Raw genomic sequence first — 70,702 nt, forward strand, 5'->3', positions numbered from 1 at the left:
TACATAGCCCATTTTTTTTTCGTGTAGATTCATATGACACATTGTTTAATTTCCAACAATTCGGGGAAGTGTTTAACAAATTACATCGCGTCTTTGAACGCATTAGGCAGGAAGTGATTCAATCAGATGTATTGATTAGGTTTCAGTTCATATGGATGTCATAATAGGAGCATAGCCCTATAGAAATAGCACTGCCCCAGGGTCAGTCATTAAGAATGTTCATGAGTAGGCACAGGGACTACATGCCTTTAGGTTTCTGGCTCCATTAAATGTTCTAAAGTTGAGCCTAATTTAGGCAATTGCAGACGAGTTATGGCTGTTTAGACTTAGCCTGTGTCGTTTTTATGGTCATACAACTTTGGGTTGTGTATTACATAGGATAAGGGGTCAATGGATAGGTGAATATGCAGTACGAGTTATCGGAATAGAATAATCTTTGCCATCTGCCTTCTGCAGGATCTGTATGTAGGCTATAGAATATTTTTGGGTGGTGTGTGTGGGTGGGTGAGGGGAGGGGGGGCAAGAAAGTTGCTTTTGTTTACCAATACATTAATATGTTCACTACAATGCAGTGACTGCAAATGCACTTACGACAGAATGATCCTCTACAGTGTTAATGTACTAAGTGGAGGTCGACCGTTGCGGTTCATTTCCAAATATCATCTTACCAGCTCGAGCTGGAGAGAGAGTGAGAGGGTTAGTTTCAGCCAGGCGACAGGCACCACACAAACAGCATATAACCTGCGAAGATTACTTTATATTTTAAGCGTTGTATAGTTCTAGTGGTTGTGAAAGTCCGGTTTGAACATTAGTAACACAACAACAACAATAATAGTAACTAGGGCAACAATTAAAACCTATGTTATAATCATTACTTTTCTAGACTTATGGCAACATTTTACAATGCAGTGATTTTAAATAGCCTATAGTAGGCAAGACAATAAATTGTGAACGTACATTTTGCTACATGGCTCTTATCACAGACTGTATTATAAATAGGCCTGCAATATTCATTTGTTCACAAAAAAAAAGAAAAAAGGGGTTTGGAATAACTGGCAAATAACTATAGCCTTCACATAGGCCTAATATTATTCAAATAATAAATCGACAACATCCAGTTGGATTGTTGCTGTGTATGTTTCTGGGATGGGCTATGCCTAATTCCTCATATGTTTGTTTCGAATGAATCACAGGTTTCATCTAATGCACAGTCAGAGTTGTGAACCAGAGCCGTGGATTGATTGATGTGAACGTTGTCCCACAGTCCTACCAAAATACACACACTAAATAACAGAGAACAAATTGCTGTACGCACTTGATGTGATGTAATGGAATTTAGATAGCAGGCTTGCAAAACCGATTCATTGTAGCTTAGACTAATAACTGCGAACCAGTAACGCGACAACAATAATTCAACGCACAAACCGCATCCTCAGTTTATACCCAATTCTGTGCATGCAAAACACAGTGAGGCAGATCAGGTTCCCCACAACTCCGGTGGTGGCCCCTTCTACAAACTAGTCCCTCACATTAACATGCTGGACTATAGGCATGTTGTCCGATAATGCATGGCCTGAAAATATCTGAAAATGTTTGTATGGTTTCTGTTGGATTATTAGGTCTAAACCTTCAGGGCAGCGGGAATGATATTGCTAGATGGAAAAGCGCTTGAATATACCTCGACTGTCAGAAGCCTTTAAGCAAAAACTCATGCATACAGAGTCAATATTGCCTATTTAGATTTGGGTTGACAAAATGATTTTCAAACTGAGCATCAGTCAACCGTTCAATCCTCAGGTGAGCAGTGGGATCGATTAACGAACAGAACGAAAGCAGAAACTTCAAGTCCCTCCCTGACGCGGGATTGACGGAATTTTCTGATAGCGAGGGACCCCATGGCAAGTGACACAGAAGGAGGTGAAGACGTAGGCCTAAAAAATACACTTTATTGTCAAATTAACTATAAATACATTTCAGTTGGTTGGTTATCGATGATGGTGCTGGTCAAATGGTAGCCTATGTTAAAGTTTTATTAAAGCAACTGTGGGTGAGTGTGCATGTTGCCTTTAACCTTGTACTACAGTAACGGCCAACTGCACCTTGTAGTCAAACATAGTGCTTGCATGCAATCATTAGACAAGGTTGGCCAACAACACCACACTGCGCGGACACGTAGGCCTACACACATATTCATTAAATGTTTAAGGTAAAAAATAAAAAGACTAAGAAAAGTTGTGTGGCAGTGTAAGAATTTTTAGATCAATATCCGGGGTAATTTTTAAGATTGTCACCCTACTCCATAGCCCAAATCAATAGACATATAGGTAAGACAACAGACTGGTCCCAAAAAATCACCAAGAAAAACAATGTTCATATTCTTTATTATTCACTTGAATATTTACTCAAATTATGTTCACCGTTTGTTTTGTATGCCTAGACTATTTATAATAATTAACAAAAGGACATAGCCTCTCCTTTAGCCGTTATTATTCTAGGCTATGTTTACGCGTATAGGCCTATAGGCTATACTACTGTCGTTTTTCTAATTTTAGACTGCAGTTTTGCGTTGTAAAGTCTTCTTTTTAGCCTATAGTCTATCATATTTCATCACAATTAAAATCGATACATTTAACACGCACATGATCTCATAAGATGTTCTGGAAAAGTAAACCTGTAAGGTCAAGTGAGAATTATAGATTCATTATTAATTGATACTTGAAAACGCGCATCAGCATTCAAGTCCGTGCCTTTTATAATAACGCAACTAAAGATCACATTCACTTTAATATAATATTGCAATGTCATATTAAAAGGATTTGGGCTCCTTGTTTAAGATCTGTAGTTTTTACAGATATTGAATTGACACCACTTTGCACTTAAACAATCGGATTTCGTCATGGCTGCGGGTTGTTTGTTTAACCCGACAGCTCGGTGCAGCAAGTCGCACGCTTTACACTCATTAAAACGATTATTCACGATCTGTCGAATGTTTTCTTGTTCGTTCACACGAACCTCTTGCACAGAAATGCAGCCAGGCTACAACAAATCCTTCACCTCTTGTAGTCGGTGATGGCTATGAAGCCTGTTGCTTTAAGTGAAACGTAGAATGAGTTGACCACGCAGGCTATTTGCAGAAAACTTCAACTGAGTTCAACACTTTTAGTCACTATTGATGTGGTCCTAAGTCTGACATGCTTGAACAACATAATGGCGATCTGAACACTTTACAAACACACACACGCACAAACACACAGAGATAGAAGGCGGTGGTGGAATGGTTTGGAGAGAGAGAGAGAGAGATAGAGAGTGAGAGAGAGAGAGAGAGAGAGAGAGAGAGAGAGAGAGAGAGAGAGAGAGAGAGAGAGAGAGAGAGAGAGAGAGAGAGAGTGTGAGAGAGAGAGAGAGAGAGAGAGAGAGAGAGAGAGGGTGAATTAACCACATAAAATAATAGCACAATAAGCATTTATTTAAGACAATGTGGTTTCCAAAATTACAATTAGACTTCATGTCATTGAGTTTCCGTCGAATAAGAGCCTCAGAGTTTGACCACCAGTAAAGTAGCCTACTAGATTGAAATTATTGAAATAGCTTTGTCTGCACCTTGTCCATTCAACCTCCTCATGCTCCTCCAACCATTTTCACCCGGTCGACCACGAGCAAGGAAGATAAGACTATCAAACAAGTATCAAAGCATGACATCCGAACTCCTAACTGCTTTACCTCTCTACAAGATTCTAGCGCCCCCAGTCTGTCAATTTAGGACCTACACACAGTATACAGGACAAAGACACAATCTTGGCTGACAATCCCCACTGCAAGAAAATGAGAAGACAGCCTTTGGTGTATAGGCTACTCCCGCGTTCTTAATCAAAATATAGACTATGGCTTTTAAAATGAAGATTTTAATACGACATTAATTGTAGCTAAAACAGCTACTGTAATCATGCTTTTGTGGATGCAATAATAGGTTAACGGAAAATTATTCGCAGGCTGTTGTTTTTATTATTATTATCAGTATGTTATTATAAATTCCCTAAATTATTAAAGCCTTTGCTATTGTTGTGTTGTTATGCTTTGCTGTGGTCTTTCCGTTGTTAAAATGACAGTCGAGTTTTGAGGTCAGATTTAGTTCTAAGGCCCGTGCTCGCGGCGCCTCGGAATTGTCAGTTTCATCACCTTTGTCGGCTAAGATCAAGTGTAGCCTACACCCTGCTCTTGCTCTGTCTTAACCGACGCTAGTAGTGTAATCTTATGAAAGTCCGTATTTGTGCGGTCTTCAAGCAACATCTTTTCTGAAGAGTAGCAACTGTAGCACAGATCTAAATGCTTAAGAGTCATACATTAAAGTCAAATTGAATTTAACTTTAGCCTGATACGTGAAGATATGAATTTATAGGACCCTTACAGGATATATTTCATGGTGAGTAATTTAAGATAGGGCCTATATAATAACAATGATCCGAATATATCTAGGCTACTATCTTAATATTACAGACTACTAGAGAAGAACAAGCCGGCCGTACGTTGACAACATTGGGCATATTTTGATTATAACACATAAGCTATGAAATGTAGGCTAACATTTTATTTCACTATAACGACACAGGCAGGCTTAGGTTTAGGTCCCTGTAGCCTCAGCCCACAGCCAGCTTGAGAACTGAACAAGGCCTATAAGGTTAGAATACCAGACAGAAGCTACAGGGTTGTTTAGAAGACATGCGTACACATGTAGCCTATCACTGGAAAGGAAAGTAAATGACCGTTACTGTTTATTTGCACTGAATAAGCATCAAAACTCAAAAAAAAAAAAATTCAGAGACACGCATGGGCTTGGTCACAGGTCTCCAAAGACACTATAGCTGCCGGTATGCAATCTGAGGTTACTCAGTCCTAAGGACCATAGGCACGCAATCCCTCAATTGACGCTTTGTTCTAAATGATACAGAGTACTCTTTGTGGCTCAGGTGTAGGCTATTGGTTGCTAATTGTGTCTGAAACGTAAAATACAAGCTAATAAATAGTGTCTTATTGTTGTTGTTTTTTTGCTGTCTTGGTACATTTTAATTTACTGCTCTCATAGACCTACATGATTGGTTACTAAATGTCTCAATAATGGATAATAATAATAATACTAAAAATAATAATAATTTAAAAAAAATATTAGTTTTAAAAACGATAAAAAATGTAATTAACAATTATTTGTGCATAATAAGAGCAATAAGAACAATAATATTCATTATCAGTATTAGTGATAGTTGTAGGCCTATTTTTGTCAAAGTTAATATTTTATATCTAAAATGGTCTAATCATTCATTTTCACTTCCTTAAGAAAAGGTGTTTGCTTGATTAAAATATTCAAATATTGAAATTTTCATCTTAACACAAGGCACTCTAATTAATAAAATGAATTAGATTGCAAAATATTTTTCTTTCTTAGAACAAATAATAGTTGACCAATGTTATTGTTTTTTTGGCATAGCGAGTTAGCATACGCCTCCAAATCTTCTGTTAACATATTGGATAAAATAAACTTCAAATTGACAAATGAAGTAACATTAAAGTATGGGAAGATATGTCCCTTGTACATTTAACCCAAGCCCTTTAGTCATTGTCTTTTGAATGGTCACCCCATTTAACATTTGAACGATAGCATCTTGCGAGGGAGATATTGAGTTCCACCGGCCCATTGTGAAAAGCAGTGAGGTTATTGCATTACAGTTGGACTCATTTAACACGATGCCTCTTTAGGAAATGAACAAATTGTTGGCTGCATAGAGCTGAGAGTTGAGCTTTGTTGTGTTTTATTGTAGATACAAGCCTGACCACCATGTCTATTCTATTTCTGATGAACACAACAAATTGTCAGCAGAAAGGGAAAGGCTATACAGATCAGCAAAGGCCTACTTGTTCAAAGTCAGTATAAACGTGCATCTCTTTTCCATAAACATCATAAGGTAAGACAATACATTTCCCTCAAACAAAAGGCGGACAATGGTTTACAAACCTCTCTAAAAAATGATTTCTCTCATAGTGTCTAACGCTCTCTTTCTCACTATGGTGGAACAATTAATACACAACAGCCAAACCATCAAAAGCCTCCAATATAGGATGTTAGAGGGAGTAAGAACGAGCACAAAAACTCTCTCAAATACCGGTCTCATGTGTATGTTCTCAAAGCATCACATACGGAAACAGAATATGAACCAGCCTTCACGTGCCCTGACGCACAGCAGCATAGCAGAGCATTTTTCGTAAAACTGTACAGCGCATGCATGTAACTTCAATTAAGTTGATCATAGACTACTAGTTGCGTGGATCTACCATGGATTATTTCCTTTACACATAAATAGACGTAGGCCAAATGAGAAATGAGCATGTGATATAGTTTAGTGACAGTTTCCTCTGAAAGACGGACTGTGTATAGAAAAGCCCCCTCGGACAAGGCCTAAGTCACAGCCGCCCAGCCTGTCGCCCATACAGTCCACGCTCAAAGACATGCAAAAGAGAAGCCAAACGTTTCTCTATCATACAGGAATGTTAAAAAAGACAAAGGTTGGATAAGAACGTAACCTATTCTTTTATTTTGATCGATTAACAGTTTAAGCGACAAACACGGGAATAAAGACCACAATATCACAACCATGAAATTTAAAGAGACGACATAAACAATCACTCCATATTTTTATGAGGCATTTGCTCAACACGGGTTACACGTTCGCAAAGTTAACCTATAATTACAATAGGTATTGACATGTCACTAATTACAAAAAGAATGCGATCGGGTGGTGATCACATACAGTAAAATATGCACAACACAGGCCAGAGGCATTCATTCATTTTGTCCCCTTCCTATCTGCCCTGTCTTATGCTGCTGCTGAAATACTGAACTCTCGAGTATCATCTAAACCGATTCTTTGGTCTAAAAAGTAACAGTATCGTGTAGAAAATATAAATGATTGTATCAAGTACTAATTGTTCCTAATGGGAGAGAGGACAAAATAATAAGAGCCATAGGTTGGTATGGGCATTCTGCATTTTTTTTAAACACATTTATTTGAAAATGAAAACAAAAATTAGTCTTTAATTTTTCACAAATCATATTTCCACCACCAGTGCACGCATGATATACGTGATAATACTGCAAACATGGCCACTGGTGGCTGATGTGATGGTATTAGATATTTTTAATATTAAAAAATTAGGCAAATCTGCAGACACTATTTAAATACACATTCTAAAGGTAATGCCTCTTCAAAAACCTATACGTTTTTCTCTTTTTTTTTCATCACATTGCACGTTGCTGACAGTGGAACCATAAACACCTCCCCGACACTTGACATATATATACACAGAAATAAATGCAGAATATCAATAAAAAATACCTGGACTTCGGGCTGCTTTCGTTTTGTTTTCTCTTTGTTCTTAAGTCTCTCTTTTATAGGATATTTTACAAGGTAAATGGGTGTAAAATGTTCACTTACAGTCTGCTCCATGTGGATGTTTTGTTAGTGTATAAGTGGATTTGAAGATGAACCTTGATTTTGATGTGTAAAGTAGTCAGACAGGCCTCCGGACAGTCCTGAAGAGAAGCTGGGAAGGGAAGGCCGTAAGGAATCGCAGGACAGGGACGAGGGAGCCTGCGGGGAGGAGGAGGAGGTGGCCCGAGCAGTCATCGTGGTGCTACTCTGAGACGTCATGGACGGATGGGGGACGTGGGGGAAAAAGTAACTTGTCTGTCCAGCTAGTAGGTTAACGGAACACGGGTTTAGGGAGTATGTCCCGGAGCAGGGCACAGATAGACCACATGGCACGGAGGCTGCCAGCGCCGCTGCTGTGAGGTGATGAGTGGCGTAAGGGATGTCTCCATTTACCAGTCTGTCAACACTCAGTCCGTTGGAGGAAGGGAAAGAATGGTTGTTCCCCAAACTGTTCTGAGTCAACATTGTACTGTAGGACATGGGGTGACTAGGATAGGCTGATGATGTGCCGTTGTAGCTCAGGGCACTGCTGGCCCTGGGGTGGTGAAGAGACAGAAACGGGGACATAGGCCAGTATAAAGACCCTGCCCGGTCCATAAAAGTGAGGCCAGAGGTTAGGCGAGCGCCCCGCTTAAATGCCAGCTTGGCCCTAGATGTTGTGGATCTCCTGCGAAGTTTGCCCGTCGTCCCACCGATGAAGACATCATCACTTGAGGGGTCAAGCATCCAGTAGTTCCCCTTGCCCGGGTCATCGTAGTGCCGCGGGACTTTAACGAAACATTTGTTCAGACTGAGGTTATGCCTGATGGAATTCTGCCAGCCTTGCTTGTTCTCTCGGTAGTAGGGGAAGTTTTTCATGATAAACTCGTAAATACCGTTCAGCGTTAGTCGTTTTTCCGGGCTCTGTCGGATTGCCATCATAATAAGAGCGTTATAACTAAAAGGCGGCTTCTCATACTTGCCGTTTTTCTTTTCTCCGTCTTTACCATTTTCCCCGTCTTTGCAATCCTTCTTCTCATCCGTTTTTTCCTTCTCGTCGTTGCAAGTCGATTCCTGGTTGGAATTGTTGTCACTTTTAGTGCAAGTGTTCTCCGACTTAGTGTCCTGTAGTGCAGGCTGAGACATCTTCTCCTCTTCCTCGGGGACTGGTCGGTGGTTGTCATTTAGGACGGCTTCAGGCACCAGGCTGTTTATACTGAACGACGATTTAGGAATCATTTTCACTTCTTTCCGTTCTCCCATATCCAACATCACACGCAAGGTATAATGGCAGTAACCAGCAGCACAGTTGGGTCTCAATCTCTATCGCCGGCAACTCTGCAAATAAAAAACAACTATTTCATGGTCTTAAAAAACACATCGATAGGAGACAGATAGCTACAATTAATTACGGAGCCACAGACACTAAGCTGTAAAAAAATTGGTTGAACCTTTACAGTGCGCAGCCAACCACAGCACCATAAGTATTAACGCGTCCTCCTAGGTTTCAACCAATCGTGGAGCAGTTCTTAGCAGTTGCCCAAGTGCGCAAGGATACACACACACAACCTCCATTGCAATGTAGAACGCACTCACCCCCATCAACAAAGGCAGTTCCTCTACCTCGGACCAAAAGCATACCAAGAAAATAGATCACACCACCTAAATCCATTTTACTGCTTCTGATATTTCTAGATTGCTTACCCAACATTTCTTAGCGTCTCAAAAGCGTGTTACAGACCGTTGGGGATAAACACAAGAGAAAAACTGTAAAGTAACCGCCGAAAAGAGGAACTACTTTATGTCTCAAACAAAACTATAACAATTTGTTAGCCTATAGCAGATTTTTTTTTTGCTTATATTAATGTGGGCCTGGTCTATATTTTCACGTCTTGTATGCCACAAATAAATGTGTATCATGCCATGATTATGAGTACTGTTAACAAAGTGCACTATACATTTAAAGGAAAATATTTCACGTATTATGTGTTGGCCTACACGTTTCCTTGCCCCCCGCCCTTTTTCTGAATGGAAGCTTCTCCATTCAGACGCCTTTAAGTCCTTCTATTTGTACCAAAAGATTTAGTAGAAACATAGGCCTACAGAAGTCCTTACTAATGTTGTTGACATTTAGATATTAATCCAGTAAAATAACATCAATACAACGAATTTTCCAAAGATATGAATAGAGATGAATCAGAAAGTAAAGCATGAATATAAATGCAATGTAGGAAAGAGCAACTGTAACAAATGCTACAAGATAATAATGCATTAATAATGCATCTCTTTTATGGATCATCATCTAAATACTGACTGGTAACAAGATCCCAGAGACAAATTTGTCTACAATTGTGTGAACTGTAAAATAGCTTAAGCTGAACATATGTTGTGCAACCAATAAGTGCCCCCAGGGTGGGGTCTTGACAATAAGAGATATGACTCCTGCGAATTTAAACCTTCGAAAATCATCGCATTCCATTCCTCCTTATTCTTGCATAATAAATTAGGCTATAGGTTTAAAATCCAAATGATTTCTGTATATAATACTAGGCCTCAGAGTTGATACCCATTGTGGGTTCAAAGCATGTTACATAAAATCGCAGAAACCAATACTTCCAGTAGTCTAAAGGTCAATCTAGGCAAGCGTTGCATTGTTTTTTTTCCGTCTGTTTAGGTAAATTAATATGTGTGTTTAATAGGATGTGCCACAGACTCACAAACACACAAACACAAGCACTTACGCATAGACACGTTTCCCAAAACAGTTGGAGCGCGGGCGCACGAGAAAGAGAGAGAGAGACAGAGAGAGACAGAGTGAGAGAAAGAAAGAGAGAGAGAGCGAGAGTTGAGGGGGGGATGTGTAGGAGAGAGACCTACAGCCGTTATAGATTCCCACACGGCTACTTTTCTGGCGTGGACATATTGTTTATGCACTTTTCATATAGATATCAATGTCATGGTAAATGTCAAGCTAACATCCTGTATTTTAATTCATATAGTAATTAGGACATTGTTATTATGCTTGCTGGCTACAAGGCCCAGTGATTGTTTCAACTCAACCGAGAGTTGACCGTCTTTCCTAAATGTATCCTTTTCTGGTATAGCGTTTGTGTCTTAAGAATAGTTACTAACAATGGGCCAATTACAGCATGTGATCAAGTGTAATGAGAAGATTTTCTTTACTCAAATTAAAAAATATTTGAATCTTCAAATAGTAGCATTAGTAACATAATTGATATAAGACATTACAGTGTGATTAATAATGTAGTTGGCTGAATGCCAAACCATTAGGCTTATCTCGTTATGATTTTTTTTAAATAATGCTAATGCTAATGATAGATACTGCAAGGCATAGCAGGCTACTTTTACTATCGACACCTACAAAAGTAATAACACATTGATAAATTAGTAACAACAACATGTAACAACGTTTAAGAATATATTGGACACTTACACATAATTTTACTAAACTACAAATACTTTTTAAATGCAGTTATGGCTATGGAAGAAGGAATTGCCTGTTTGCCATCCTATTTGTAGGCCTGTTAAACTCGCCAGAAATATATGAAAATGTAACTTTATGAATAGCTTACAATTTGACAATATATGTTTTTCCAGGTACGCAGTACACAGAGTGGAGGAGCCAAGTTGGAAAGGCAGAAACGCTTTTGTATTGTTTTCTCATGTTGTAGGCTACGTCCATCCTTCCCAGGGAGGGAGAATGTGATTTTGGAAGGCACCAGCGGGATCGCATCACTTAGTAAGAAAGGCCGCTTGTCAACGCTATCCTTCAGCACAGCAAACCTCCATAAGAAAACAAATAAAGCAGTGGACGTGTGTTTTTCTACGTTTGAGGTAACAATCTAGAGAAGAAAAAAACACATCCATCTATACCATCAAATTTATCAATAAGCTTTCAAACCTTACACACAAATCTCAAGTATTTTCGTTACATTTAAGAAATGACTAAGGCAACAAAAGAAAAGTTTATAAAAAGCGACGCAAGTGATGTTGTGTAGTCTACATGTGTATGATTGAACTCAGGTTTACAATAATTAGAATAAATCAAGCCCTCCCACCTCTTTCTCTACCTCTCTCTGTTCGAACCAAATTGGGTGCAGAAAAATCTGATTTGATTACGATGAATAAAAACAGAACATAAGAAGGTGATGATGGCTAGTAAGACATGGTTATGAATGCAACACTTAAAATTGGTAAGAATTTGAATGCCCATGTCACACAATTTTGAATTCCTAACTAATGTTACATCACTATAACTTTCAATAGGAAGCCTACATTTAGTTTTCCAAAGCCACGCTTTACAGATATGATTATATTATTGTAGACGTTATTATCGAACATCCTTCATCTGATATATGAACATCTTTCAGTGATTCTCAAACAAATGAAAGACGCATGGCGTGAAAGGAAAACTGAAAAGGGATTCATTGCTCAACAAGTCTGTCGTAGGCCTAATTCCTAATATAAAAACCAAGAGTTTACAAATTAAATCTCTCAAACACACATTTTACCTGTTGGAAATGGCTCAAGCTGGCCTTAAATAACCCAACTAAACTCAGTTTAGTTGTAAATATATTTTAATACAATGACGAGGCCACTCAACAAGCACTGCACAATATTTATAAACATGGTGTTCATGTAAACACGGTTATTATACACTTCGGGGCATAAATAATGTCGTGAGGAAATAAGACACTGGAAAACAGAGGCAGACACGGCTCCCGTTATTCCGAAGCATGGTTTTGGCCATGTATAGGGCTACATAGCCCTCTATCGGTAGACAAGAGAGAAAGCATGCTTTTAGATACTAGCCTAGGTGGACTGCACAGTCTCTGAATTAACGGGATACAAGGCGTACAATTTGATCAATTCTATTTCAAAGAATAAAGAATTAGACCTACTTGTGACATAGAATAAAGCGGAGCTTATGGATTAAACAATTGAGTTATAGGCCTAGTGTCCTTTGTCATATTAATATTCATTACCAGACAGTGTCCGATCATCCATGCACGTTTTTGCAGATCGATGTCGATACCTGTCTTCAAGCTATTATATTCGACATTGTTTAAATAATAGGCAAATGTCCTATTCATCTAAATGAAAATGTGAAGTGAACGTGAATTTGAATTTATATGGCTATGCATTTAGGCATATAGGTGTAGAAATAATGTAGAAATACTGTAGAAATAATGCATATTTCCAACAATAAACTCAACTACACATCTTTTCTATTACATTATTCTGTTTATTATAGATATTATTATCGCCAGGTTTGTTGTCTGAATGGTAGTCTACCAGTGGGCTGCACCGTGTAGCGTCAATAGTCTTGTAAAGCCTGAGAAACAGTAAACATGCAGAAGCTCCCCACGGTCTTTCCTGAATTGTAGGATAGCCTACATTGAATTGCAGATTCTCGGATTGAAACATGGGCCAGTTTGATATATTAAAGAACTACGTTGTTGGGAAAAGGTTGGGATATGCTTAACTGAACAGGAGCTATATAGGGCCTACATCTGAAATGGAACAAACTATACACAAACATGGACAGATCAACAGAAACTTGTTTTTTTTTTTTTTTGCCATAGGCGATAGGCTATAGGCCGAAAATGATTCAAAGATCAAATCTGGGAAACAGATAAGATTGTCATTAGGCTTTAGAATTTCAGGAGAGCTGTAGACCAGAAAAATAAAATAAAATTCGGGTCCAACATTATTAATAAATTGTGTGAGCGTGATGGCTGCCCCGGGGAATATGTATTTCCGGATAATTCAATTTGTTCCGTGCTACTAAAGGCGTTTGTAGCGCAACAGTGGGGATACAAACATAATTCCACTGGCTCCTTTCAGCAGTGGGATTCGTTGAATGATCTGCTGCAGCTTTTGTGAGCCGTGATCGGAATTACAGATATTGAATGATAACGCAGGCGGCTAACCAAAATCTGCTTTGTTATATAGGTTACTATCGAAATCTTTCCAGAATTAACGAAAATGTACAGGCCATTGTAACCAAAAGTATGATAATCTGAAAAGAATACAGAAACGTAGCCTATGTCAGTGCCTAGTATAATGCATAGGTTGCATCTATAACACTATAACACCAATAATAATGACATTATATGAGAATACATAAACTTCTGTCTAATATTAATTATTAGACAATATCCTTTCATTCTATTGTGTATTGTTTATTAAGAATCAGCTCCTAAACGTTTAATTTATGAGAATGCTCTGTAGGCTAGGCTACATCCGTGTTATTAATCAAATGTATTATTGAACTATATGGTTAGGAAGCACGTCTCTGCACATTTGGAAATGTCTTAACGTCCTAAGGCTCCTAAATGATCATGAGTCGCAGAGTTCCCGAAAACAAGATTTCAAGAAGCAGTACTTGAAATCTTTATAATAATAATGGGGGGGGGGGGGGGGGGGGGGGTGAAGAGTGGTCGTTAAGGACCAAGAAACATTTAGATGGGCCTAGTTGACATCTTTAGAGTCTAAATAGTAACGTCTAGTCAGTAACGTATCGACATAAGCTTATTCCTAGACTAAAGGAGAAATCGGAAAACACTCGAGACGTGAGTACCATGGGGATAATATTCAGCAACTGATAGATAGCCTATATCCTACAGGACAGTCAAGGCTTTCAGCCGATGGTTAACCCTGGAATGAACTTTTGAACTGCAAACTCAATGTTTAATCCAAAGAAAGGTCGAAGATTGGCTCATTGCTTTGTGCCTGCCGCCATCAAGCGGTTAAAGTCTTAACCGCAGTTAAGTTTGAACTTCATCCAAAAACACATAACATCATATACAATTATAATTTATTAATTTGGAAAATTCTTACTACAAAGTTATTGCAATGTATAACCAATCAACATTCTCCTACTTGCTTAGTTCATCAGATCAAAGGATCTTGAAGTGGAAAGATTATCAATCATATTCCTTGTTTGATCTTTGGTGTAATCTCAGTGTGAAGACATTCAAAGTTAAGTATCTCATGTATTTTTTTGTCAAGCTAAATAATCCCAGATACAAATGATGATAACAGCTTGATTAAAACATGCATGTCTATAGAAATGTTGTCGTAAAGTCTGATGTACTGTAGACATATGTGTAAATTATTACAAAAGTAATTTCAAGAATAAATATATTCACTGAACAAAAATGTTGGAAAGGCACATGCATGATCCCATGAGAGACAATCGGATAGATTGTTATTGTGAATGTATTTATGATGTTTTGATTTTGTACTGCTTAGATGATACATACACAATGAAATGTTGCTATACTACAGCAAGCCTAGTTTAGGCTCGACTAGATAAAAGATCAAAATAAGCATGAATGTGAAATTATTTAGTTCTGATAACAGTCCCTCTCTGGCTCAGAGTTCTCGGAGGCCTTTGGTCACTTCTTGAAGAGCTTCTGGAAGACATTCTTCCTGGGTTTGTCTGTGAACCCTGTCACATCCTGGGCTTGGGGAGGAAGGGGAGGGGGATCTGAAGGGGGCTGGCTCCTTTCCAGGCTCCTGTAGCTTTTTAAGGTCACGCTCCCTGAAACGAGAGGACAAGACTTAGGTATATATTTTTTATTTTATTTTATTTTTAAGCTTTGAAATTTGTAAATAGTTTCTGTCTCAACATATAGTATTGAGTACAGTGCGTAAAAGTCTTAGGCACCCCCAAGATCTTTTACATTAATATTGTTTTGAATTATTGTTTGTTGGTCTTTTGTATTTGTGCAGCAGTATAAAAGTGGAACGTTGAGAAAAGTTTTGTTTAGTCTTTTGCCTTCCTTATTTTTTAAGCATTTGTGCTTGACTTTTTTGTATTTATATTTGTATTTTTAAAATGTGTTCCTAAGACTGCACAGTACTGTATATCCTGAAACAAATACATCTGATGTAAGGCTGAAGACAACAGATGATACCCCACAACGGCCCCCAACCCCAACACGTATACCTTGCTCTCTACTTTCTCTACTTTGTTAGCTGCTCCTGGCATTCTCTAATCCCTGCTCTCCTCTCTCTGTCCCCCCCCACACACATCCCTTGTGGTGTGGGGGGTTTGAGTTGTCAGCACCTGCCTGGTCGTCGGTCAGCCAGCGCTGGACCTGGTCGCGAGTCTCCCGGTCCTGTCCTACATCTATAAAGTTGAATAATGGATTTTGGTGTTTTAAAAACCCATCGACACTGTATGACTATGTTTAGCCTGTGTTCTGCTCCTCTCTCCCACCAACCGTCTCTGGAGGAGGGGATCCCTCTCTGAATTGCTCCTCCCAAGGTTTCTTCCATTTTTTTTCTCCTGTTGAGAGTTTTTTGGGAGTTTTTCCTTGTCTTCCTTGAGGGTTTAGGTTGGTTGAGGGGCAGTTCTATGGGCATATGTGAAGCCCTCTGTGACATGCTTGCGTGTAAAAAGGGCTATACAAATACATTTGATTTGATTTGATTTGATTACTTTCCCCTTCTTCTGGATAGTGGTGTCTGTTGTAGTAGGTGTGGGGGGGCTTGGGTGGAGGCTCCCTCTCCTGAGAAGGCTCCATGTCACGGCCGTAGAAGCTGTCCTGTCCTCTGGAGGTCTGCCTCTCTGCTGCTTCAGTCACCAAGCCGGACCTGAGGTCGACAGCTTCCGACCTACTGAACACAGCACACATCAACGTGGATGAGAGACAGTGCACGGAACGTTTAAAGGGTTGATCTAAGCAAATTTGACTCTTTCGTCCAAGCAAATGGGTTTCAATAAATGACACTCCACAAAATCAAGCCTTGCAAGCCCTTGGGTTCAGAGGGAGAACCCTGTCTGTGTCTTAGCGGTCTTACCCAGAATCCTCTGAGGAGCTGCCCGACTTGGTGCTGCTCTGCAGAGTCTCCACCCATCTCAGCTGCACCTCGCGGCTCGTCGCTGCAAACAGGTACTGACTCCCATCCTCCAGTCTGTAAGGACCATGTACACATCACAGTCACCCTCCCATATTTATCCTCATGGTCTCTGTCAGATTCATCTGTCTTCTAATTCAATTACGAAGCATCATTCATAGACCATGTTTGTTTATTTGACCATCCTTGTATATTTTATTTCCTGACCAAGCATCACTGGCCAGGGCCTTAAGGACCACTAAGAATGTTACACAGAAGTGCTGATAGGGCACTCTTACATGAGCTTGAAGGTGTGGTCCTTCCTGCGGTAGAAGGTGTTCTCCTTACACACAGCTCCCGCCAGGAGGATAGGCGGCCAGCGTGACGTCCTCTGCAACAGAAACAAGAGGTTCACATCACGGACTCTCTGAGGTAATAGAGTCTCGAGGAGTAGTCATGGACATACCTCTACAGCTGCTTCTCTGTCTTTGAACAGGTTGAGTGAGTCTCCCTCAATGGCTGCATACACGGACTCCCAGTGGTCCAGTCCCTAGGTGCACACACACACACAGAAATAATACCAAATTGATTAAATGATTACATTGTCAATGGGAAAAGGCTTGAATTCACAATTTATTTTTCGAGAGCAAATCATTATTGTTCGATTAAGATTGAATCCATCTCTTACTTTCTGTTTCAGCTTGATCTCTAACATGCCATCCAGTTTGACAGGTGCTCCATCACTTTCATCAGACGTGGAGTGAGAGAGGGTGATGGATTCTTCAGGCAGATCCTCCAGTCTCCTGGACCAGGGGGAAGAGAGGGGCAGCTCTCTGGTGGAGACAGACGGGTCTGTTAGGGCAGTAGATTGCTCTCTGATTGGACTGGGCGGGGAGTCTGGGGACGAAGGCGGCTTCCTGGTTAGCAGAGAGGGGGAGTCAGGGGGTGTAGGCATTTCCCTGATTGGTGTCGGTGGGGAGTCAGCAGCATCCAACTTCCTGATGCTTGGAGGAGAGTCTGCAGTGTCGTTCTCTAGCCGTCCGGGAGGTGAGGTGGCTATGCACACAGGTGGGGCAGGGGCAGGTTCAGAGGGAGGTACAAACTTCCTGTCTTTGAAGGAACCCCTGGGTTTGGGGGCAATAGAGGGTTTGGCTGGGCGCTGTTCTTCATGGGCCAGGCTGAGGGTGGTGGGGCGAGCACCTTGGGGGTGGGAAGGGGGTTCAGGGACTGTGGCGGGGGGTTCGAATGAGGTGAGGGGGGCCGGGCTGTGGTTGGTCCAGGTCCTAGGAGCAGGGGTGGGGCTGGGGCTGAACATTGGTCCACTGGAGATGGTGACTGGTTCCTCCTCTAGTCTCTCTCCTCTCTCGAGTCTCTCTGGACTCTCTCTTCTGTCTGACGTCTCTCTCTTCCCTCTCTCTGGTCGTTCTCCCAGGCCTGGCCTCTCTGGTGTTGTGCCACTGCCGGTCATGTTGACTGGGGCTTTAGAGAAAGTAACACAAGGGTTTTTAGGGTCGGACGGTTTCCTCTTCAAGGAGGACACTCTCATCGGCTTCTTTCTAGAATCCTCCTCATCGCCTTGGAGACCTAGCAGCCTCTGTTCACGCTGAAACAAAAGATAACTGGGTTAGAACTCGGGCCGTGTACTGGCTGCATGGAATTAGGGGCTTGTGAAAGATAGCCTATCTGGGTTACATTTAGTCATTTATCAGGCACTCTTATCCAGAGCAACTTACAGTAAGTACATGGACATTTCCCCATGGCAAGTAGGGTGAAGTGCCTTGCCCAAGGACACAATGTCACGGCCAGGAATCGAACCAGAAAACTTCGGATTACTGGCGCAATTCCCTAACCGCTCAGCCACCTGACTCCTCAGGTTACAGGCTAGGTAGTGGTAGCCTACCTTTGTCCTCTTTCTCTGCAGGGCTGTGAAGCGATCACTCTGGGCCTGCATCATAGCCTCCAGATCCTCTTGTTTCTTCATGAGTTCCACGACATCGGACACCGAATCCTGTCAAAGAGGAGAGGCTTCTGCTCAGCGACTGGAGAGAGGGTGTGTGTCCATACCTATGTCTGGGTACTACCACATTTTCACGTTTTCTACTTGTGTTAGGCCCACTAAAATATGTTAGTTTACGATTTGACATTTAATAAAAAAGTTATGGTTCAAATATGATTTAAAGGACAGGGTTATGGTTGTAAAACAAAACAGAACAGAAGAGTTGCTGTCTTGTTTGACGTTCATCCATGCGTGTCTGCAGCCGTCGTACCCCGTAGTCCTTTGCCTTGAGGGTCGCCTCGTAGGTGGAGAGCCAGTGTTCCGCCTGCTCCATCTCTCTCTGGAGCTGCAGGACCTCCAGCTCCTCCTGGTACATCACCCTGCGCTCCTCCCACACCTCCACAACCTGGGCCTGCAAGTCCTGCAGTTCCCACACACGCTCCTCCAACTGCACACGCACAGGACGCTCGCGTCATTATACATTATACACCCGGGGCGGCTGTGTCTCAGGGGGTAGAGAGGGTTGTCTGTTAATCGCAAGGTTGGCGGTTCGACCCCCGACTCCTCCCAGGCCATGTGCCGAAGTATCCTTGAGCAAGACTCTGAACCCCAAGTTGCTCCCGATGGGCAGGCCGGCGCCTTGCATGGTAGCTCGCTGCCGTCGGTATGTGAGAGTATGAATGGGTGAATGAGAGGCAAACATTGTAAAGCGCTTTGAGTGCCGCTAAGGTAGAAAAGCGCTATATAAATGCAGTCCATTTACCATTTACATTATTCATTCTGCTTGGAACCGGAGAGACGTACAATTAGTGAATATGGAATGCACAGCAGAAGATCAAGGATCAGAAGTGCAGAAGTTTTTTTTTTTTTTTTGTATTATTATTATTTATAGTATAATTATTATTGTGTGTTTTTTTCTTTTTCTTTTTTTTCCTTTTGTACATTCATCATACTAGTTCAAGGTATCGTTGGATGATGTCATTGTTGTTGTTTGATTGTCAACAAAAAACATGGAGATTGTACCATTAATGCTTCCCATTCTACTCTGTATACCACCAATTTCCATCAATAAATAAATATGTAAAAAAAAAAAAAGAAGTGCATAGTTCTAACAGTGTTTCAGTGGTCAGAGTCAAGGAACTGCCACGTCCCAAAGTAACTACATCTCATCTGCTCGGCAGGAGAACAATAATATACGTATGAACGAGTGGATGGATGGTTGAATGAATGAAAGAATGGAGATATGGATGTAAAGATGGTTGTGTTTCGTACCTCTTGGCACATAAAGTTGCCGTCCTCTGCCAGTCGTTTGCCTCTGTCTTTCATAGCCTGTGATTGGTTAAACTGCCTGTCAATCTGGATGTGGTATTCCTCGTGCTTCTTGATTAGTTGCTCCAGGTCTGCTCTCTCCCCTCCAAGCCCCTCCCCTCTGACCAGGGAAAGGGTCTCTTTCAGCCATGCCCTGGAAGACAAATGGAACATACCTCTTTTTTTCTAACCGTCTTCTTTCTAGAAAGCTTGTAAGATCACTGAGGTATGAAATCGATTTTATTTCTTCAAGACAAACCAGACGTAAGTAACGATACCGAGCATTGCATACATCTTGTTTCTCTTGGGTAAAAAAAAGTACACCTCAGTGACCTTTTTAGTTCACCAAAGTGGTTAAAAGAACCACCTACATGAGTTCTGTCCAGTCAGTGAGGTATCTCTGGACGGCCTCAGCCTGACCCAGCCTGGTCCTGCGCTGGCTGGCCTTGGCCTGGAGGCTGGCCCAGCGAGCCTCCACTTCCTCAAGCCTCTCCCTCAGACTAGCCCCCACCTGGGGATGTCGCCTGGCCAGAGCCCTGCCCTCCTCCTGGGTCCTGGATACTTTCCCTTCCATCACCTCCAGGTCCCTCTGAGGAGCCACATGGATATTTGTTGATACTTGATACAATGTGTTGATTTAATTTATTCGTTCGTTTATTTTATTTTATTCATGAATTATAACAACTCATTCCTTAAATTCTTTTTCCATGCATACTTCCTCACAACTGTTAAAGGCCTGCTTCAGGCCACAAATAATCATAAGCTACCCTTCCCCTTTTCAAGACTTTTATTTTGAAAGCAAACCATTGGGGTCCATTCCTTACCTCCAGCCCCTCATGTTGTCGTATGAGCGCCTGGATTCCGAGCAGGTCGTGTTCGTGATCTTCCGAGTTCAGCACCACCTCTTTCTCACTCATCCAGCCCCTCAGCTCATCCACATCATGGTCAAACTGGTGCACCTCCCTCGCTCCCTGCAGGTTCTGTTTGACACAGAAGAGAAAGCAGGTCAACATGGCTGTTCTGGCAACATCATAACTCAAAGATCATCTGTTAAAGTCGACTACCTGATCTCTCATCTTGATGGTGTGGTTGAGGTCATCCCACAGTCTGCTCAGGACTGCCTCTTTCCTCTGTCCTTCTGCAGACTTGACCTCTCGGCCAAGCTGCTGCACCGAGCCCAGTTTGCTGTGGCCCAAGGTGTTCACCTCCACCACAAAGTCCTCAAACTTCTTCTGAAGCACCTGGAGGATGTTGCCAAGAGTGAGAGAGTTAACGAATGAGTGAGTGAGTGAATGAGAAAGAGAGTGAGCAAGCGAGAGAGCGAGAGCGAGAGAGAGCCAGTGAATGAGCAAGTGAATAATCGAGATAGCGAATGAGTGTGTGAGTGTGAGTGTGAGTGTGAGTGAGTGTGTGAGTGAGTGAGTGAGTGAGTGAGTGAGTGAGTGAGTGAATGAGTGAGTGAGAGTGAGTGAGTGTGAGTCAGTGAGTCAGTGAGTCAGTGAGTCAGTGAGTCAGTGAGTGAGTGGGTGAGTGAGTGTGAGTCAGTGAGTCAGTGAGTGAGTGGGTGAGTGTGAGTCAGTGAGTCAGTGAGTCAGTGAGTGAGTGAGTGAGTGAGAGTGAGTGAGTGAGTGTGAGTCAGTGAGTGAATGGGTGAGTGCACAGCATCCTTCCTACCTCCACATCCTCCAAGTCCTGTCCATAGTCCTCAGACTGGGCGACAGACTGGTGGGAGCTGAGCCAGGTCTGCAGCTCCCCGGCTTCTCTCTCAAACACATACAGGCTTAGCTGGTCCTCTAAAGCTGAGCGCCGCGAGGCAGACAGACGAAGAACACTATCGTACTGGTTCATCATGTCTGGCAGGCTCTTACTCACCAGATGGCTGGAAGGATACAGGGAGAAGTGTAATACTGTTCAGTCACAGAAAGACTGAATAAGACCAGATGTGTGTGTGTGTTTCTCTGTGTGTGTGTGTGTGTGTGTGTATGTGTGTGTGTGTGTGTGAGCAAGTGAGTCAAATCTGGGTTAAGTACTATTTGTAAATACTGTCAAATACTTGGGTGCATCGGATTTGTTTCACCCACTGAAATTAAGTCAGTGGATCAGCAACGTGACAGCTGTGAGCCACATTTCAGCACATACCTGCAAGTCACTAATCCCAGTGGTCAACCCAGGGATGTTACTGTGTGTGTCTACCTCATGGGGTGTCCACAGTGCTCCAGCTTGGCCCCAATCTCCTGAAGGGCGTCCACAGTCTCCCTCTGGTGGTCCAGATCAAGGTCTACAGAGTCCAGCTTCTTCAGGAGGATCTCCGTGGCCTCCTCACTCTTCCCATAGTCTCTGGACTCCAGCACAGGCTTCTGCTCATCCATCCACAGCTCCAGCTCTGACACCTGCACAGGGATGAAGCACGGAGCAAAAGGAGCAAAAGGAGAACATGGTGGGTTTTGTGGTTGTAGAAATATGTTTGGTAGATTGTTGCCATTCTTGTTTGTTCCTATACCAGGGATACTTTGTGGAATAACTGACAGTAGTTTTATTTATGACGTTGATACGTCAGTTTAGGCCTGGACTCAAAGCACAACGGCTACCTCAGATAAGAAGGTTTGTATCTTCAAGGCGTCCTGCAAGAGACGACCCTTGTTTTCCGACTCTCTCTTCAGGTCCTCGAAGATCCTTTTCAGTTCAGCCAAGCGCTCGCTGATCTCATGGGAGGCAAAATGGCGGCCGCGAACCATGTTCTGCCCTGCCTCCTGCACCGCCTGGACCAATGGGGTGCGACTTGTGATTTCCTGCATCACGACCTGTTGAAAAGAGGATGAATCAACACACCTGTTACCGTCTCATGAAAAACAGACCGATGTACCTCTTTCACTCTCCCAAGAAACAGGCGATGGGCTAGTAAACCTTCAGATTACTAGCCCAATTCCTCCAACCTTCGGATTACTAGCCCAATTCCTTAACCGTCAGCCCCCTGACTCCCATCACTCATGCTGACCTGGTGTTTCTTGACCATGGCCTGTGTGCTGGACAGAGTGGAACCCCAGTCTCTGGCAAAGGAATAGGGCAGCTTGTCCTGCACCCACAACAGCTCATCCTCCATGTCTTTGTAGAACTGGAACAGCAGCTGCCAGGACTCCAGGGTCTCCCTGCGACTCTGCAGGGGCTCCGCCAACCCGTTGTATCTGTTGAGAAGAGGAGGGAATGAGACGGCTGTTACTCACGAAGAAAGGACCGACACACCTCTTCGCTCTCTCGAGAGGCTGGGGACATGCACCGAAATAGCATTCAGTCTCGGGAGAAGGGAAGCAGATGTTGAACAGATGTCATGGAGGTTCTGAATGAATGAGACAACACGTAGACCAGAATGTGAGACTCTCGTGATAGAGGATGTGTCTGCTGTCACCTGTTGACGATCTCTCTGACTCGGGGCTGGATCTCCTCTGCCAGAAAGTTCCCCTGAGAGCTGAAATCCTTGGCTGTAGCCATGAGGCCCTGGATGAGAATAATTGTATTATTAGAGCGGATATTCAGATCTCAAGCCTTCTTGACCTCCTTTTGTCACCTTTCACCACTTCCTCCTACCTGTATTCTCTCCTGGTGCCCATCCACAACCTCTTCCAATCCCTGCAGAGACTTCAGCAGACGACTAACAGACTGCAGGTCAGTTCCACAGTCCTGAACGGTCAACTCCTTCTCTACCGACCCCACCCACTGCTCCATATCCTCCAGGGAGCGCTGGAACTGTAACGCCTGGGCAGCAGAAACAACTTTCAGCTCGTGTAGGACTGTGCATGTGTATTCTTCAATGTGTGTGGGTGAGTTTGTGCAAACATCTGTTCCTTACGGTAACTTTATATTTTATTGTATATTTTATTTAAATTCTAAATCCACTTAGTATTGCTAGTTTACGTACCCTTAGTATATTTAGACCTCATATTTACATTTTTAAGATTCCTTTATGTTTAATTTATTCACCTTCCTGCCAAAGCAAATTCCTTGTCTGTGCAAACTTTCATGGCGATTAAAACCCATTCGGATTTGGATTCAGATTTTCTGTGTACCTGGTAGGCTTGCTGCAGACGTGCTTTCTTCTCTTTGCAGTTGTTGAGGAGCTGTTCCCATGTGTCTCTGAGGTCCTTCAGCCAGGGTTTGATTTTGCCTGGGGCGTAGTGGCCTGCCGAGATCATCCTCTCACCCTCCTGCAGAACCGTCACAGGGGTCAGTTCCATAACATCGCATCAATTTAACCATGAATACCGAAGCATTGTGCTTTGATCTGAAAGATAAGTATGGAACCAATCGCAAGCCACCTGACCTAGAAGCCAGTCTAAACTGGTTGAAATAAAGATCTAATTAGAAAACGACCTTGGTGAGAACATCCACTCTGTTGTGATTAGCCAGGATCTCAGCCTCGAAGCTGTGGTGCTTGAGGTGCTTCGCCTGCAGGTTAAAGGGTTCCCTCCAGCTCTCATCCAGGGCGACCGCGTTACGTTCATTCAACCATGAGCACACCTTCAGAGAGCAGGTAGTCATTTTTAGTTATTACATTGAATTCATTCAGCAGACGCTTTTATCCAAGGTGGTACACATACGTAGTTTTCATTCAGAAGAGACGGAGCAAAGAGATCCGAAGAAGAAGAGGAACAAAGTATAAACGAAAGGAACATAAACACCTGAGCCGAACTTTGAACAGATCCAGATCTATGTGAAATCAGTTGGCTTCTGTACCTCGTATGTGTTGGCCAGGAACTTCTGGAGCTGCCGCGATTCCTCCAGAACCTTCCGCCGCCTCCTACTCATCTCTAACAGCTTGTCCTTTCTGGAGAGACAGAAAACATGGAACTACACGCAACACCCCACATAGTTTTAGTATATCACCACACATAGTTGTGTGGTGATATATTCATGTATATATATATATATATATGTGGTTGTGTTGTGATATGAAATATGTCAACTTTTTCACAGGCCACACATACAAATCTGAACATTTTCATCACAATTATCAGCAACCAAGTAAACATTAAGATAGTTGTGCATTATAATCCCTGTGTTGTTGTCATCCATAGTCCACCTATCAGCGTCCTCCTGCTCTTCAATGTTCTGCTACCTCTACAGCCTTGTCACCTGGTGAAGACGGCCCTGCTCTACAGCCTTGTCACCTGGTGAGGACGGCCCTGCTCTACAGCCTTGTCACCTGGTGAAGACGGCCCTGCTCTACAGCCTTGTCACCTGGTGAAGACGGCCCTGCTCTACAGCCTTGTCACCTGATGAAGACGGCCCTGCTCTACAGCCTTGTCACCTGGTGAAGACGGCCCTGCTCTACAGCCTTGTCACCTGGTGAGGACGGCCCTGCTCTACAGCCTTGTCACCTGGTGTGGACGGCCCTGCTCTTGCTGTTGATGTTGTCAGCGTCGTAGTGTCTTTGTTGGGTCAGCTGCTGAGCCTGCCTCTCCACCTCCTCCACCTGCTCCAGCTGGGCATCTAGCGTGGTCTCAAACAGCGCCTGCTTCCTCTGCAGGCTCTCCACATCCGACAAGGAACTCTACACGTGCAAGCACACACATACGCACAGGCACGCACACAGGGCACCGTGTCAAAAGTCTCTATACACAGGTCAGCCAAACAATTAGGCCAGACAGTCAGACAGGAAATGACACAGCAGCCAGTTTAAGGGACTCAGAGTTCCTACCCCCAGGTCCTCGTTAGCCAGGAAGGCCTCCTTGCTGCTAAGCCAGCTCTCACTCTGCTCCACGTAGCCCAAGAACAACTGGGGACAGAGAGATTCAGCAAAGCAGACAGACAGTCGGCACATGTTTAGCAATTCTACAGTCAATCAAGTGCAAACACAACACAGGCTTTGTGTGTGTGTGTGTTGTTTGTCATACCTGCAGTCTCAGGGCTTGGTCCAGGATTGTATTCCTTTTCTGCCAAGCCTGGTTCAGTCCAACCTTGGCCTCCTCAAGCTCGCTGAGAGACTTCTTGATGTCTGCGGAGCAGCTGTGTCCAGACCTCACTAGACTCTGGCCAAAGTCCCTGACCGCGTCGATGCGCTCCGCACGCGCATCGATCTCCGTCTAGGAATACACATACACACTCCATCACTGTCTAATGCTTTCATTTTCTGGCTGTAAACTCACAGGACCGAATCATACATGAGGTTGTTCTAAATGAAACTGTATCTGGTGTATAGCTGAGGGTGATTGGAGTCAGGTGGCTGAGCGGTTAGGGAATCGGGCTAGTAATCAGAAGGTTGCCGGTTTGATTCCCTGTGCCAAGTCTGTGCCAAATGATGTTGTGTCCTTGGGCAAAGCACTTCACCCTACTTGCCTCGGGGAGAATGTCCCTGTACTTACTGTAAGTCGCTCTGGATAAGAGCGTCTGCTAAATGACTAAATGTAAATGATAGCCCCCTGGGATTGTTTGCTGGCTTGGACAGGGGACAGGGGACAGGAGACTGGGGACTGGGGTCTACTTTATACCTTCCAGTCCTGGTGCTCCACTATGAGTCTCTCTGCCTCAGCCTTGCTTTTGGGAAGCCCCTTCTCTCCCATCTCTGCACTCTGTTTGACGTTCCAGTCCAGCAGGAGGCGCTGGTTAGCCTTGAACAGCTGCAGCTGGTGAGCCTCCTGCAGCTTCTCCTTCCTGAAAGGACATCAGTTCCTTAATGACATCATTTCCTGTCAGCCTTACAATGTTGTTTTTTTATATCGCCAATAATGACCTTCTCCCATCCACATCTTAACCCAGAATGGCAAATAAAAGACCAGTATGTAAAGGCATCTTTGCCTTGAGCGACTCTCATAGAAAGTTTTATAAACACTGTAATAACTTGTGCCTTAGAAGCTAATAGTTGCCAGGTGAGGACTCCGCTGACCTGAGTTTGACCTCCTTCTCCAACGTCACCAGAGTCGTTTTGACCTCTCTCTGCTTTTTACTCAGTTTGTCAGCCAAAACAGACTTGCCCTTCAGACTGTCTGATGACTCTTTATCCAAGACCTAATGGAACAACATTTTAACAGCGTTGCAATATAATTGAATACACCGATTAATTTCAGTTATAATAGCAATATAATAATATGTATAATAAAACTTGTGTAAGAATGGTTTTTATAGGAGTTCAACAGAGGTCACAAGTGATTAGATGTAGACAGATTTACTGTTCACTGCAGTTTGAGGGTCCGTGCTTGGATGGTTTAGTGAAAAACATAATTGTATGTAAAGCAAGCTCATCTGAACACTTCCATTACTGCCATGAACAGCAACTGCCACCGTAGTTCAGCTGGAGCAGCCCTGTGATGTGCAGGACAGGTGTTCCTCCTCACCTTCCCCCTCTCCTGAATGACTCCAGCTTCCCTCCCTGTCTCCTCGTGGCGTCTGATCAGGTTCTCAACACTCTCCACGTCCCAGCCACAGTCCTGGCCATGCAGCAGGTGCATCTGAAGAACACACCACCACCAGAGGGAGTGAACACGCATGCACTGGAGTATTCTGTCGTTTGTCCTTCATTCCTGGAAGCTGAGATGCGGTTACTTTGAGATATGGCCGATGAATACAGATTGTACCTTGCCTGACCCCAAAAACACCGTAGAACTTTGCCTTATGCTAATGTTTGATCTTATCCTGCATTTTGCTCTGGATAAAAGCATCAGCTAAACTAATACGATGTCATGTAAAAATGTTACAACCATGTACATGTGTTGTAATGATGAAGGCAGCCTTGGTCAAGGCACATCGCAGCGTTTAAACCATCGTTCAGAACAGATGAAGCCTTCCAGGCACCAGACCTTCTCATTGGCTCGCTCCCTGACTTCGTCCAGCTCTCTGATGAGGGAGTGGATCTCCAGCGCCCCTTCCAGCTTCTTTTTGTAGCTGCTCAGGTTCACATGGAACTTGCTCCACCTGATGGAGGTGAAGTGGCAGGTGGGAAAGAAACAAGATGAGGGAGTCTGAGGCTGTGTTTGGCGGCAGTCCCTCTATCGTTGACCGTCTACAATGTCTACCTGTCGCTGACAAAGACTTGTACTGTCCCTATACTGTATAAATAGCATCCATTGTGGGTATATGGTGTATCTACCTGTCGTTGAGCCCTTTCTTCCTCTGTTTGACGGTGTCCAGGTCGTCACTGTTCTGTCTCTCCAGCCGAGCAGCCAGACTGTTGATGGCCTTAATGTGAGCATCGTCAACGGTAACATCCTGAAGACAGACAGCAGGAGATGAACTCCAGTCAAGCTCAGCACCTGCATCGCATGCAGAGCATGGACAGAATAACGATAACATACATTGCCTCCATACTTACCCTGGACCCTGACCCTCTGAACTCATTGAGTTTTTTCAGCAGCTGGAGTCCATGTTCGTAGTCCTCGCCAACGTCTCCTACGTTGATCATCACCTCCTGGCAACAGCAAACACAACAGGAGTCAGCTCCCATCCAACAACATACAGAATCTACTCCTTTATTTCTCCTGTACCTCCTCCATACCTTCTGCCTGATCCAGACCTCCACCTGCTCCACCTTCTGAAGGAACTCCAGGAAGTCTCTGTTGTCTTCTAGGACTTTCCCCCTGGCCACCACGGCCATCTTCAGCTCCTCCCAGTGGTGATTCAGAGCCACCATGCTTGCACGGACTTCTTTCGACCTGGGGTGACGCAGCGACAGCAACTCCTCGCCAGCCTATCCCAGCCAGGAGTGTGAAGATCAGCTACTGATTGGCCAATACAGTCATGACTTTATACATATATCCTAGTTGACCAGTACCTACCTGCTGCACTGAGTCAATGATCCTTCCGTGGGCCAGGATCTCAACCTCAAACACCTGGTGTTTCTGCAGCATCTTCATCTTGGTCTGCAGGTTACTCAGGTCCATCTTGGAGTTCTCCTGCATCTTCTGCATGCGTTCAGACACCCATTCCTCTGCCTGCATGGACACGGTGGACAAGTCAGGTGACAAGCCTTTTTAAGCAAGACAGAAGTTTTTTTTTATTTTTATAAATCTCGAAAAGGGGAATGAAAATACAGTACCAGTCAAAAGTTTGGACACGTGACAAACTTTTGACTGGTACTGTATGTCCAATTAATGAACCAGGATGGGGTATTGCATAAATGAGGGAGTCAGGTGGCTGAGCGGTTAGGGAATCGGGCTAGTAATCCAAAGGTTGCCAGTTCGATTCCCGGACGTGCAAAATGACGTTGTGTCCTTGGGCAAGGCACTTCACCCTACTTGCCTCGGGGGGGAATGTCCCTGTACTTACTGTAAGTCGCTCTGGATAAGAGCGTCTGCTAAATGACTAAATGTAAATGTAAATGAGCGTTAGCTAGCATCGCTGTGAGAATTTGTAGTGTCACACATCTGCTAGGAACGCTGTGGTCGACAAATCTACCTCAGCAGCGTTGCGGTTGAAGATACAAAGCAGCCTGGAGATGGCCAGTTCCTCCTTGCGTTTGATTGACAGCTGCTTGATCCTATCCCGTCTCTCCAGGAGGCCCTTCAGTTTGCTGTGAATCCGACCAGATTTTTCTCTACTCAAGTCTTCCTGTCTCAGCTTTTCAGCAAGTTCCTTCAGAGACACAATCTGAAGGACAGGGAGTGTATTGGGGTCAGACAGGCTGAAAATAGGCTCAAACAAAGTGCACTGCCAAACCACCCTCAAAGCCTTCTAATTACAGCCTCCACAAGAGTGTGTTTGGCAGAGGAAGACAATACTGAAGTCAGTCCTACCTTGTCTTCCTGGGTGCTCAGCAGTTTCTCGAAGGCCTCGTGGCGTTTGAACAGCCTCTCCACCTCGTCCACTGTCGTCCCCAGGTCACTGTTCTTCAGCAGGATCTGACAACACAAAGCAGAGGAGTCAAGTAAAGTCAACTTTAACAGATAAGGGTGACAGTCGGTCAAGGCGTAGGTTTGGCAATGTTCCTTCCGACCTCCTGCGAGTTGTTGATGTTCTCCATGCTCTTCATGTCCCTGTAGAAGACCTGCTCCAGGTGTGTGACTTCCAGGCTCCTCTGCTTCCTGTCCCAGTGGCCGTGCAGCTTGTCCTTCTCCTCCTGCAGTGACCACAGTTTTTCCTTCACCTGGGAGGGAAGAGAAGAGGAATCAAGGAGAGAAGCCTGTCCATACAAGTGATCCTTTCCTCTCGTTTGATCTCCTCTCTTCTCCTCTCTTTTCCTCTTCGGAAACCCTCACCTCTCTGGTGTTTGTTCCATCTTGCTCCACCAGCTGTTGGCCTAAGGCCAACGCCTGGTCATAGGTCTCCTGACGAGCCAGCATCTCCGCCCACAGCTGTTGGTGCTGGTAGAGCTGGAGGTCACATGTCACCAAATCTCTAATGCTTTCCTCTGCTGACATGCCACTAAGCACCTGGCCACACCACAGGAAGTAATCCTGCACCTGAATACACCCACGCAGATGGAAATCAGTGATTAGCATAAGTGAAATACACACAGAAACTACTTTTCACACAAGTGGCTGTCAATTTTTATTCAATACAAATTGCAGAAAATATAAGTCTGACTAACAAAGTGAATCTGAGTCTAGTGTTGTTTTCAGTTTACCGTGTTGAGAAAGAGGTAGCGCTGGCGTGTCAGTTTTAGCTCCGCCTCCCTCTGGTCTATGTGGAGGCGGAGTCTCTCCCAGTTCCCCACCACTTCCTGCTGCTGGTCTTGAAGGCGGAGTCTCATGTCAGGGGTGCACAGCTCCAGGGTGGAATCAGTCGCATCCAGCAGTTCCTGGAGCTGGGAGACAGGGACGAGGGAGGATGGAAACGAGAGAGAGAGACGACATACAAAGAACAAAGATAGAAAAAGTATATTGTATCTGAAGAGTTTTGGGTTGATGTTAGTTGAGATACAGTGGGTTTCTTCAGTCTTGTTTCAGATATCTGCTACAATCTACTCTGTATTTTGTTAATAGTCTTGTTTGAGGTACCTGAAGTTGTGTACAGTGTATTCTGGTATAGTAGTGGTCTCATGACATGTTCACTTTACCTGTTGTTCAGTGCCTGCCAGCTCGTGGACCAGTTCTTCATGTTTACGTAGTTGTGACATCACACTCGCAGGTCTCTGGCAACGTCATCAGTGATGCTCATATGCCGCTCCTGAGGAGGGGTGGAAAGGAGAGATAGAGGGAGAGGCAGAGAGATAGAGTGGCAGAGAGAGAGAGAGAGAGAGAGAGAGAGAGAGAGAGAGAGAGAGAGAAGGAAGGACAGGAGAGAGGGAGGCAGAGAGATAGAGTGGCAGAGAGAGAGAGAGAGAGAGAGAGAGAGAGAGAGAGAGAGAGAGAGAGAGAAAGGACAGGAGAGAGAGAGAGAGAGAGAGAAGAGAGAGGGACTAGAGGAGAGAAGCAGAGAGAGAGAGAGAGAGAGAGAGAGAGAGAGAGAGGAGAGGATAGAGAGAGAGAGAGAGAGAGAGAGAGAGAGAGAGAGAGAGAGAGAGAGAGAGAGAGAGAGAGAGAGGCAGAGAGATATAGTGGCAGAGAGAGAGAGAGAGAGAGAAGGAAAGGACAGGAAGAGAGAGAGAGAGAGAGAGGCAGAGAGATAGAGTGGCCGAGAGAAAGAGAGAAGCAGAGAGAGAGAGAGAGAGAGAGAGAGAGAGAGAGAGAGAGAGAGAAGGAAAGGACAGGAGAGAGAGAGGCAGAGAGAGAGAGAGAGAGAGAGAGAGAGAGAGAGACAGGAGATGAGAGAGAGAGAGAGAGAGAGAGAGAGAGAGAGAGAGAGAGAGAGAGAGAGAGAGAGAGAGAGAGAGAGAGAGAGAGAGAGAGAGAGAGAGAGAGAGAGAGAGAGAGAGAGAGAGAGAGAGAGAGAAGGAAAGGACAGGAGAGAGAGAGGCAGAGAGATAGAATGGCAGAGAGAGAGAGAGAGAGAGAGAGAGAGAGGAGAGAGAGAGAGAGAGAGAGAGAGAGAGAGAGAGAGAGAGAGAGAGAGAGAAGGAAAGGACAGGAGAGAGAGAGTGAAGGAGGCAGGGATGAATCACATTACCTCAGCAATTGTTAAACCACAGGCATTCCCTTCACACTGTGACTTCCTACTCATTCTTTACTTTAATTCCTCCTCCCGTCTAATGTATTATTCATGTAGTATTTCCTCAGTGAGCATAGAGCAGCATGGCTACTTACTCTGGTATTTAACGAGTCCCAGTCCATTACAGTGAAACAGCAAGCAGAATTACAAATCACATCAAAACAGAGATGGAGAGGTTGGCCTCTAGTTGAACCCAGAGCAGCGTAGCGCCACTGGTGAGTCACTGAGCTGTGTCTGTTACACACCTTCATCTGCATGACTTCCCAATTCACTCAAGGCTGTGTCTGGCTTCCTGTTTGGGCTGTTCCTTTTTTCCAAGCAATTGCTCCCTCACTCCATAAACACAGTCTGACATATAAAATAGTCATTCTAGTCAGACAAAGGAACATGTCTGTTGTACCTCAATGTGTCCCAGAGCCTCAGTCAGGTCTCTGTAGACCTTGTGACAATCCTCTGCCTTCAGCAGACAAGCCTGACGCTCTCTGGACAGGTCTTGAAGCTCCTTCCATGATGTTCTGGAGGCAGAAACATCAACAGAAGATAGATGGACTTACGGTTGGATGGATAGATGGATTTATGGATGGATGGATGAAACAAAGACATAGTTTCGATATACCTGAGCTGATGCAGAATCTCTCTGATGGTGGAGGACTGGGGATGTTTGTTTTGTATAAGGGCGTCAGCCAGTTCCTTGCAGCTCTGCATCCTTTCTAACCCCATTTCCAGGCGCTTCAGGAAGGCCTCAAAGTTCCCACGCAGCAGCTGGGTCCACAGGGGGAAAATATACAAGTTAAACATTTTTATGAGATAAATAATCTTCCAAAGCTTTCCATAACTTTGTAGACTGACAGTTCCAACAACCTGGACAATGTAATTTTTTTTAAAGCATGTGAGAAATGTGCTTGACGCCAGTGGGTTCAGCTAGTGGTCTGAGGTGTGTCTTACCATCACATGTTCATAGTCGTTACCATAGTCCTCAGAGCAGGCAGTCAGTCTCTGCTGGGAGATCCAGTCCTCCAACTCAGAGGACTCCCTTGTGAACTCATGTAAGTGTAACACCTCCTTCAGCTTCTGGGCCCTGGTTGAAAGTTATAAACACAGGTTAATTGTATTGTACTTGATGGGCATGGTCAACCACTGTAAACTATAAAAGGCCAACAAACTGTGAACATTTGTTTAGAAGTCACTGGATACCTGAGAGCAGCACTGTGCTGTAATTGTGTGTTCTGGGTGCTAATTCGCATGTAAGGTCTGTTGAGTTCCTCCAGGTGCCAGTCATGGATGGCCTCCTCCACCTGCTCCCCTAACTCCTCCACCTGATTCTCCACCACCTCCAGCTGCCCCTCCAGCACCTGAAGAAGAGAGGAGAGTTCATCTTCTGCACTGAGTGAATCAACAGAGAACTGAGCCAAGGATCAGCTCTACCTACCTGGTGCTGTTTGATGAGGCTCTGCGTGGCCAGTTCATTCTTGCCGTACTCGTCTGTGCTGACCAGAGCCAGGATCTCAGACAGACGGCTCTCCAGCTCTGCACAGTCCAGCAGGATCTAGGAGAGGACGACAGCGCAGCCCAGCATGAGCAGGGATCACATGGGAGCACAGATACACAGTCGAAATGAGGATGCGTTAGGATGTGGATGTTGGAATGTGAGAGCATACAGTCTGTTTTATGCAGCTAAAAGTCTAGAATAAAGCTGTATATTCACATTAGGGTTAGAGAGAGGGATTCTTTTACCAAACCTGGGTCAAGTGTTCTTGATTTAGATGCCCCAGTACCAAAACGCCAAATAAATAAATATTTTTATTTGGATTCCCCAGTGGCAAAAGTGCAAACTCAATTTAAGTAAAATCAAGGCGATTCAGTGTGGCTGCACCTGTTCTCTGGTGACAGCCTTGCTCAGGTGGGCCGCTCTCTTCTCGCACGCCCCCTCCAGATCCTCCCACTCTGCGTTCAGGTGGCCACACCTCTTCACCACCTCCTCGCCTTCGTATTGGCTGGACTTCCCCAGGCCACGCCCCTTCTCCAGGACACGTGTCAGGTGTTTACAGTGGGCGTTCACCTCCGCCTGCAGCTCCTGAAGACAGATTGTGGGACAAACGTTTTCAGGTGGACTTCCTCCACACCTCTCCTAATCAAGCATCTAATTGGAAGGTGTCTTTTGCAATGCCTGGGCACCAGAGAGGCGTTTCTCCAAGATTCTCCTATACCTTGTGTTTCTGCAGCAGGACGATGGCCCCTGCCAGGGACTTGTCATAGTTAGTGGACCCAGCTGATGGATAATGTTCTGTGATCCAATTTAGCTCTAAATCCACATCGTGGTAGAACCCGTACAGAACCACGGAAGCTTCCAGCTGGGCTCTGCGCCGGTCCAGGGGCTTCTGGAGGGACTTGAACCTGCGAGGAAAACAAAAACGATCCATAGCTATGGGAATTCCACTCCTGCGCTGCTTTCAACTCCCCTAAACAGCAAACGCACTGACTCACATCTTGAGGTAGAGGTCCGTCTCCTGAAGAATCCTCTGGGAGTCAAAGTGGTGGGTGGCGAGGTGTTTGGCACGGGTCACGATGGCGTTGATCTTGTCGGCCAGCTCCTGCGCCTCCTGCTCCAACTGCTGGTGCTCCTTCAGCAGCTGCCGGCTGGAGCGCAGGTCGTGACCTTTGGGGGCGTTCTGAAGCATCCATTGGATAGCCTCGATCTTCACCTTAGCATCCTGCGCCGAAGGGAGTACACAGTCAACCATCTGAGCTCCTTTCAAAACCCCAAATCAAGCGTGAGGAGTCGTTTTCCTCGCCCCCATCCATACCTGCAGCAGCTCCATCAACTGCTCCTGCTGCCCCGCCTGCCTCAGTTTGTCTCCCCGCTCGGCCATCTTGGTCTGGAGGCGAGCCCAGCGGCTGGTCACCCCCGAGGATTTCCTCCGGATGCTCTGGCTGTTGTAGTGTTCCTCTGCCAGCATCTCCTCTCCCAGCTGAGGCCAGAGACACACAGCCGGACAGGTCAGGTCAAAGCACAGGTTAGGGTGTGTTGGGAACAACAAGGCTCAGTGTGGGGGTACCAAGGACAGGGTTACAGTTTGGTCAGTGGATGTGACTGAGACATTCAAGGTTGTAGGTTTTTTGTTAGGCTCAAGACTCACATTCATCAGCCAATGAACTACAAAGCTTTTTTCTTGCCTGAGTGAGTCTGTCCAGCCACACTTGGTTGGCCTGCATCTCCTTCTCTGCCGCCTCATGTCTCTTCAGCTTGCGGAGGACGTTGGTGGGGTCTCGGTAAGACTCGTCCTCTGCTATCTTGACCTTCTCCTCCATCCACAGCTGCATCTCCTCAGCCTCTCGCAGGAACTCCTGCAGGTTGGAACATACATAGACTTGCTCAGTCACACAGTCATGTGTATTGCATGTCAGATTTTCTATTTCATAAAAAATATAAATAAATCTCACTCAATTTGTAAGACTTTTTATGGTGTGTTCGATACCTGGTACTTCCTGGAGGCTAACAGGAGATTTCTTCTATGTCGGCAGCTCTCTCCAAGCTTCCTGTTTCGCTCCTCAATACCCTGCAGTCTCTCCTGGATCCTAGGAAGGAGATGGGTGCATGAAACTTATTTTACAGGAAAATTTTTATGTATACACAGTTTTGATGCTTATCTAGTCATAGGATATGTGAAATATGACATTGGATGACAAAAGGATGAAGGTCGTACTGTTTGGATGCAAAGTGTCTTTTGCTGATGAGCTGGTGGCTCCTGTCCTGGAAGAGGCTGATCTGATGGTCCAGGGCCTTCAGTAGATCCTCCAGCTCCTCCTGTCTACCCAGAAGACTGTGGACACTGTCCACCGAGTCCTAGACACACACACCCACAGACAGGTTCAGGTTCAGGCTTAGGGTTAGGGTGTGTGTGTGTGTGTGTGTGTGTTTGTGTGTGTGTGTGTGTGTGTTAGGGTTAGTCTCAGTGGGATATCCTCTTTCTGTGCCCATGAACAGGTTGACTTTGGGTAAAGGAAGCACAGACCAGGCCTACCCAGTGTCATCCTACACATGCTATCTTATCTGGAGGATTATCAACATAGGGCTGTGGAAAACTTAAGTACTGATCCTGACCTAAAGCATCTGTCAGCAGAATACAGAATTACACTAAACACAGACAGCGAGGCTTTGAATGCGTTTCTTATCACTGGTAGACTATTTACTCAACAGAGTGAAGACATACAGTCGCTTCCAATTAAAATGTGCAGTATATTTTTGAGAATTAATCTTTATTTTCCTTTCCTCACCCCCAGATCTTGAATTCTCAGTCTGGCTTCGTGTCCAGATAGAGATGCATCTATCCTGTCTGCTTCCTTGTTCAGCTTCTGTAGCTCCAGACCCTGCTCCAGACGGCAGTTCCCACTGGCCCACAGGCTGTCCAGCTTGGTCCACTCAGAGTGCAGCTTGTCCAGGGTCCGATGGATCTCTGCTCCACCTCTCGCCCCGGTGCTCCTCTCCAGGGACTTGCCCAGTTTGTCCATCCGTTTTAGCCTGGGGGAAGGACACATATTTAGGTATCAAGGCACAACCTTTATTCTCTCTCATATATATTAATTGGGTGTGATTGTCTCTCATATTTATTTATTTATTTGTATTATTATTATAATTTCCCCACCCTAACTAGTCCCTCAATTTTTGCACTACACAGACTATGTGTAATGATCTAGATGGCACTTTTTGCATAGAGAAACGGCAAGGTCGGAAAATGAAATTGCCTCTTCTAATGATCGGTGCACAGTTCCTTTTAATGTAGTCTACCACCCATTAACAATCTTGTCTTTCTCCAAATGTTTGGATGTTTGATATTAGTTTAAACAGTAGGTTTGGAGGTGATACAGTATCTAAAGTATTTAAAAATAAACAATAATGCCCAAGCTGCAACGTATGCAAGCACACCTCACAATTTCCCCAGAAATTGTACCCTCTCTAGTTTGTCTCCCCCAAAAAACTTGGTACAGGCGTTGGTGCGTAGGTTTGCGACTACCAGTGTGCATGTGTGTATGTCCCTGCGTTCACCTGTCTCTCTGCTCCTCTATCTCCAACCTCAGGTCCTGGTGGTCTTTGAGCAGGGCCAGGGCCGACGCTACGTCCGTGCCTGACTCGTCCTCCAGGAGGCGCTCCTGAGTCGCCCCGGCCCAGAGGACCAGGTCTCTTGTCTGCAGCTGGAAATCCTGCAGCCTCTTGGCCTCATCCAGCTGCTGCTGTCTCTCTGCCGCCTGCTGCTTCACCTGCAGCAGCAATGCCTCCAGACCACGCACCTCCTCCAAGATGGCTGCACTTTCTGCCGGGCTGCAGTCCTGCTTCCTGTGGCAGAGGATGACACACTCAATCAAGAAATGTCTTCCTTGTGTAAATCACAACTGTAGGTGTTTGAAAGCAAATCATATTTCATGTCATTTCAACTCCTTCTCGCCGCGTCACTTATCCGCTTTCGCAGATATTATCTAAACCGTACACTCGAACCAGAACAAACAGCAGATGATTACAAACCAACACAACACATGTACGCCACCAACACCACACGCCTCACATTTTGGCCACGCTCTTCAGGTAAGAGATCTTCCTCTCCAGGGTGTGGATGTCCCTGAGAGCCTGGGTCTGGGTCCTCTCCTCGGCCTGCAGGGTGCCGGGGCTGCAGCCTGGATCCAAGGGCTCCAGCAGGACCAGCTGGTCCTGGAGCTGAACCCGAGCCTCCTCACAGCTCTGCAGGAAGGAGCGCACGTCGGCCCCGCTCAGCAGCTCCTGGCCCTTCTCATCCTTCAGGCGCTGGATGTGCTCCCACCTAGTGGTCGGGAGGACCCACGGACGGGACGGTCACTTGCACTCGTCAGTGGATTACATTTACATTTAGTCATTTAGCAGACGCTCTTATCCAGAGCGACTTACAGTAAGTACAGGGACATTCCCCCCGAGGCAAGTAGGGTGACGTGCCTTGCCCAAGGACACAACGTAATTTTTGCACAGCCGGGAATCGAACCAGCAACCTTCGGATGACTAGCCCAATTCCCTAACCGCTCAGCCACCTGACTCTGGATAACTATGTGAAGTTGCTCCTGATCCAGGGGCACAGGTTTGTTTTCGAATGTGGGCGGGGGGGCTTTATTGAATATCTAAGGATGCGGCCGTTGTGCAAAGGGAATCACATCTATGTGAACTTACCTGCGTGAAACCTGTCTTTGTCTGGCTTTAATCTCCTGCTGTTTGCTGTGTCTGCTTCTCACCAGCTCCTCTCCCAGGCTGGTGATGTCATCCAGCTGACCCCTCCCACTCGCTAGCTCAGTGAGGAAGTTCTGAAGCACAAAGGGGGGTTTGAAGGATGACAATCACGGTAACGAATGGAGACATGTTTTCTTCCAGTTAGGATAAAGGTGCAGAGAGTCAGGATCAGTTGAACAGTTGGTGCAGAAAGTGCAGAACATCTGAAGAGATAGATGTTCCTTGGCCTACGCGACTTGAGAAAGGTAGCTAGTTAAACTCCTACGCGACTTGAGAAAGATAGCTAGTTAAACTCCTACGCGACTTGAGAAAGATAGCTAGTTAAACTCCTACGCGACTTGAGAAAGGTAGCTAGTTAAACTCCTACGCGACTTGAGAAAGGTACATTACATTTACATGTATTCATTTAGCAGACGCTTTTATCCAAAGCGACTTCCAAGAGAGAGCTTTACAAAGTGCATAGGACACTGATCATAACAACGAGATAGCCACAAAACATTGCGAGTAGCCAAAACATGAAGCACACATTGTGAACAACCAAAGTAAGTGCCAAAGGGAAGAACCATAAGAGCATGTAGTTAAACAAGTTACAATTAAACAACATGAACTGCTATAAGTGCAAGTGTACCTGTGAAAAAAAAAAAAAAAACAAAGACAAGCAACAGTAATAAAAAACTATATCACAGTGAGTACAAACAATTTAGCTAGTTAGCTAGAGTACAAACAAGGTAGCTAGTTAAACTCCTACGCGACTTGAGAAAGATAGCTAGTGAAACTCTTACCTCGTACTTGGCCTGTACGACTCCCATGTTTTCTGCAGAGGAGCTGAACGTGTTCAGGACTTTCTCCTTGTCCTCCATCCAGGACTCAAACTCCTGGCAGGTGTTGTAGAAGCGATGGAGACGCACCGTCTCTTCCAGGGTCGTCCTCCGAGACTGGGGGACAACGCGCACACACACTTCATCACAAACCTCACACACTTTAAAACTAATAGTGCAAGCAGAATAAGTCATGTACGTTACAGGGAGGCTGTGGACACAGACTTAGAGCTTCAGAGGGTGAACCCTGAAGAAGGCTTACGGCCCAAAATGTCAGATTTTCAGTCAGTCCTATTCACACTTCGGTCACACTTTAGTAAGATTGTAGAGCGTTTCTTCAACACCCGGCCTGTCAAACTGCACCTCGTACCTTGGCCAGGTTGTAGAGCGAGTTGTAGTCCTCATCCAGGCTGCTCTGGGTGCTCTGGATGGTGTTCCTCTGGTAGTGAGGGTCTGGGATCCAGGCAGTCTGGATCTCCGCCGTGCCGCGACGCATTGACCGGCTTCGCCGAGGACGACTCAACTTCCTGGTCAGCTTCCCACTTTCTGGCTTAGACACCCCATTGGTGGGTGGAGTAGAGGGTGTAACCTAACCAGAGAAAATATTGACATGCAGTCAGGTTTTTTTTTAATTCAGATGGATTCCAAACACCTTTTAAAAATACAATCTTATTTCTTAGAATGCGAACAGGGTATGAAAGTCTTACTGTGGTTGAGAGCTCGTTGAGATAGGTCTTTGGAACCAACTGTTCATTTCCTTTAGTGTCCCTGGCCAGGACCTTCTCACCATGGTCTCTGCTGAGGATGGTCACCACCTCACCACGGTCCCAGCTTGCCTGTACACCTGCTCGTCAGACCAGCCCAGCAGACACACCACGTCACCAGAAGCACCAGCTAACATCACACACTGCGCAACATGCGAAACAGCTACTGTAGAACATTGTTTACTATTCACTATTCTCAGTGACCGCAAAGGTTGGTCTATTCAAGGAATGGTCGGAGGTCATCCAGGAGAGAAGAGAGAGTGAGCACCTTTGTATCTGTATCTGATCTTGGCTTTGGCCTCCTCTCTACTCTGCGTCTGGATGGAGGTTGGGCCTGGCTTCCCTCCTTGAGGTGATGTCACGGCTCCTGGCCCCTCCTCCTCCCCAGAGGAGTCACTGTATTGGACCATCTTGCTCTGCTGAGGCTCCGCCTACACTCACAAGCATTAAAGGTCAAAGGTGAACAAGACGGCTGACATTGGTTCAGTCGTTTCAACTAATATCATGCAATGAGACGGCTAAAGAATGTGCTCTTGTGGGTGCAAACTGTCGTTTTCAGGATTCACTCCGACGGCTGGTGGAGGTGTTAGATGTTACTGATCTGATGATGAACTCACAGTGAGAGGAGACATCTGTGCAGCGTTCTTGGCCTGCTCCCCCAGCCTCTTCACCTCGGTGGAGTACGCGCCCATCTCCTTCATCAGACGTAGGTGGCGCTGTAACAGTGCACCGGTGCTGGATTCATCCTTGCCGTAGTCTTCACTGGTCAGCAGCGGCTTCCTGTCGCCCAGCCACGAGTTGGCTTCTGTGACATCAGCGAAGTACTGAGGAAAGATAGGGGTTGAAGAGAGTTGACATGCAACACACATTGCGCACATTGACCAAACAGTCCAAGCAGTGCTATAGTGGTGAGGAATCTCTTAAAATGGCATCGAAGCGGGTATACTGTCTGTCCATAACAAAGACTGTGGTCCATCCATTGGCGTAGATTTAGGGGGGGACGCTAGGTACTAGTCCCCACCAATATTTTAAGATGACAAAGTTGTCCCCACCAATATTTTAGCGAACCTCTTTGTTCTGCAATTTGGATCGATTCCGAAAAAATATTTTGCACAATATATTTGCAAAACTCATTTGTATTATTGTTCGTCGCCCAGAAAAGTGAAAAATACATTTTCAAGTTATCCAATGCGCCCTCGAGCCTGCGAGACAAGATGATGTAATTTAATTGGCTGAAGTGGCAGTCACAAACACTTCGTGAATCTTGACTTGCAGAAAGAGAGCTGTCAGTAGTCTGACACGGTAAACTAAATACGCCAGGAAATAATAAAGCCTCATATTAGTATTTCGTTTGGTCTCAGCATTGATATTTTTGACCCTTTTGTGCTTTGTAGATAGGAAAATGTCACCCAAAAAGAAAAGATGTATCAGAAGTTTTTTCACCACCCAGAGAGTAAGTAGCTAGCAAGGTCGTTGTCAGTTAGCTAGTAGGAAAACTACCCACACAGTGCAAACCTGCTAGCTTACATCGCCACCCATTCTACAATGGAAACATGTTTTGAAAGTTGTTAGTGTAGTAGAGCATGTCACTTTTGCTTGTATTAAATCTATCCCTAGCGTCTGCAATCTTTCGACCAGTGTGTTCTTGTTGAAGCCAGAATGATAAAGCTAACCTACCCACATAATGGGATCGTGCTAGTTTAGCATAGTACCAGCAGGCTAGCAATTTAAAAGTGATATTAACTGGTAATAGGCCTATATAATCCCTTGGATAGTAATATGGATATCCCTGTAATCTCGACCAATGTCGGCAGTCAACTAAGCATGGTATTAAATTGATGAATTACAGTGCAGGAAAAACAGCACTCTGAAGCTACAGATGTAGAGCAGGTTGGTGATGAATCAGCATCAGGGGTTCAGGTGAGAAGTTGAATTTGTCCATTTTGGTAAAGATTGCATTAAATTGCTGTTTTTAAGGGATGTTTAGACAATGTTACCCATGAATGTTATCATTCACACTTATACTTGTAGGTAGTAAAAAGGTGCTATAAATTGGGATGCCCAAATATAAATCATTATTTCATTGCTCAGAAGTCCAGTACAGATTATGTAGGCCTAGTACAGCTCCATAAAACCTAAACCAATTACCTACATATATATTTTTTTTATTGGGGGAGGGGGGGGGGCGTTCAGTGTCCCTACCAAAGCTGAGACCAAACCTACGCCCTTGGGTTCATCTCTGCGTACCTCCCTTAACCATGCATGACTGGCGTCCTCTGCCTACCTGTTTGATGACTGTGGCGGCATGCAGCCGGTTCTTGTGGCTGGCCACCTCATCCTTCAGGTGGTTCCACTGCTTCTTCAGGGTTCTGACCCACTTCTGGATGGCCTGCTCGCTGGGGGGACGTCGGCTACACAGCTCCTGCCCCCGACCTACGACCCCAGAGCACCAAGACTCGTGAGACTGCACCTCGGCTTCCAGCACCTGGGGAGACGACACGGAAAGATGGATGGAGGTGAACGGCTTGGGTCGGTGTGTGTGTGTGTGTGTGTTGCGCATGTCTCCAGTCACACCTTGTGTTTCTGAATGGCCAGCTGGATCTGGCTGAGGTCACGGCCCAGGCCGGCGGTCTGAAGGCGGAGCCACCTCTCGTATATCCACGCCTCCACCTCGTCGCAGTCGTGGAAGAACTCAAACAGTCTCAGCTGGCCTTCCAGCTGCTTCCTCCTGCAGAGACACCAGGTGAAAGTTATGCTCACTTAGAAGAGGCTTGTATACATAGCAGAGCTTTGCAGCTTGGAGTAAGACTTTTATAGCACAGGAGGGTGTTTGAATCTGTGAACTCTTAATCTGCAGTCAAAAGCTCTAACCACCGAGCTCCACCCTAGATAAAACATCAAATATACTTTCAGATAACAGACAATTATTCTTTTATATCCAAGGCTCTACTGCTTCAGAAACAGACACCAGCCCACAACTGGAGCAGCACCCTAGCCCACCTGTTCTTGCTGAGGGCCTCCAGAGAGCTGTACTGGGCGTTGAGAGCCTTGATCCTGGTCTGGACCTGGGGAGCGTCTCTGTGGCGCCCCCGGCTGATAGCGGCTAGCGCCTCACCCTGGGAGGAGATCTGGCTCTCCAGCAGGTCCTGCTGCTGCAGCAGAGACACCACTTCAGCCAGCTGCTTCCCCAGCTCAGCTGACCCTGCCAGGGCCTGGAGCAGGAGGGAGGGAGGGGGAAAGGGAGAGAGAGAGAGAGAGAGAGAGAGGGAGAGGGGGGGAAAAAAAGAGAGAGAGAGAGCATGAGGCTTCAACAAAAGCAAGGTAATGAGAATGTACTAGACCATTGTGGTTTAAACACAGAACGTCAGGACAAATCTTTAGGATCCTGCACCTGTAATTCTTTCAGCTCCTGGGAGACCAGCTCTATGTCTCGAAGCACATTCAGTGTGTGGACTACATTTCCCAGCATCCCCCTCTGCTGCTCCAGCTGCTGCAGCAAATCCCTCCAGTGCCGTGTGATGTTCTCTTCCCTGGAGCAGATAGAGGAGAAGAGCAAACAAGAGGAGATTCAAAATTAATTTCCTTTTTCCTATAAGTCCTCGTGAGAAAACCCTATCTCCACTAGAAAAAGGTAAGCCATGTAAACAAAGATGGCAAGTTTTGAATCCCAGTTCCCTACCTCCGGGTGACCTGCTCTTTGCTGTGGTAGTCTCCTCTCTCTATGAGGGCAGCCATGTCCCTCAGGGCCCTGAAGCGGGGCTCCCTGGCCAGGGCGTCCGTCTCCAGGGCCTCCAGACGGCGAGCTGCGGCCAGGGCCTCCTCCAGATTGGCCAGCCCCCTCACGTCCTGCCTCCTCACCAGACCCTGGGTGTCCTCCAGGTAGTTCTCCCTCAGAGCCGCCTGGGGAATGGAGGTGGAAGGGTGGGGGGTAGGTACGGGTTAGCTATTTAATATTGTTTAAATGTTTTTCGATAGTTTTGGATGTTATTTTCAGGTGAACAGAGATGGTGAGCCCTTTATTGTATTCATCTGAAGTCACTCATCAGTTGTGTCATCGTATTACAACTTTACAGGCTTTAACTGCAATAATCCCAATATCATGTTGTAATGTAGAATTTACTGTGAAATCAATGTAGACACAGTAAGTTACTGTGAAAGAAACGATACCGGGATTTCACAGCATTTAGTTTTATTTCACAGTAAAATACTCTTTTCAAATCATCCTTTGAGATAACCCAGTACATTACTGTAAAACTTGAATTGCACTTGAACTGCTCTGCATTGTGAGATCAAGAAGACACAGGTGGATACAGCACACGATAGAAGAGCTCGAAAGTACACTCACAGAAATGGCATAGTTTATTACATCTATTTGATTTTGCTTAGTCATTTTCTCAAAATGTATTCATTAAAATTCCTTAGAATGAGCATAAGTCTATTAATTCTTAAATATATTAAACATAATCAATTAAAATATACTATAATGTTTTAAATATGGCTAATCTCATATGAGATTGGTTTACATGCAATTTTCAGGAAGTGAAATAGTTTTGAGTTGGAAATGACGTCATTTTTCGCGCTTTCCCAACCGTTTCTCTTTTCCACCATTTCACCTCGGCGCTGCCTGCCAGGATCGTGACTTTTGCTCTGTAACGGTAAACTATCTGCAGTCATCCAATTTAGCTGCTAGTAATCTCTGTGCGTACTTATGTTTTACTTGTGCAGTTAATATCGTACTTCACTGATTTGAATAATCAAATCCAGTAAATCCGTCATGATTGCAAACATTTTCGTCTAGTTTCATGGCTAGCTAAGTCTCACATGGTCGATGCTTCAGCTAGGGTGGCTAATTTGCGCCTGGCGTCAGTGAAATAGGAACATCGAGTATGTTGCCTCAGCTAAAGATTCGTAGCAAGTACTGTTCAAATTATACATACAAATTTGTAGGTTTTTGCCAGCTCCAAATTTAGGATGAACTATTAGCTAACTCTGCTGTGGGTCAGCGCGAATGCTATTTTTATAGCTAAGTATTAACATTGGAGTGAACTAGTGTTGCACAGTAAACCTGTACTAAAAAGAGACACTCTTACATAGCTTCAGTGTCCCTGTGCATACAATAGGAGACAATCACTGCAAAAGAGCTGCAGTTCCGGTGCAGACAGGAGAACCTAGCAGAACGCCATCTCTGTAGCACTCCATCCAGTCCAGAACCCGGGGTCCTGAAGTCTCGACTCTTACGATACTCAAACGATGCGATGTTAATATACCTCTCTGATCTAACGAGTCTGGCTAACTGTCGTGACCTCTCAGGTGGGCAATGGCTGCGATGGAGAGCTGGAGAGATGGTTGTTCTGCTAGGTTCTCCTGTCTCTGCACAGGAACTGCAGATCTTTTGCAGTGATCGTTAATGAGCCTAATGACGAATCATGGTCAGAATTATGATGGCCCATGCTACACCCCCTACAATGGAAGCCAATTCCAGGTTGATCTGAAACAATATAAAACAGTACATGGGAAGTCCGAAAGTTAAATTGTTGAATTTAATAGTGAATTTAATACTTGTTATCATTATTAAAAAGTTAAAATGAGTTCTGTCTCTGTTGTCTTTGTTCTTGCCTTGACTTTTAATTTAGCAAATCCAAAGCACGTTTGTGTGGTAAAATCACAGTTAACAAGTCAAATTTGCAGTATTTTGCAGTGTTATTTAAATTGTAAATGCACAGTAAATTACTGGCTACTAGTTGCATTACTTTTACAGTAAAAAACATAGAAATACAGACAATCACTGTAATTTATATACAGCAAGACGATGTAATTCCACAGCTACATACTGCTATATCACAGTAATCCAATGGCATGACAACTGTGAAGTTACAATATACCGCTGTAGTTGAATTGCATTTTACTGTGAAATGTTTACAGTTCATTATTGTGAAACATGTGCAGTACATTACTGTGAAATATTTATAATAAATTACTGTAAAATTACTGTGAAAGTAATGCAACTAGTAGCCAGTAATTTACTGTAAAGTTACAGTGAAATATTTTACAGTGCAGTGTTGTATTTTAGGATGTTACAATTTCATGAAATCATGTTGTACGACGACAACATATTCTCACCTTCTTGTGGAAATTCTTCGCCAGCTGTTCCATCTGCTCCAGCATCATCAGCGCCCCCTGTAGGGCACCCTCCCTCTCGTGCTCCGCTCGTTCCAGCTGTGCCCAGCCCCGCTCCACGTCCCCCAGGGTCCGCCCCTCTGGGGGCACGTACGCCCACTGATTGTTGGCCATCAGCTGGGTCCGGAGGCTGAACAGGTGGGCTTCGATCGCTCCACGCTCCTGGAGAGTAGGGGAAGGAATTCATAAAGGTGGATAGGAAAAGAAAGTATGGCGATGAAGCACAATTACAATATGTCATTGATGATGACGCAGAAACCGAATGAATTAGAAGGTTGGTGGACAGATGCCTGAATTAAATAACAGTTTTTGTGTAACTTCCGAGGTCTGACAGAGTACCTGGTACTTGGGCGGTTTCTCCACGGTGCGGTAGGTCTTGAAGGCGCTGACCAGGACCTGCATCTCTCTGAGGGAGTTGGGGAAGGAGCGATCGTTCAGCTGCATCACCTTGGCTCTGATCCAGAGGAGCAGGTCTGACACCAGGCTCTCATAGAGAACCTTCTGGTCGTCGAGCTCCTTCAGTAGACCCACGATCTGGAGATGTGCAGAGGGGAGGGGAAGGAAGGGAAGGGGAGAGGTGTGCACCCATGAACCTCACAACCAACAGACACAGCCATAAACCTAAAGACACTTACTGAAATCACCTACACACACTTCCTAGGCACACACCACCTTCTAGAAACCTACAATCCTAGAAGACACACCACCAGACACAGCACAGATACAGCTCCACCTGCAGGCTGCAGCCCAGAGAGCAGGCAGACACCCACCTTGCTGAGTGTCAGCATAACTCTGACGGCATCTGAAGAGAGTCTCCTGTGTTGCCTACGCAACCACTGCTGGCTGAGATGCCCCCCCAGGGACATGACATCACCGTCGTCACCTCCACCGGGGCGTCACCATCCTGCCGCACTGCCCTGTCCACCTATTCTGGCCAGCCTGGGAAGCCATTCCCCCTGGTCCTCGAAAATCTGCCCTCAACTGTCTGGTCTTGGACTCCTGTCAGTTATGTTCAGGATGCACCTGAGTGCACATACATCCTGTCCCTCGCTGCTGGCTCAGCACATGCTCATAAAGCTGACTGTGTACATACGTGTTCACAGTGGATGTGTCATCCTGCTAAGGCTTCAACCCACACACAGACACACTGTATCTGTGTTAGCTCTGGGAAGCTAATGCTAACGCTAGTTTGTCCAACAATATAATACTCCTAATCCCAGGAAGGCTTTCTCCCTACCTGAAACCCCATTTTACCAATGGCTATTTAAGAAATAGTTAAATCCTTTAACACTGTATTGGGGAGTAGCTAGTAGCTCCAGGATTCTTCTTCAATGTTGTCTCACTCGTGGCTACTGTTTGTCTCAGTGTGTTTGTGTGTGTGCTTGTCGGCACGCGCGTGTGTGTGAGTGTTAATGTCAGTCTGCGTTACGGGATCAGTGTCTGGGCTGATCTGATTAGTGTCACAGGTACCACGCATCCTCCCAGGGCTGCTCCAATTGCTTTTTCCTTCCACCTCTCCTGACTTCCCTCCCACCTCCCTCTATCTCCTTCCTACTTCTACCTCCTTTTCTTTACTCCCTCCATTCCCTCCTTCCTACGCTGTCACTTTACTCAGTTCCCTAAGACCAGACCAGCAGACTCTGCCCTGGTTTAGAGATGCCCATAAGCACTGGTCTAAGATCAGATTCTATACTCTTCTTTTCTGCTCTACTCTTAGAATAGAAACATACAAAACTGTATCCCAGTACACGAATGCAGAGCTTCAGTATAAAAATACAGGATGTAATTCACACAAATGCCTGTAGAGGGAGCCTCAACTCCATTTGGGAAGATTCACGGTTGAATATTGTGTGTCTGCAACTGTACGTCCTTTAGAACGGGCGCAGGGCACACACTGACACGGTAACCTTCACTCCCCCTGCGCTTGCCGTACCTTTGCGAGTCTCTTCTGGATGGTCTGTCCCTGCTTCATCTTGGAGAAGTAGTGGTAGTAGAGCGACACGTAGGTCATGATGGACTTCTCGTCGGGGTGAGGAACCACCATGTCCTCCACGTCCAGCAGCTGCATGATTCCCAGCTCCTGCTCCGCCACCGCAAAGGCGTGCGCGAGGTTCCGCTTGGGCTCATCCTCTCCGAGACGGTGGTAGTCAAACAGGTCGGGCCTGGAATGGGGGGTGGGAGGTTTGGCAGGGGTGGAGGGGGGGTTGGAGGGTTAGTAAGGTTGGTAGGGATGGTTGGGGGGGGTATGGTTCCTTAATAGCTGTTGAGCCACAAGCTTCAATTCAGTTCACACATTACATTTAGATGCTACTGTTGCCCCTGCACGAAAGTGTGGTGTGTGTGTATGTAAACACTACCTGTGCGCGTGTATCAGGGCGTTAAATGCCAGGCCGTCCCTCCAGCTACCAGAGAAGTTCTGCACGTTGACGTTGGCGTAGCCGGCAGTCTTGTGCTGGCACCAGATCAGCAGGGCCTCCTTGGCAGAGCGCCGGGCCAGGCTGCCATTTCCACTGTCTACCTCGTCCAGATTGATGGCCCCTATCTGGAAGCGTAGGATGATGATCCAGAGCAGACCCAGGATCAGGGTGCGGTCTCCATCCACCACGTTCTCTGGACCAATCAGATCCACACGAATCTGAGAGCAAGACAGGGATTGGTCGGAAACAATTAGGCCTACATAAGGACAAAAATACCAGTCACATGTTCTGATCATGTCTCCCCTCCCTTGGATGTGAGAGGCACCCATGATACCTTGGTCTTGAGGAACTTGATGGCGATGCTGTTGTTTTCCAGGCAGTGGACACGGAGTCTGGGACGGCTTGTCGAAGGCAGCTTATCCCCGGAGATCAGCTCCAACAGGCGCACCAGGTGGATGCCTGTCTTCAGCTCTGTGTAGACATCACTCAGACTCACTTCCTCCTGCACACACACACACATGCACGTACACACAGACATGCACACATACAGATACACACAAACACACTTGTGTTAACTGTATGGCTGCATGCAAATGTACATACACAGTCCCACCCGGAAAACACGTGATTCAAAACCTTCCTGGAATATTTGTATAAGGTTGACTGTTTATGTGATCCCATTTCTACTGTAAACATTATCTATCTATAGCAATGTCAGCTATCTGAGTCACATCCCTGACTGATTGGAGCACATGACAGACAATGTCCTTACTTCAGCAGAATTCCGTTTTTTTCTTGGATGGTGTCTCCTTTCACAAGTTTGTCTAGTTCAGTGAAATTGGGCTGGGAGGGGTAAGAAACACTAGCTGTGTGTGTTCATGTGTGTGTGTGTGTGTGCACACGTGATAGCATGGGTGTGTGTGTGTGTGTGTGTGTCTGGCCTGCTGCCTTCGGGGTCTATAACAGAATGACTCAGACACCCCACCCTCTGACATGGGGCTTGTTTAAGATGATGGAGAAGGAGAAGGAATATGAAACAGTAAAGACCAGACACTGATCCACTGTAGTCATTATCCTGTGAACCCTCTTTAGCCTCTCTGAGCACAGCCCAGGCTTCACTGTAAGAGCAGAGGACCACACCCTAAAACACAGACTTTGACAGTCAAGTCTCCTCTTTTCCTCTCCTCTCTCCTATCTTCTTATCTAAGAAAGGTGTAGGCACACCAGTTCCCTGTGAAAACACAGGTGGGAGTGTGGGACCAGGATATATAGTCTTATACTAGTCCATTACTCAAACAGACACAAACACAGGCTCGCATGTAGTGGGAGAATCTGCAATATGTGCTGAATATGATTGATTTTGTTGCAGTGTACGAACACACTCCAAACACACACTGTACACCGTACACACACACCCACACATATTCTACAGCTACAGGATTCTGCCGATACTGGCTGATGTTTACACTATGAGAGCCCTTCCAGGATGCCGTGTCGTCAGCATGTGTGCTGTGGCACTGTGAATTCCAGCTTACCGGAGGACGTTCACATGTTTATCTACAGGCTCCAGAACCTTTCCTCCTATGACACTCCACAGGTTGCTAATGTATGATTGATGTTGAACAGCACCCATGAGAGACGGACGGAGAAAGAGAGAGAGAGTGCGAGGAAAGGGAAAGGGAAGAGAGGGAGGAAAGGGAAGCATTTAAGACACTTGAGGTGTTGTATGTTTCTTACACAGGGGAATATAACAGAGAAGAAAATTATAGAATACACTAGAATAGAAAGGAAACACTCTTATCCAGAGCGACTTACAGTAAGTACAGGGACATTCTCCCCGAGGCAAGTAGGGGTGATGTGCCTTGCCCAAGGACACAAGGTAATTTGGCACAGAATAGAACGTGTCGCATTTCTATTCACATTTCTGAAGCCCCATGTGTCAGATTATTTTGAAGATCCATTCTGTTCTATTCTCTTTTACATTGTTCACTTGTGTTTCCTCCATGTTTTTCCCTGGGACCTGATGACAATGTTATCTCCCTGGGAGACGGAACATTAAACAAAGGTAATTCTATAAAAAGATGCTTAGTCCTCTCTCTCCTTCCTGTGTGTCTGATTGGTGCTGAGGCAATGCCAAACTCACTCTGTCTCCCCCGCCCATCTGTCTTTCTATCTCTCTCTCTCTCCCTCTCTCTCTCCCTCCCTCCCTCCCTCCCTCCCTCCCTCCCTCCCTCCCTCCCTCCCTCCCTCCCTCCCTCCCTCCCTCCCTCCCTCTCTCCCTCCCTCCCTCCCTCCCTCCCTCTCTCTCTATGTTTGTCCTTCACTCTCTGTTAAGGCTGAGTGAGTCAGTTACATATTGACCCGCCGTCAGCAGGCTGTGTCCCAGGCTTCCTGCTCCCTCTACTGTGTGAGAAGACAGTGAGACCAAGCGAGCTCCTCCGCAACTATACACCTACCACATGGCCATAACAAACGACAGTACAACGAATCCTGATCATACTGCAAGACAGAGATTGGGAAGTAACAAAGTACAAATACTTTGTTACTGTACTTATGGGAAACAAAGGTTTAACGAAAGGTAAAAAAAATAATAATAATTATGAAAAACGTTTCAAAAGGTTATAAAAAAAAGTTCCATGCATAACACAACACCACTCAGGAGAGGCACTGTACGTGATGTTTGACCTGCGCATGAATGATGGACCTTGCCTAAGACAAGACACACAGCAGGTAGGCTGGCATCCCACCTCCCAGATATGTCTGGTCAGCAGCGGAAAGAGGATATGGCTCATACACTGTAAAATAGGTTAAGGATAGGGTAAGTTTACTCTAACTTGTGAATTGTCTAGAGGCATTTGAGTTCAAGAACCGGATCAATTATTCAAACTGCACTCCAAATGAATCCAGTTCTTCAACTTATATGGCTCTTGGCAATTAATTTCATCAAACAGTTTGAGTAAACAACTTCAGGTTTTGCGGTGTACAGGGAGGGATTGTGGAGATCACATACAGACATGTATGCCTTCCCCTTCCAAACTAAGCACACACAGTCCAGAATATATACCTGGGTTTCCAGTAATGTAAAAAAAACATTCCAGACACCTTTCCAGGCACATCCATCCTTGTTTTCTACCCCTATTGTACCCCTTTGTGTGTGAGTGTGTGTATGTGTGTCTGTGGGGGGGTGTCTGAGTGAGTGAGTGTGTTGATTCCTCCAGCTCAAAGTGCACGATCATACTTCAATCTCAGAAGAATGCCTGGAATGGAAGCATATCTGCAGTAAGTTCCAAACATACGTTCATCTTGCTGTACACATTCCTCTAATAACTCTGCTGGGCTGTGTGTTTGTCTTTGTTGCTTAATAACCTCTTGGCCTCTCCGTCACTCCTTCTGAGCTCACTGGAGCTCTTATGATAACGCTCCAGGCTGATAGGGAGAATGGTAGAGCGCTGAGGCAGTTAAAGGTTGTCAGTGAAGGTGGCCGATGGTGCCAGGAGAGAGACAGGGGGAGGTGATGAATGGAGGTGTTTAGTGTGCAGCCATGGGTCACTTTGTGGAGGAGGTGAAGCCTGTCGGTGCCTTCAGAGAGAGAGAGCGAGGTAAGGGTGTTGCTGAGGGGAGTGAGGGGAGTGAGGGGAGGGGTAATACATTTGCTGTGAGGCACCATGAAGGTAAGAACTGACTCTGACTCTGTGAGTGACTGAAGCTAGTTAGCGAACAGGTTATCTGACATACAGTACGTGCGTAGGAATAACTCTGATAAGGCCTGTCAGATAGATGACATTACTGTAGGGAGGTACATGTGATGACAAAGCAAAAAGGTTTCCACAACAGCTCCATGATAGCAGAGCGATGCCCACACCACCTCCAGTCCCAGGCTCTGTGTCAACTGTAAACAGTGAACACCAAAAGGTACATACACTATTTTAACATAAACATTAAAGCCTCCTGCTTTCTAAAGCTCTCAGCCGGAACAGTTTTAATCAGTCAAAACTCATGGAAAGACTTGCAGGGGACAATTAAAAGCTAGTGTCTCTTCTCAGCTGTACTTTGTGAACCTGGTACCGTGTGTGAATTTAGTTTAAGAATGTCCTGTCCTCGTAGATATCCATCTCCACAGACTGACCAGAGTGAGCGCATGATTCTGGATGTTGTCCAGTGCTCAGGATACACACGAACATACTGGGGGGCCTAACATAAATATCTCTGACACTTGCGGGGGTGTCCACTTTGATAAATGACTTGAAAATGATGTGTGTGTGTGTGGAGGGGGTGGGGGGTCAGGCTTACAATATTTTCAGGGGGGCCCTTGGGACCCCACAGAAATGAACCCTCCGTGTGAAGCTTTGAGGAACCCTTCAGAAGGGAAGAAAGGTGAGGAGAGGTCACCCTCCAACCATATTTCGGCCAAACAGGAGGACAGCAGAGAGGGTCATGGGAGGGGAAGAAGAGGGGGAGGGCTGCACAGAAAGAACCGGAGTGGGCAGGGAGTTGAACCTCGGTCTCTCTGTGTATGTGTGTTCCAGAGAGCCTCCTGGTGTGACCCTGGTGTCTACAAGTCTGTAGGCATGTTACAGGCTTGGCCTGGTGTGGCCCCGGTCTCTATGGGTCTGTATGTGTGTTCCAGAGAGCCTCCTGGTGTGACCCTGGTGTCTACAAGTCTGTAGGCATGTTACAGGCTTGGCCTGGTGTGGCCCTGGTCTCTATCGGTCTGTATGTGTGTTCCAGAGTGCCCAATGGGCCTTTCTCACCCCATTCTTGGAGAAGACGCTGTTCATCCACTTGGTGTAGGTCTTCTTCTGCACGGCCATGCGCTGCTCCTGCAGCTCCCGGATGCGACCAGTCTCAAACTCGTCCCCGTCCATCCTGACAGACAGACTGCTTCCCTGAAGACAGACAGACCACTCCCCTGAGGACAGACAGACCACTCCCCTGAGGACAGACAGACCACTCCCCTGAGGACAGACAGACCACTCCCCTGAGGACAGACAGACAGACCACTCCCCTGAGGACAGACAGACAGACAGACAGGCAGATGGATGGACCAACAGATAGATGGACAGACAGTTCTATCTCAGTCACATTTACATTACATTTAGATTTATGCATTTAGCAGACACTTTTATCCAAAGCGACTTCCAAAAGAGACTTTTACAAAAGTGCATAGGTCACTGATCATAACAATGAGATAACCCCAAACATTGCGGGTAGCCAAAACATGAAGCATACATTGTGAAAACTAAATAAGTCCCAAAGGGAAGAACCACAAGAGCATGTGATATTTAGACATTTAGACTCATTCAGTTTCATTTCAGCAAAAGCGTTCTCAGAATCGTTAATATGATGATGTCTGCTGCTGATAGTATCTTTTACATTTTTTATTCTCCCATTTACAGGCCTTTATAACAGCACTATAAAAATACCTCACATTTTGTTTGCAGATAGGTTAACCATGAAAATCCCTTGTGAGGTCACTCAACTCTAACAAGAGTTCTACTTGGTGATGATACTACAGGAATATTCTAGTGTGAAAACACAGGTACTACACAACTCTTGCAGAACCTCAAATTAACCCGAATATGAAAAGTATATCTTGTCAACTGTGGTGGAAAAGAAACACCAGCACAGGCATGCACACACACACACTACACACACTGAATCCCCATGAAACACAACCACTGACCTTCTGTCTCCTCCGTATGTGTTTAGATCAGATGTGGACACACTCCTTCAGGACCGTAGGCAGGCTACCTCAGCTAGCCAGGAAGGTAAGCTCAGCCTCACGGGAACCCTCATGCACACCTCAGACTGACTGCTTATTCTGACAGAAATGTGAAGATGAACTTTGAAGCCATCTGAAGTCATGCATTTACAGCCCAGTGAAGACTCACCTGACGGTGTTAGCTAAATTATCAAACAAGGGGCAAAGGTAAGCTGGTTAAAGCTTTTAGCACAAACACAAATACATTTATCAGAAATACTTCTCGTCAGGATTGTTGAAATACATCCATATTTACTACACACCTTTTAGAGAAGTCACTGATCTGACCTGCTTATCACCAATATTTTTATACAAAAATAAGTTTAAATCAGGGATAACCTGAAGGGTGGGTGGAGGTATTTGAAACAGGCACCTGGAGTGCTGAATTAGCAGCTTACAGACAGTACATTACTGAAGTATTGGACCATGGGGAGCGAATAAGGATCATCAAGCAAACTGTAATGTGATATGGATTAGATATAGTACTGCAGGTCTTGCAACTACAGAATGTAAGAATGAAACTCTGGAGATGGATACAGGATGGATTTTCATTGATTCTTACTAATCTGTCTTGTTGAAGAATGAGGAAATGGGATCAAAGGTTATTCTTCTTATCTGTGTCATACAGTGCAACACGTCCAGTTTATGACACACGGCCATTCTTCCAAAAGCTTCTAATACATGTTTTAGAAGACATCAATTATTTTGTTATTTTTACTTGTTTAATTTCATCATGAACTCTCCATTCACTGGTCAAGTACAGTGAGATTGTTTAATCAGTATTCACAAACAGCAATTTACAAGGGTAAAATATTACAATGTTGAAGCTGTACAAGATAAAGGACTGAGATCCATGAATTACCATGTATCAAGCCGTATTCCAGGGGCACTGGAAAATATCTGAGAGGATCAGTTTAGCCTGGACAGTTCAAAACATCATATCAAAGACCAAAATGCGCCATATCACTACTACCTCCAACTGCCAAACCATAGAAATAAGCCTTTAATATTACACTTATCAGTCAAACTGATGATCTTTTAACAAAGGAGCAGCTGTTCTCAGATAGAGAGAGCAGTTCTCGGATAGAGAAAGATCTGGTTTGAGTGCAAGTTCATCTGACTTCCCCCTCCACCCCTTCTGTCATGGAGATGAAGACATTACACAACTCTTGTGGAGGTTTCTCCACACCCGTGACAGCCTGGAAGTGATGCAACCAGAACCACCAGCATCCGTTTATTTTGCCAGGATACTGGCAGGCAGTGAACTATCAGTCTATGCTATGCTGCTATGCAGTATAGCATGCTAACATGCTGTGCAGTATAGCATGCTGACATGCTATGCAGTATAGCATGCTAACATGCTGTCAGGATCCTACCTCAGAGTAATTGAGCTAACGCCCAATCAAGGGGTTGGGGAGATCATAGACACTGAGCCAAGAAAACTCTAATCCTATTCAAAATACAGTTAGTTCCTATCAGTACACAAGTTAATGTGATCCTATACTTAGATCTTCAGACGAGGAGAGGTTAGATGTTAGGGTCAGGTGCAGAAAGGCCCTTCACACATTTACTGGTTTTAATTACGATCACGTTCAAAATCACGAACATGGACTCTTGAATCATTGATAGACATTGAAATCATGGACACAGATGCACAAATAAACAGACACAATAATGTTACCGGGTAACCAATGGTCATTTGTCTGCCTCTAGGAATATTAAATGTAACATGTTCCAAAAATAAAATTATTTTAATATTCTCATAATTAATTGCTTCATCTTCATCCAAATCTGCTACAGGCATATCTGGCCTACTGAAAAACAGACCTGACATTTCTGCTTAGGCACATGGCTTTAAGGCAAGCTTTGTGTGTGACTTGTGTCCTCAAGGATATAACTCCCATCATAAGTTTAGATATAATAATGTTCATTTGTTACTTAAAAACAATGCACAATTTGGATGAAGGCCTACAGAAATATTTTACAGTGATAGCAGTAAAGTGATGTGAAGAGAGACAGAATGTATTTTCTCTCTGGGTGTACTCTATGTTCAGGTAGTTAATAGCCTGTTCCTCTGTTGTCTGCTGTTAAAACAGGAGGACATGCTCTCTAACCCTGCAACAGTCCATCACACCAACTTCCTGTTTCTGAGTGTTAGACAGGAAGTTACTCGAGGGATGTTAAATAAACATACGTGTTGGGGAGCGATTTCTTTGGAACTGATTTTCTGACAGTTGATTACACATACAAGACAATTAAAAACATAAATCCACTTTGACATTGACGTTTGAATCCTAGATATGTTAAACTAATCTCTGGATGCAGTAAATGTCAAAAAGTGAGCAAAGACAATCAGTAACAAAGTAAGGCTTTGGTTCCATGTTCACAGTCACTGCATGTGTATGTGGCAGTTAGTTGGGTGTGTACTCCTCATCAGGGAGTCAATTAAGGGAAGGCTTTTATTGTGAAAATCCTGCTCTTATTCTTAAATCCCAACACATGAATGACATTCTAACCAAACCTGTGCACTCTCCGGACATGAGTTTGTTAATAAGAAGGTGAATCAGCGTGTTGACTAATCCTCCTCGTGGTTGTAGAGGGTGTCTGCTGTGGGGTTCTTGCGGTGTGAAGGGGGCACCAGGTGTAATGGCAGCTCTGCTGGCAGCTCGTACCCCTCCAGCTTCACCTTGATGAGGTGCTGTGCCAGGGCAAACTCCTCATCGTCCAGCATCCCGTCCTTGTCGCAGTCCGCCAGCTTCCAGATCTTTCCCAGAACCGTGTTGGGCAGGTGCGAGTTCATCATCTCCTTCTTGGCGTTGACGCCTGCGATCTTCCCGTTGACGGGCATGAGCATGTAGAAGATCTCGTCGTACTTGTGTTTATCCCGGCTCACGATCCAGTCCTCGGTGTCGGCGCCGGCGCTGATGCCCTCACCGTAGCCGTGGCCGAACGGGCCGTCCTGCGTGTCCTCGAACGCCCCGCCCGACACCATCGGGGGCGGAGCCTTGCTCTCCTCGTCACGGATCATGGTCATCAGGCCTGAAATCTTGTTGGCCAGCATTCTGTCGACGGACTCGATCAGTTTGATCTTGAGGGAGGGGAACTTGCTGAAGTCGTAGTGCTGGAGCTGCTCCTGTAGGGGGCAAAGGGAGGGAGGACGGATGTTTAAAGTCTGGTTCATATTAAGACATGGAGTTTCAATAATGGAAACTGGCAGCTTTGGAATCCACCTTTATATTGATAATGAATGTCTGCTTTAGTTGGCCGAGAAACACAAGAGAAGAACCTAGATTCAAGAAGTCTGCAGGATGGGATGATGAGAACACTGTTTCTATAAACACGTATGATCAAGACCAGAGGCATTTTAGCTGGACCACAACGAACGGTCATTGGGTCCGACATGGGAGGACAAAACAGCAGATACACATCAGCTCTGGGGAGCCAGATAACCCCGGCATTGTGAGCCATGTTCTCTCCACCAGCTGTACTGCTGCGGCGTGGTGTACAGTTATGGTGTGTCTGGCTCCCTGTAGTCATGTCTATCCCCTATCCAGTTCTCGTATGCTGAGACGAGGGACCCCAGTCTCCAGCAGCTGCACGGCTCCACGTCCAACAACATTCAACAGGTTCTGTATTCTTCTCTCCATTGCAAGGTCTCCGGAGAGTTCTATAGACCAGGACAAGCTCTCCAGCCACCTCTGGCACCAGTATTTCCACCTCCCTTCCTCTTTGGTGTCTATTTGGAGCACTTCCACCGTATTTCTGACAACAGTTCGTTCATTTAAATCCCATGAGGGGTGTTGAATGAAGGCTGACTTTAGGAAAATGGGTGGCAGAGACGAGAAAATCCCTACAGCAGCTGTTTTTTGCTTCCTTTCTGGAAAATGTGTATCAAACATAAGTGTTTGTATCGCCCAATACCCTCATTCATGGTTGTTCAATCTTTCATCTCTACATGTATGCCTCCCTTGCCCCCATCCCCACCAGACCTGCATCTTGCCAACGTTGGGGAAGTCTCCAGGGGAGATGTGGTGCTCTCTCTGCAGCAGTGTGTAGATCTCTGGGAGCCTCATGATCAGTTCCTCCTTCTTCTTCTCCTTCCCAAACAGAGACGGCATCTCCTTCTTCAGGTAGCTGATGATGTAGGCATGCACCTGGTTGGGGGACAAGGAAAGGAAAGGGAGAAAGAATGTTAATAAAGTCAGTGACAATAATCAGACCTAGGAGATGGAGAGTAGCTGTTGGTGGGTCTTAGTACTAGGCCCTCCTTGCCAGATGTGATATCCCGTTTGACCCTGAGAATATTGGCCTAAGACGTTGTCCTGGTAGTAAGGGATAAGTAGCACCAGAGAATCTCACAAGAGGTTTGGTTTTCTTAAGGTGGAACTGGTACACTAAACAAACGGATAGCTATGTTGTGTTTTGGTCGTCAGTATGCTGGTGGGTAAACAGTGTATTAGAGCAGGATCAACAAGGTTGTGTGTTAATAGAGAGGGGACAGGAGCAGGATAATTGGAGCTTGCTGATAGACATGCTCCAACTGGAGAAACCTGAGAGAAATCTGGAGGATTCTCTCTCTCTCTCTCTCTCTCTCTCTCTCTCTCTCTCTCTCTCTCTCTCTCTCTCTCTCTCTCTCTCTCTCTCTCTCTCTCTCTCTCTCTCTCTCTCTCTCGCTCTCGCTCTCGCTCTCGCTCTCGCTCTCGCTCTCGCTCTCGCTCTCGCTCTCGCTCTCGCTCTCTCTCTCTCTCGCTCTCTCGCTCTCTCTCTCTCTCCGTCAGCTCCAGCCTTGCCAGATGCTTATCTCTGATTGGCTAGTCCTGCGGACAGCCCCACCTTGACCCTGCCCCTGCCCCTGACAGAGCAGGGGTGTGTTTGACAACACCGCTGTTTATGCATCTACTTCCTCAATAAAGCGTTGTGAGCGCTGCAGGATGTCGGCTGCGGGAGGCTGAGTTCCAGGAGGAAAAGGTCTGAATGTTTATTCCTCCTGGAAGCAAGGGCTTCTGGGAAGGCGGGAGAAAGGGAAGAGCGGTGTAAATATGATGTCAGAGAGAGGATGGGGGAGGGTTTGAAAGGCATTTTGAGGACCGTGGGTGTGGGAGGAAGGGAGAGCGAGGGAGTGGAGATGGGTGAAGGTGCAGAGCCAGAAAGAGACCACGGTTTATACGTCATGCCTTTCTTCAACTGAGGAAACGGGTAACAACCCCCCTCCCCCACACACTCCATCCCACAGTCTCACAGGCAGCCACATGGCAAGGAGTGAGGTGGGAAGGAATGCCGGACTGGTGGTGCTGGATTCCTGTCTGGCCCCAGGGAACAACGCAGCGGAAAAGAGATAAGGGCATTCTCCATCCCACTCTCAGTCCTGCCATGTTTGAGCTCTTTAATAGCCATTTAATCGCAAAACCGTTCCATGGAACTGGGCTGCATCTCAATCCTGAATAGTTCTTCCCTTTCCAACCATTTGGTAATCACACAGGACTTTAGACCAACACATTACCTCATCCAAAAGGTCAACACACAAATCTGTCAACTAGACTTGACGCAACACTCGCGAGGAGACACCTCAGCCTAATTTCCTGTCTTATTACATCTGCGCGGGAAAGGAAGCGAGGACTCTGTAGAGGGAGCAGCATGTTGGAATGGGACGCAGCCCTGCAGTGAATGGAGCCCTGGGTTGGAGGAAGCTCAGAGGAAGTGGTGACACAACAATAGCAGGCGTAAAACAACACTAGTTTCATTGGTCAAAAGAAACACAACACAGTCATCAGGTGGTTCAAGGTGCAGTCATCACCTTGAACCACCATGAGTTATACATCCCACATATAGGAGCTGTGGTCTAGAGTGTGTTACTACCCAACTACAGCATCTTGGCCAGATGGGTTTGATTTAGACATAGAACATGGTAATAAAGTCCTGTTTGTATGGAGTGAAATCACGCCTCCTTGTGTCTGACGCGGTTACCTTAGCAAGGCGGGCTCGCTTTATGAGGTCGTTGAGCTTGCGCAAGGCGGCGTTCCTCGGCAAACTCTGGATGTCTCGGAACAGGTCTTGGGTCTCCGCCTCGAACAGACGGCGGTTTTCGGAGTTCTGGAGCGGCTTGGCCCAGAAAGATCCCAGGTAGACCCGGGCCACCTCCGGCGTGTTGATCACCTTGCCCAGCGACCACATGAGGGCGCCGTAGACACGCATCAGCTGCTGGGAGTCCACCTGGTCGGCCTTGTTGAGGACCACGCGGATCTTGTCATCCTGCCCGCGGAACGCCTTGATGGCCTCAGAGAACTCGTCGGAGATGTCCAGCTTGTGGGCGTCGAACAGGAGGATGATGCGGTCCACGCGCTCGCCGAACCAGCGCAGAACCTCGGAGAAGTCGTAGCCTGAAGGGACAGGACAACGGAGAAACAGTGTTTAACATGTACGGTAGCGGGCCGAGGAAATGAAGAGCAATGCTCCAGTCACAGACTAGACAGTAGACGTAGGGTATGATTTCACACAGTTTCACATTCGACACCAGAGGAGAAGAACAAGCCTGCATTCCTGCTGTGCTGCATCTGCCTGCATGTTTATTACTGCCGTACAGATGATTCTCATTGATATAAATGTCATGTTCATAGTCGATTACAGAACGCCTTGATGGCCTCTGACCTCAGCTCTACAACCAGCCCTCCAACCAGCCCTCCAACCAGCCCTCCAACCAGCCCTCCAACCAGCTCTCCAACCAGCCATACAACCAGCCCTCCAACCAGCTCTCCAACCAGCCATACAATCAGCTCTCCAACCAGCCCTCCAACCAGCCCTCCAACCAGCCCTCCAACCAGCCATACAACCAGCCCTCCAACCAGCCCTCCAACCAGCCCTCCAACCAGCCCTCCAACCAGCCCTCCACCCAGCCCTCCACCCAGCCCTCCAACCGGCCCTCCAACCGGCTCTCCAACCGGCCCTCCAACCGGCCCTCCAACCAGCTCTCCAACCAGCCCTCCAACCAGACCTCCAACCAGCCCTCCAACCAGCCCTCCACCCAGCTCTCCAACCAGCCCTCCACCCAGCCCTCCACCCAGCCCTCCAACCAGCCCTCCACCCAGCTCTCCAACCAGCCCTCCACCCAGCTCTCCAACCAGCCCTCCACCCAGCCCTCAAACCAGCCCTCCACCCAGCCCTCCAACCAGCTCTCCAACCAGCCCTCCACCCAGCTCTCCAACCAGCCCTCCACCCAGCCCTCCAACCAGCCCTCCAACCAGCTCTCCAACCAGCCCATCACCAGCTCTACTATACCTCCAGCCTTTGTTTTAGGATCATATCCAGAGTTTACACAAAACACAGTAAACACACACCCGCAAACATTACCTGGCACAGAGGCAAGTTGACTGTAGGCCACCTGCATGTGGACATCCTTGCATAAATAAACCAGGTTGTGAATGTTCTGCCACAGGCCAGGCCTGGATCAGGTTACACCAGGCGTATCAAGTGTTGGCACCGTGACAACAACTTTAAGGAGGGTGTCGACTATATGTAACACAATCAAACAGGAACGAACCTCCCAGACAAACACAACTGGCTGATGGGCCAATCTTTGTGCCCTATTGTCAGTAGAGCTTTGATGGCGTGAGGGCCAGTGCATGGTTTTATAATTTCCAGAGGGGAAGCGGGTACATTTACATTTAGTCATTTAGCAGACGCTCTTATCCAGAGCGACTTACAGTAAGTACAGGGACATTCCCCCTGAGGCAAGTAGGGTGAAGTGCCTTGCCCAAGGACACAACGTCAGTTGGCACGGCTGGGAATCGATCCTGCAACCTTCTGATTAATAGCCCGATTCCCTAACCGCTCAGCCATCTGACTTCATCTGGTAGGTGGGGGGGGGGGGGGGAGAGGAAACACTACAATGAGACCACCATCTTACTATGCCAAAACTGAACAGGAGAGAGAGAGGGAAGGAGAATGAGAGATTACAGGGGTGAGAGAGCAGGCGAGGGAGGTGCTGCCTAAGAAGTGTGGGAAAGATGATGATGTCATCATGAAGGGGGGGAGGGGGGCGTGGAAATGTCTTTGAAAGACGACATGTCCAAAGCAGGCTGAAGGGCATTTATAGGGCTTTATCTATTCATAAATCTGTACATTAACAAGAAGCATGCAAAGGAAATAATTAGCAATGTTTCGTGTTAAAAATAAACTTGTATTCACAACGTGAACATGTGATGATAGCATGTTGCTCGTTATTTCTCATTTAAGAACTGGTCAGCTGGGAACTCAACAATGATATCATTAACCTTTTACTCCTTGATTCATAACTTATCTAGGGTATTGCATCATCCAGCAGTTCTGACGCTCTTTTCACATACAGACAATAGAAAAGGACTTGAGCATTCAGCTACAAACCTCCACTGATGTAATGACCGAATGTTGAGTCACCAAAAGAATTTAAATGGCCAGTGCTTGAGGAATACAACTCAGCTGAGACAGCAAAACAGTTCCAGATGCAGGAACGCCCTTCCACCCCTCCCTCCATACCACCCTTCACCCCTCCCTTCCATCCATCCATCTCTGCTCCACAATACAGGCTGCAGACTTCTACACCCCCTCCCCCTCCCCCTCCCCCTCCCCCTCCCCCTCCCCCCTCCCCCCCTCTCTCTCTCTCTCTCTCTCTCTCTCTCTCTCTCTCTCTCTCTCTCTCTCTCTCTCTCTCTCTCTCTCTCTCTCTCTCTCAAAGGCTGTCCCACCCTCCCACTACAGCGCTGCGTTACAGACACAGCTTCTCTCTCCTGGAGGACAGAACTCAACCAATCTTCTGAACGTAATCTGTGGTGACTCCAAAGCTGCTCTCTGCTGCGAGGGAGGGCCCATTCCCTTCGACCATTTTTCATCACAAAACATTAGAGGTAGTATGGACATAGGTCCTAAATAAACAACACCTGGCAACGCTATGGTTTCAGAGCTGATGAGAATTCTGCTCAAGTGTAAATATAGAATTTTTTCAAGTCAAGGTTCTATTGAGGGATCTTTCTTCAGAATAGAAACCTAGCGATGCAGTTGCATCAGATTAACCAATCTCACCGAAGAGGAACCGAAAGAGGGAACTAGTTGGCCAGCAGGTGTTTAAACCTAACTAACCCAAAGGTCTTTGTATTGTATTAGTTCCCTGCATGGAAAGAGATGATGTTGCTAGCCTTGTGCTACCAACATCTCCTCTGTAGCTAGCCTGCTAGCATCTACCTAATATGGGGCAGTTAGCATGAAGCTAGTCTGATGTTAGCCTGGGGAAGCCTTGGTCTCTGACCTCTGCTGATGCGTTGCTTCTCTCCAGACAGGATGCCCGGAGTGTCGATGATGCTGATACTCTGTAGCACTTGGTTAGGCATCTGGGAACAAATAAACCTTGAGGGAAACAAGGAGACAGAGAGAAAAGAGAGAGAGAGATACTTATGTTTATTTTGGGAAAACAGACAATCAATTTTCCGATATTCAGACACCTTGTCCACTTCCCCTTTCTTAATAATGAATGTGCGTTGGAGGCACAACCTACGTTATCCAAACATTTACAGTAGATGTCCCGTTTTGATATCAGGTAGGCTAATGATATCCCAGTACAGTATCTAACTAAGAACAGTACACAGACCTCAGGCTATTGTTGTTGACAGGAAGGACTATGAGAAGGTATGCAGACATGGCTGCCATCTTAAAACTATAAATTCATTGGTGTAGAACAACAGAGTCGGGCAGGCGGGAAAACACTCCGAGTGACACGCGGTGACGCACACAGACTTCCCTGGGGAAACAATGAGTATTGTGGATGGTTCCTCTGTTGTGCAGGAGATCCTCCCTGGTAGGAATGTCTTTGACCTCACCTTGGTCAACTGTCACTCGGGTATTTATCCACTTCCTCTCAAGCACAGAAATATCCAGGCTGAGGAAATACGCCTCGTCGGCCCGATGTTTAAAATTAAAACCCAGCTCTTGTGGTGCCTGCCAGCCAGAGAGGCTGCTGAAGGTGGGATCAATGGAAGGGTGACCGAGCCGTTTCCTGCTCTCTGGGTGTTTGTGGAACAGAATGACAGAGATGTCAGAAGGCAAAGGCCGGGACAGGAAGCAATGGGACAGAACTACCAAAACAGGCCTTACACCTCGGCTGGACAAACCCGTCTGGGTCTGGGTCCGGTCCACTCTCTAGGGAACGAACAGGAGCAGCATTCAATCAAGGACACAACTGTGTGTCAGTTTCCATTTTACTCGCGTGAACGGATTTTGTCTAATTTATTGAGAAAACATAAAAATATATTTACTGTGTCAGTTTGCACTTTGCTTACACAAACTGTCTCTTTCAGTGAGAAAACAGGATAGTAAAACTACAGTACACCCTGTTCCCATGGTGCTTGATCAGGTTCAGGCCCCCAGTGATGTGTGTACAGCACAGCAGAACAGGTTTTGATAGTTACTGGAAGACGTTTATTAGACTTCGGAGGAACATTCTTCCAATCACACTGTACACCAACATCTTCAAGGGACGTCTTCACAAGCACCAGAAACCCCTCGAGAGCAGAACACAAACTGCTGCCTCAGCATCGTCACCAGAATCAGTCACAACACAACGCTGCAGTACGCTGATAACAATCTATGGACTATTTTTTTACCTTAACATCTCGCTATAAACCTCTGTAGAGCGATATCCACAACCAATCGTCTCTCTCACCTGTTGAGGAAGGAGTTTCCAAAGGCATTGAGTTTACGGAAGGGTTTCTTGGGGTCGACGACCAGGGCGTTTCCAGGGACGACGCCCTCGGTGTCCCCGTGCATGACGGCGATGAATCCATCGGTGGTGGGCTCTGGTCCGATCCGCATCCCTGGAAAATCCTGCTCCAGCAGGTATCTGCAACACACACACACACACCTGCTAGTTACACACACAAAGTACAGGCACACACACACACACCTGCTAGTTACACACACAAAGTACAGGCACACACACACACAAACTGCTATTTGTTAAACAGTAGAAACAGACACCGACAAGCGTCAGGTCAGACACACAACTAGTTACACAATGTGTAACACAAAGTATATGCGGTATTATACAGTTACTGATGATCACACTATCTTCTAACTGTTGGATCAACCACAGCTGTCCAGACACAGTGGAATTTGCAAAAGGCCTACTTCTCCATGCAAATGAATGTGAGTACCAGATCATGATGAACCACGTCATTGTGTTTAGGTAGAGTTCAGGGAGGATTTTTTTCCTCGATCCTTACACATGCAGCAACATCAATCCATGTTGGACTGATGTTGCACAGATGACTGATTTAACTAAAAACCAACTGAAGTCAAAAGTACAAAACAAACTGAGTGCATCACTTTTATCAGTATTCCAAAACTCCTATCTCTTTCTCAGTGAGAGATCCAGGGTAAGGTCCAGGTCTGACTGGAAGCCAGACTCTGTTCTCCCCCTGTAGCAACCAGCGGACATAAAAGCTGGCTGCTGGGTTGATATATGTCCCTTAGACCAACAGAAAACAGACAGGCTCATGGTGTTGTTCTTCCTGCCCTGTGTGACCATGCTGGGGGATCCTCTCCGCTTCCTGAGGGAGGATAGACCATGTCAGAGGTCCGAACACAGACCTGGGGCTGGGGACAGAGGTGGGGAGGAAGGCATAGGGCAAGGGAGGAGAAAAGGAAGGAGGGAGGCAAGAATTGGGGGACTGGGAGAACGAGAGAGACAGAGAGGAGGGAGGGGAGGGAAGGGATATGGGGCAGAGAGAAGGATGTTAAGGTGGAAAGAAGGGATAGAGGGATGGTGGGGGTGGAACAGTGTAATGCCATCCACTTCCATGCAGAGGACATAAATGTGTCATTACTGGCCTGAGCTCCCATGATTCACAGCATTCCTCTCAGGGTGGGGCCACGGGTCTTTGGGTAACTGCTCTGAACTACAGAACCGAAGCACTGGTTTCTGGGTAACTGTTTAGGACTACACTACTGAAGCACTGGTTAACTTGAGATTGAGAAGTTGAGTGCAGAGTAATACTCGGGAGAAGCGCAACGTTTCAAAACGCTGTCGATGGGAACTGAATCCTGGCACTCAAGCCCAAAAAATTCCGGTGGAAAAGGTGACAGTAGTATAAGTGTGCAGCAGTCTCACAATCAGCACATCTATTATGCTGGTAACCTTACTCTGAGTCCTATAGGCTGGCTCAGCTAACTCCAACCCAGCCCAGTCCGGATTATCTATGAAGCAATCGTTTTCTATGCCATTTTCCTGTCTGTTCATGATCTGCAAGGTGAGCCAAGATGGTGATCCCCCGGAGACACACAGAGGTGTGTTACTGACCTCATTCTCAGTGTTGTGTCAGTTACTATCTCCTCTCTGCAGCTGCCTGCACTCGTAGCTTCTCTCTCTGCAGACAGTCAGCCTGCGTGTCTTATCATGCTGTCATCAAACTGACACAGTTGCTCCTGGCTAGTCCGGATAGAGAACATGCTTGAAATTGCCATTAAGTAGAAACATTCCTGGCAGCTTTCTTCTTCTGTGGTTGACCTCTTGCAGGGTCAACCACGGAAGGTTTCCTAATGCTTCCCTGGACTAAGATTGGCCTGGTGCCTAGTTCTCCCTGATACCAGTACGGATCACACCCCCAGGAGACGAACGTGGGGATTATATCATGTCAGCCCAGAGAGACAAAAGGGTTAATTATCAGCTTGTAACTCGTGATATGAAACCTCTGGCAAAGTAGCCCAGATCTAGGCTTGAACCCACCACAGCTGACCTGGGGGGAGGAGTGCGGTCTCACCCTCTGAATCAGGCTTCACTGGCTCAGACGCTGAAACAGAGACTAGCCAACATGGCCTTCACACAACTGTGAGATAGCTTGGAATTAAATTAAATGGAATTGAGATGTGTAGGTCAGAGGCGCGCGACTTTGTGCTTTGTTCAACAGGTGTCTCTAACTGCGAGGGAGAAAAGGAGGAAGGTGTCTGACATAATAATTACACAGTGAACATGATTGTTGGTTACACTTCACAATTGATTCATGGGGATTCCGGACGATGTTATCAAAAAAGTGATTTCGTAAGAGATTTGATCAAAGTTGTTTTGTGTAGGCCTATCTGTTATTGACATCATCTTTACCTGATGAACGTTGTTTTCCCAGTGGAGTACTGGCCGACAAGGAGGACCATAGGCTTGCTCTGGAAATCTGCTGCCTCCAAAGCCGGAGAGTGGAAATCATGAAAAAGGTACGTTTCCTCCAATGGTAATAATTTCTTTGAATAAAGAGCTTGAAGTCCCTCCGTTACTGTTTGATACATCTCGCCCTCCTTGTTTCTCCCTCCTTGTTCCTTATTCACCCAACTGAACATGACGGTGGAGATGCTCCGCTTTAACTTCCCAAAAACAGAAGTAACGATCAGGTTTCGTTGTATTCTCGGAGCTATCAAGTTTAGAGGAACAATCGTCACTCTTGCATTCAATTATCAACAGTTCTCGCGCCCTGGTACTTTTTTTCAAGTCGTTCTTTGTCGACTAACGAACGTGGCAGCTGCTCTCCTGCTGTATTCTCTCCAACTCTACGCACAGTGACTCCTCTGTGCGTCGCCTTCACACACTGGCGCACTTACCTGAACACCGCCATCGCCCTTCCCATCTGACGTAGCGGCGGGCAGGGACTCGATATTCATGAGGGAAAACTACTGTAATATTTCATAGAATTAATCATTCATTCAACACTTATGAATGACAACATGAATGGATTCCTCCTACAAAAGCAGCAGAGCCGTGTCCTGATAAAGGGATAATAATGTATTCAAAATATCCTTTTAGTAGGGCCATTAAGATCATAACCATTTTATCATTTAATGCATATATAATGCATTTTATGCAACCAACATTTTTCTGTATTTTGATATACATGCACGCTTGAATACAAGGCAGTTCGGTATGGTTGACTGCTTAGTATGCAAAGTTATATATATATATATATATATTTAATAATTGGTATCATGTGGTTGTCTTTACATTTTGGTTGAGCAGGACCAGTGATTTTCCAAACGAAGGGAGGGCTGAATAGTTAAGAGTTGTAGCTATGTTACCCTGACACCTAGTGGAGAGACAAAGAGAGAAAAAAAGAGAGGACTGCATCCTCCACAAACTACAAAGTCAACGTGACAAATCCCATTTGTTGAATACCTTTTTAATATTACACATTCAAACATAACTTGTGCAAATAACAATCTTCTCCACCATGAAAAACAAGCTGACTGTCTCAGTTCCGTTGCAGCTGTAGGGGTTTGAGTTCTATTGAGGCATTTTCTTCCCAACAGTGTAAAAAAACTAAATCCATAGGATGCACAGCATCTGTTTTCAACATTACAAAACAATGTATATAAAGATACAAAAAGGCATAACAGTCCTTTATCTGTGGTCTTCTTCATCTCGAGTATAGAGTTGTAGTCAGACTGACAGGACTGCAGCAACATCGCTGTATCAGTATCCGTGCCGTTACCTTACGTGGGGTCTCCCACTTCAGATACAGAACAGAGGTTCTGCCTGTGTAATAACATTCAAATTTAACACCAGTAGTGTTTATATAGGTCTATTCTCTGTTCAGAAGTTTGGGGTCCCTTAGAAATGAACTTTTTTTTGGAAAGAAACTTTGAATTGATCCTTGAACGCAACTGTGGGTATGACTTTGATTACACTCAAAATGGCCTGAAGCAAAGAACATTCTTTTAAACCTCACCAGTATACTCTTGTTCTAAGATATGATTTATCGTATGCACCTTCCTGCCACAGTAAATTCCTTGTTTGTGTAAACTTACTTGGCGAATAAAGCTGATTCTGAAAGCTATTCCATGTGAGAAATTGCAGAGAAACTGAAGAAGTGTCCTACTCCCTTCACAGAAAAGCCCCAGCTGGCTCCAACCAGAACAGAAAGAGAAGTGGAACTGAACAATAAGACACAGCAGTGTCTAGTTTGTGAAACAGAAGCCTCCCAGGTCCTCAACTGGCCACTTCATTAAACAGCACCTGCAAAACACCAGTCTCAACATCAACAGTGAAGAGGAAACTCTGGGATGCTGGCCTTTACTGGTTGCAAAGCAAAATTCATATCTCAGACTGGCCAATAAATAGATCAAAAAGTTTGCAGATGACAATTTTTATTACTATTTCTAACCGTGTCAATATTTTGTATTCATTTTGCGATATTTCCGATTCTAACTCACTGTGTGCATGTTTTCATGAAAAACCAGGACATTTCTGAGTGACCTCCGTCTTTTGAACAGTAGTGTAGGTCCATCTCATGACAGTGGATCACAAACACTCGACGAGTAAAATGAACACGGTGTGAAAATGAATGGTGTTAAAGGAACAGTCTGAAATGTACTGTGTCGACAAACACCAACATTCTGCTAATTGGAAAGGATGTTAGCAAATGAATCAACAACATTCCAAACACCAACACAACATGGACACACACGGTTCCATTCTGTACTTGTCAACGCTGTCATATAGTGACCAACACTTTACCGGCAATGCAAACACAACAACATACAGGACCACTAACATTGAACCTCGGTACCCATTAGATGTGGGCTTGTCTTTGAGGCTAAAGATAAGTCAGTCTTAGCTCTCCAAAGAGGAAGATATATCATATCTAATATTAATAATAATAATATTACATCTATCATCAGCATTCTATCGGAGCTATGGTTTTGGTAGACTGCTATAATATACATACACACTGCAGCTGTAGTTTGATGATGGACAGATAGCCCATCGAGTCAGCCAGGCCTGGGGGTCCCAGTCTCTCTTAACCAGCTCGGATCCCCTCAGAGTCATGGAGACATCCTGGAGGGCCAGACCATCACCATGGTTACAGCCTGCCGTCTCTGTGAAGCTCTGGCTGCTCTCTGTTGACTGGGGCGGAGGGAACACACACTATCTCCGTCCCCCTCACCCTCCCCCCCTTCTCTCTCTCTCTCTCTCTTGCTCTCTGTCCCTCTCCATTTCACAAACAATCTTTCTCTCCCTCTCTCCCCCCAGACCCCTCCCCCACAGCCAAGGACCGACAGGTCCAGGAACCCCTGCCCCTCTCCCATTCTCTCCCTTTCTTCCCCTCTCAACCCTTCCCTCTGTCTCTCCCTCAAGAGACCCTGAACAAGCTGCTAGACCTTCTGGACATCCCGACTAGACTGTACACCTCACCACCACAATCTAGCAGCACACCATCCGTCAATCTTTCCTTCCTGTCATCCATCTATCCCTCAACACTTACAAAGCCTTGCTAGTTCATAAATGCTTTCCTTGAACTCAGATTTCTTGATTTCTGCCCATTTTCCCAAAACATCTCTTTTTCTTAAACTCTATCAATGTCTCTCTCTCTCTCTTTTATTCATCCATCGGTGTCCATCTGTCCATCCGTCCATCTGCGCAGCCCTCTGCTTGATCTGACACATCAGCTGATCTCAGACCAGCCGTTCCAGGGTCAAGGGTCAGGGGTCGGGCAGGTCAGAGGTATCCACGGTCACCTTGATAAAGATGGTGTCGTCCTTAATGTACGTCCCGTTGTCCAGCAGGGTCTGGGTGACGAACAGCGGGCAGCCCGACGCTATGTTCATTTCTGCCACCGGCCGTCTGAAGCTGCTGGAGTTGGAGTCGGGCTTGAAGGCGTCGCCCAGGTGTTTGCGGGCGGGGCCCTGGTCCATGAGCATCAGGGTGACCTTCTGCTTGAAGGGCCAGGGCAGGAGGGCGTCGTATTCGCCGCGCATCACCACGAAGAACAGCGACAGGTGGGTGCCCTTCCCCATGCCGTCCCCGTTCAGGTAGACCCGGGCGCACATCTTGTAGCCGAAGTAGCCCGTGTAGAAGGGCTGGCTGTACAGAGACAGGG

The 70,702-nt window shown here is 45.8% G+C and overlaps 4 protein-coding genes and 1 long non-coding RNA gene across 7 annotated transcripts in view; all 5 read right to left on the bottom strand.

Moving 5' to 3' along the window:
- Positions 1-7,201: 7,201 nt before the first annotated feature.
- On the bottom strand, positions 7,202-8,865 carry foxg1a (forkhead box G1a). Its single transcript, XM_062469469.1, has one exon. It carries the CDS (start codon positions 8,727-8,729, stop codon positions 7,506-7,508), a length of 1,224 nt encoding a protein of 407 aa, XP_062325453.1. The 5' UTR covers positions 8,730-8,865; the 3' UTR covers positions 7,202-7,505.
- A 5,415-nt stretch (positions 8,866-14,280) lies between these two features.
- sptbn5 (spectrin, beta, non-erythrocytic 5) lies at positions 14,281-46,660 on the bottom strand. Its single transcript, XM_062469444.1, is given in 68 exon segments — positions 14,281-15,027; positions 15,931-16,109; positions 16,293-16,406; positions 16,628-16,719; positions 16,795-16,878; positions 17,017-17,931; positions 18,229-18,336; positions 18,596-18,772; positions 19,597-19,786; positions 20,004-20,221; positions 20,457-20,612; positions 20,697-20,873; positions 21,307-21,511; positions 21,826-22,022; positions 22,221-22,433; positions 22,628-22,814; positions 23,036-23,124; positions 23,215-23,382; positions 23,694-23,831; positions 23,998-24,144; positions 24,361-24,451; positions 25,005-25,177; positions 25,325-25,402; positions 25,521-25,709; positions 26,115-26,277; positions 26,510-26,631; positions 26,958-27,071; positions 27,420-27,534; positions 27,710-27,828; positions 27,932-28,027; positions 28,115-28,306; positions 28,395-28,550; positions 29,014-29,205; positions 29,352-29,456; positions 29,552-29,701; positions 29,814-30,017; positions 30,182-30,361; positions 30,614-30,678; positions 30,681-30,723; positions 32,045-32,159; positions 32,261-32,406; positions 32,590-32,722; positions 32,839-32,996; positions 33,074-33,190; positions 33,518-33,718; positions 33,852-34,038; positions 34,129-34,355; positions 34,449-34,613; positions 34,819-34,989; positions 35,121-35,220; positions 35,349-35,488; positions 35,920-36,163; positions 36,689-36,976; positions 37,203-37,454; positions 37,832-37,962; positions 38,671-38,823; positions 39,077-39,295; positions 39,396-39,550; positions 39,739-39,901; positions 40,088-40,294; positions 41,755-41,955; positions 42,045-42,198; positions 42,471-42,682; positions 42,862-43,000; positions 43,150-43,370; positions 45,591-45,809; positions 45,987-46,181; positions 46,418-46,660. Coding segments are annotated over 68 exon segments (11,556 nt in total). The 5' UTR covers positions 46,514-46,660; the 3' UTR covers positions 14,281-14,881.
- Positions 46,661-54,583: 7,923 nt separating this feature from the next.
- Positions 54,584-67,454, bottom strand: ehd4 (EH-domain containing 4). Its single transcript, XM_062470508.1, has 6 exons — positions 66,943-67,454; positions 64,510-64,686; positions 63,100-63,197; positions 59,790-60,202; positions 57,815-57,979; positions 54,584-56,958 (listed from the first exon to the last, which is right to left on the bottom strand). Exons 1-6 carry the CDS (start codon positions 67,170-67,172, stop codon positions 56,401-56,403), a joined length of 1,641 nt encoding a protein of 546 aa, XP_062326492.1. The 5' UTR covers positions 67,173-67,454; the 3' UTR covers positions 54,584-56,400.
- A 532-nt stretch (positions 67,455-67,986) lies between these two features.
- On the bottom strand, positions 67,987-68,717 carry LOC134027227 (uncharacterized). Its single transcript, XR_009931435.1, has 2 exons — positions 68,631-68,717; positions 67,987-68,358 (listed from the first exon to the last, which is right to left on the bottom strand). It is a non-coding gene; the product is annotated as an uncharacterized LOC134027227 (long non-coding RNA).
- Positions 68,718-70,160: 1,443 nt separating this feature from the next.
- traf3 (TNF receptor-associated factor 3) overlaps positions 70,161-70,702 on the bottom strand; it is an 8,733-nt gene continuing 8,191 nt past the window's right edge. For all 3 annotated transcript variants that reach the window (XM_062470506.1, XM_062470505.1, XM_062470507.1), the window contains one exon: positions 70,161-70,702. This exon is cut by the window's right edge and continues 165 nt beyond it. In XM_062470506.1, the coding sequence (XP_062326490.1) occupies positions 70,305-70,702 (398 nt within the window). In that variant the 3' untranslated portion in view covers positions 70,161-70,304.

This window comes from Osmerus eperlanus, chromosome 9, assembly GCF_963692335.1.
Source record: "Osmerus eperlanus chromosome 9, fOsmEpe2.1, whole genome shotgun sequence".
Classification (NCBI taxonomy): domain Eukaryota; kingdom Metazoa; phylum Chordata; class Actinopteri; order Osmeriformes; family Osmeridae; genus Osmerus; species Osmerus eperlanus.

What these genes read in the sequence shown, in the direction of transcription:
- foxg1a (XM_062469469.1), bottom strand. Translation starts at nt 8,729, where the DNA reads ATGTTGGATATGGGAGAACGGAAAGAAGTGAAAATGATTCCTAAATCG.
- ehd4 (XM_062470508.1), bottom strand. Translation starts at nt 67,172, where the DNA reads ATGTTCAGTTGGGTGAATAAGGAACAAGGAGGGAGAAACAAGGAGGGC. An exon ending in GGAAACTCCTTCCTCAACAG is followed by an intron (nt 63,198 to 64,509) that starts GTGAGAGAGACG and finishes GTTTCCCTCAAG; the next exon opens with GTTTATTTGTTCCCAGATGC. An exon ending in CCAACGTTGGCAAGATGCAG is followed by an intron (nt 56,959 to 57,814) that starts GTCTGGTGGGGA and finishes TGCCCCCTACAG; the next exon opens with GAGCAGCTCCAGCACTACGA.